Genomic DNA, 72089 nt, shown 5'->3' on the forward strand with positions numbered 1-72089 from the left:
GAAAATTTGTCAATTTTACCCACTTTTGAATTTTCCGTTTTCAATTGTACCCCAAAATTTTAATTTTTGTTAATTTTTTTACTTAAATGATGAAATCATTCAATTAATTAAGTCTAAACATGAAATAAAATTCTTTTTTATTCAAAAAAGTACAAATAAGTCCTTTATTTTTAAAAACTAACTAAAAACCATAATCAAATTAACACTAATTTAAATTCTTAATTAATTTAACTAAATTTAAATAAATTTTAAAAATATACAATCAATATATGCGAGACATGGAGAATGTTTTAAACAATTTCCAAACGCAAAAGACGTTAATTTAATTTTTCAGGGTACAATTGAAACACAAAAATGCAAAATAGGGTAAAATTGACAAATTTTCAACGTCAGGGTATGATTGAAAAGGGGCTAAAAGGTCGGGGTTTTTTAAGACATTAGGCCTTAGTTTAACTACATGTTATGTTGAATTTTCAAATTCTAAAAAATATTTTTTATTCTTGAATAAAATAATACTTTAAAACGTTTCCATGATGATGGTTGAAAAACATTATTAAATGAGAATATATTTTCTTCTACTGATTCCGTGCTTATATCCTTAAATTATTTTGATAAATATACGTTAATGGATCCAATAAAATTCTATTCAAAAGAATTTTCTCTAATTGCTAAATGTCTTGAATGACAATGATAGGTTCACTTTTGATATGCGATTGGATGAATTTTTTCTTTAAAATGTTAAATGCTTGTTTACGAGTATTTGTTTCGTGTTCACCATGCCAGTTTATATCGAGTTATATACCGGTTTTGAATGTAATGTATGTTTACTTTTATTTCTGCTCTTTTTTTATGCGATTGTTATTGTATGTATAATGTGATTTCTTCTACTTGAAATAAGCGTTAAATTGATAAAATTAATAAATCAAATACAAGAGTTAATTATGTCTATGAATTCGATTTTGCGGTCCAATGCAGTACATCATAAGCGAATGCGATGTGCAATTGGTAAAAAAGGTATTTCTAGTTTAGCTAGATGGTGACTTCACTTTCAAATTAAAGCCATAGAAATTGCCATAAGGCTGAGCGAACAGGGCCCCCAACGGGACCCTTGAACTTGCCTTCCGCTCACAACTTTCGTTAAGTGAGGGGTTTAAATGACCTATTTGGTTAAATGTTAGGACCATTTTTGTGCTGAAAAAAAGGGACGATGACAAAAGTACCTAAAATTTTAAAAATATTTACAATAGTACCTGTAAACTTTTTTTATTTACAAAAATACGACTGATTTAAAATCAATTACAAAAGTACCAAAAAATGAAAATTAATTACAAAAGTACGATTTGTATAATGTCGGTATACTTATGGTATAATTTTAGAATATTAAAACTATAAATCAGATAATTTAAAAATAATATTTGGTTTATTATTGATATAATTTCAGTATATTTTTGGTATATTGATTATAAATTTTTATATATATTTTCTAGTTGATAATATGTATATTTTTTTATATGTATTTTCCACTATAATTGGTAATGAACTAGAGAATTTATATATTATTGGTATAATTTTAGTATATTGTTAGGTTAATATTTAGTATGCGATGTGGTGTAATGTTGATGTAATAATAAAATTTCAGTATATTTTGATGTGTACACTCTTGGTATACTGTTGGTATAATTTTAGTATATTATTAATTTAATTTTTAGTATACGATTTGATGTAATTTTAGTAAATTTTTATTTAATATTAATAAAATCTCAATATGTATAATGTTGGTATAATTTTAGTATAATGTTGATATAATGTTAGTTTATTAGTATACTGACATTATATCCACAGTATATACCGTATATTTGATATGATTTTTTATTTTTTTATATTTTTATAAATAAAAAAAGTCAACATGTAGTTTTATAATTTTTTTTATTTTTTTTGGTAAATGGTGTAATTTCCTAAAAAAAAAAATTGTCTAAAATTGTCTTCTTAACATGAACATGTTTGAATAAAGAAGACAATAGTTGAGGTAGAGCAATAGATTTACAGAATTTGAAATTTTACAAAGTCTAAAAGCTGTGACTGTGAGTGAAGAATGTGAGAGAAACTAACCCTAAAATGTCACTGTTCATTATTTGAATTCCTGGTAAATCCAAATGATGAACAAGTGCGTCACTGGGAGGATGGATGGGCAAGACAATGGAAGTTTTTACAAGAAGAGACTAAGAGTTAAAGAAAGAAATTATGACGATGAACAGTCTCCAGTCAAGAATAAGCGTCCTAAGCCTGCCCCAAAACCCCAACCTAAACAGACTCTACATCACCAAAAAAATCATGCAACGGACGGTGTTAGAACAGCATTAGCTGATGGAAAGGCCGAAAAGAGCGCTGGTGGTGATGCAACTGAAGTTAAACCTAAGCGCAGTAGGGAGGTAATTTTGTTTCTCAACTGTTGTACATTGTTTTCATACTGTTGTCCCCTTTCAAACCTTTTGAGTTTGCAGTATACAGAAGAGATTTGCGTAATGTGTCATCAGTGCCAGAGGAATGATAAGGGTAGGGTTGTTCGTTGCCTTTGCTGCAAAATAAGGCGATACTGCATTCCGTGTTTGACTAACTGGTATCATTTTATGATTCTCTAAATTTAAAATTGCAATTCATGCTTTCCATCCCAATTATTGTTTTGTTGTTTTTCCAGGTATCCTAATATGACCGAGGAAGAAGCTGCCGCTGCTTGTCCAGTTTGTCGTGGAAATTGCAATTGTACAACTTGCTTGCGTGATACTCCAAAACATGTCAGTGCTTCCATCATTCACTAGTGTTCATGGGTGTTTATAGTATATGTGCTAGTAATCGTGAATTTAGCATGTGATTTCTTGTTTTCTCTGCTGTCTGCAGCTTCTATATGGTATGCGAGAGCTGAAAGTTGATAAAGATAAGGAACTAGTGTACTGTATGTATTTAGTCCAAACTCTTCTTCCCTTCCTGAGGAAGTTGGATGAAGAACAATTAATGGAGAAAGAGATTGAAGCTAGGGCAAAAGGTAATTAAGGAGATACCCCTTTATTTGTTTGTAAAACTTTTTAGATGTAAAATATTTGTCCACACTTCTTTCTTACAAAATCATTTATCTTCTTAGGATAGGAAAAAAATTGTATATATTTAGAAGTATGTTTTGATGTGGAGTTTTTTGGGATAAGCAAGTGGATGCTGTGTCCATGCATTCATGAAGGTTTTTTGGCATGTGTGTGAAATGTCGTTTTTTGCCTTTTTGTCAAAAGGCTTCATTTGTGTTTGTGCAGGTTTGTCACTTGCAGCTGTAGTGATACAAAATGCTGACTGTCCTAAGAATGAGTGCATCTACTGGTATGGTCTTTTGCCTGCCTTCATTAAGTGTCAGATTTCCTCTAGTTCTCCTGTAACTTTTGTGAGAAATGAGGTTAAATCATGTTTGGCATTGGGTCTCCCCTCTTTACACCCATCTACCACCCTATTTTTTTGCAGCGACAACTGCAGAACCTCTATCTTTGATTATCACAGAAGCTGTTCAAACTGCTTTTCTGATATCTGCCTTGTCTGTTGCCAAGAGATCCGTCTTGGACACCTGCAGAGGAGTGACAAGGAAGTGGTTATGGAGTTTATTGATAAAGGGTTTGAATATTTGCATGGCGAAAAGGGCAGATATAAGAGAACAACTAAATTAGAGTTTCAAAATGAATCTGAGAACCAGGGGTCAAATTCAGGATGGAAAGCAAACAAGGATGGAAGCATTGCATGCCGGTGTGGTATTGGCTATTTAGAACTGAAATGTTTGTTCTCAGGAAATTGGGTTTCAGAGTTATTAAAGAGAGCAGAAGATGTTAGTCATGCTCATGAACTTGACCTGGTTAAATTTCCATCAAAACAATGCGTGTGTTCTAATTCCCATGGAGATGTAGACATAGGGAATAGTCAATTGTTAAAAGCAGCATCTCGAGAGGAATCTGTTGACAATTTTCTGTACAATCCGAAGGCTATAAGTATTACAGAGGAGGATTTGAACCATTTCCAATACCACTGGATGAAAGCTGAGCCTGTGATTGTTAGCAATGTTCTCGAAACTGCAACCGGGTTGAGTTGGGAGCCAATGGTCATGCAGCGTGCCTTTCGCCAGATAATTAAAAAGAAACATGAGACTCTTTTGGACATGAAGGCTATTGAGTGCTTGGATTGGTGTGAGGTCAGTGTGACATGTTATCTGGTATACATTGATAAGTTTAATTGCTTAGCATAATGTCTCTATTTTTATTTATTCTTATTTTCTCATGTTCATAAAGTATACTGATGTACGGATTTTTTAGCTTAGACTAATTTGTTTTTATGGTTTGTTATGCAAATATGGAACTCTTATGTACATGTTAAAGCTTCACCATGTGTAATAATTTTGGTTAGTCTATGATGGAGTGTGTGCAAGTACTAGTCTGGAATACGTTGAATGATGAAAAGGCTGAACCGGAAGTATGTTAAGTTTTATATTATTATGGTAATTTCAGATTTCTGCAATTACAACATTGCAGCAGCAGAAATTCACTTATTTTATTTTTATTATTTTGAGTTTAAGAGTCCTTATTTAGTTTAGAAGTTCTAATTAGTAATGGTTTAATATTTCTTGTTAGAGATTTCAAATCCAATTAGTATATGGATTAGTTTTTGTCTTCAAATAGTTTGGTGATTATTATGTCTCAGCAATTGAATTTCATAATCAAACATTGTCGTTTCAGCAATCTTTTGCTCAAGAATTGTGTGACTCAATTCTCGAGGTGTGATTCCTAGACCTTCCAAGTGTGTCTCTTAGAAGTTTTCTTTATTTTCCTTTAATTTCTTATTTTTCCAGACCTAGATTTCCCTTATTTGATCTGGAATTCAGTCTCAAACCTCAAATTATTGAAGAATAACCTTACTTCAGCCTTGTAAAATCTGTCCTACACCAGTCTATCTTTACAATTATGTGCAATTGCAACTAGTCTATCTTTACAATTATGTGCAATTGCAACCAGTCTATCTTTACAATTATGTGCAATTGCAACCAGTCTATCTTTACAATTATGTGCAATTGGGTTCTAAATGGAACTAACTTAACCTATCCTTTTGATTGATTTTTAGCATTGGATTCCAATTGAAACTAACTTAGATAGGATTCTAATTACAATCCATCACTGTCTTTCTTTTTATTTGGTATCTTTTTAGTTGTGGATTTCTGTCGCAGGTTTAAGGACTTCCTTCATTGAGAGTTCTTGAATGCTTGTGATCTTCTATGGTGGAACTTGGAAGTCTTTCAACGTCATAGGTTGAAGCATGCGACTATAGGTGCTTTTAGTTAATTAATTTTGCCAAGTGCTAATTAAATGGTGGCATTCCTTTATGATCCTCATGAAATACACAAAGACCTTATGAAATGTTGATTTCAATAGACCTGCATCGCTATCTCTTTCTATTGAGCATTAAACTGTATCATCTTAATGATGGAACTATTTGTATCATATCATTCACATGCAAAAAATGTTTCTTTTGTTGGTTCAGTCATATAATCCACAGCTCTCTGGAAGTGGTTTATAGTGCATTAATACAGCTGAACCATGTTCGAAGAGATAAAAGAATGATGCGTAATGGAATTGAGAAAAAACAAATTGCTTGTGTCAGTAAGCACGCGTTGCTTGGTTAGTGATTACTGTTCTTTACTGGCTTGACCTATTAGCTTCTTATGCTAATGAAATTTGTTACTTTTTCGTACATCAGAAAAATAGATGCTTTATTTTGCTATATAACTCCCTAAACTCATCTTTAGAGGGCTATTGTACATGATACTTTTCTAGAGAAACTTGTATCATTATTTCTCTACATTAACTTGTATGTATATATGTCGAAATGCCAGTGGGAGGTACAATATATTTAGTGATATTAAATTCTTGGTAACATGCAGGTAGATATTAATGTTCACCGCTTCTTTGATGGATACTTGTCTAGCCGTTTTGACAAAGAGAACTGGCCACAATTACTGAAACTGAAAATCTTGCCTTCTACTAAGTTTGATGAACTTTTGCCCCGACATGATGCCGAATTTACTCATTGTTTGCCCTTTAAAGAGTATACACATCCTGGGAATGGACCTTTGAACCTTGCTGTCAGACTGCCCGAGGACTCTTTGAAGCCAGATATGGGGCCGAACACATATATTGCTTATGGATGGACTCAAGAACTTGGACGTGGAGATTCTGTGACCAAGCTTCACTGTGACATGTCGGATGTGGTGTGTTAGCTTTCCTTTTCTCTTCTATTATCTTTTCTTAGAAATTAGAATGGATTTAGAATATCCTGTTGGAAAATCTTGCTTTTGTGTTCCTGTTTAGTGTCTACTACTATAAGACAATGAATAAGATTAATTGAGCTAGATAGAGGAAGCTAATTTGGTCAGACTGGTTCTTAAACATGTAGCACAATCATTGGCAAAGATGGTCTGCAATCAGCATTTTTAACTAGTCAAATCATTTGTATACCTATTATTGCAATCCGTGAAAACATTTACAAGCATACGTTATGATAGGCGGGCTTTGAGAAATTTTTGTTATTCTAGCTTGTTTTAAAGATTAAATAAAACAATTAAATTTGAAGTGTCCATTATTTATTATCATATATCCACCCACGCCCAATTTTACCCAAAAATATTGAAAAAAGGAGATCTGAAGTTAATAGAAAGATGACGATGATGCGTAGTTGACGTTTAAATAGTGATTTATAAATTTTAACACATTGGGATTTAGAAATACGACGACGGTACTCTTTAGTTTTTAATTTAGGTTCAAGAAACTGTATACTCCTTAAATTCATTGTTTTTGCATTATTTTTATTGTACATTTAGATACATTGATATCTATTATATATTCTACAAACTTTATTGTCCGCCTTTCTTTTGGAAGGCGCGAGCCTTAGGCACAAGGATTCCTATACACATCGGTGCGCCTCTCGCTAACAACTATGGAAGGTCAACGCGTAATTTTGGTGTCCTAATTTGTTATGCTGATGATTGATTGTGTCATAAGAACAGCCTATTATTGTCAATTCTTCTATTTTCTCACATCAAGCTGTAACACTTGATTCTTCTTGATTGTCAACTTACCATCTCGGTTTTCCTTATGTCTATCTGCTATGCTTGATTTGGTATCAAATATCAATGTCTTTTTCTTAATGGACCAATGGCATGTTCCTGGTTAGTGTGATTATGTCTATCATTAGCGCTTAGCAGTTCCTGGTTATGATATGTTATGTTTATGGAATGCCTGCTGCATTCTTAATTTCTTTTGCCGTGTATATGTCAGGAACCATTCCTTTTGTTGTATTTGTTGCCCTAAAAGACTACACTGACCATTAGACACTTATATAGGTTTAGGTAGAAAGCATTATGATTATCTTTGAATAACTTTCTTGGCTCTGTAACTAGGTTATTGGCTTGACTGTGACCCTTTCGCTTTATTCAAAATAAAATTAAAGGAACAATCATAATCAAACTAGGACTATAAATTAGATGTGTAACTTAACCAATTCTTACTTTAGTGTTAAATAAAATTATCTTTTTTTTTTCATTACTATTACACTAATTTGCACAAACTAGAACTTGCAAACATTTTTGGTTCCAGTTGGGCTTGCTTGGTATTGTGCACTCGATATTAGTATTGTACTTCCTATATTGCATGTGTCTGGATAAAGCCTGGTCATATCAGAATGAGTTTGCAAATTGACGAATGATAAATTTGTTGGTTGGGGTTATTAGTCTCTGCCACCGAATAATAAAGAACTTCTGTTTCTAGGAACATAATAGAAACTTGCAAAAAAGAAAAAGTAGATATGAGTTTTTTTAAGTTTTATCTGAAAAAAATAGCAACATCAAACCAAGCTCTGATTTCTTATTTGTACTACGTAGGTAGCCCTTGCCACGGTTTGCAAACCAGCAGTTTTGGTTCGGTATTGCCGGTTTTCATATGTAGTTCTGTTCGGCCGGTTCAAAAAATAATATTTTATTTTTTAAATTAAATTTAAATGAAAAATTAAAGTTGTCTTTTTTAATTTTAATGTAAAGAAATAATGAAAAAGGTGATATTTGTAAAGCCGAAAAGTTTTAAAAAATCGACCAAAAAAACAAACTGACTGCTGGATTACCCAAATTGAACCGAAAGATCAAATTTTAAAACATCATTTTTATTAATATATATACATGAACCACCATTTCTGAACCTGTTCCAAAAATGTTAGAATCGGCCTGAAACTGGTTCCACCCCGGGTTTCGGTCTGATTCGAGCCGGTTCCGGGTTTGGCCCGTTCACCAGCCTGATTCTGGGCTCAAACCGGACCGTGGCCGGGTCTATGTATTATTAGCATGAAAGAGGTAAAATCTCTTTTAGACTGCAACACTTTATTCAATGTTTTCCCTTGCCTTGATAAAGGGTAATTTAACAGTAAACAAACTTTTTTATACGATTGTGAGCTTCTAGTAGCTGGCTCATTTGCACTTTAATTATTTATTGGTTAGAATCACATTGGAATTTGTAGTCATTTAACATCTGATTTATACATTACTTGGCTGTTTCAGGTAAATGTGCTAACACATACAGCTGAAATGACCCTTAGCCCTGAGAAACTATTTTATATAGAAAGACTTAGAAGAAAGCACAGAAAGCAAGACATTAGAGAACTTTATGCTAGCAATGAGTCTCCGGAGGAAGAAGCTGATGCTGAAGTGCAGAATGGTTGTGGTGGCACTTCAATTGACAAAGGGAGGCCTGATACAGAAGTGCAGAATGGTTGTGGTGGCACTTCAATTGACAAAGGGAGGCCTGATGCAGGAGGTGCTGTTTGGGATATCTTTCGGAGAGAAGATGTTCCTAAGTTGCAGGAATATCTTAACAAGCACTTCAAAGAGTTTAGGCACATTCACTGTTGCCCGTTGCAGAAGGTATGTATAAGCTGAAAAGACAATCAGGCTATGCATACATTTCTATACTGGAACTGTGTGTTTAGATCATTGTATGCATCTTAGAGTAGCAGTTCATATAATTTTGAATACTAGGTGTTAGATGACATAGTGCCCAAGCATAGTCTGCATATGTGCAGGCTTCAACTGTCAGTTGTGCTCCTTTTCTGAACTTGATTCCTCTCTGAAGGATAGCTTTCAAGTATTGAATCACTTTATACACAGCTTGTAGGTGAACATTCTTGGGATCATGTGTGAATTGATTTGTCACCATTGTTATCAAAATTGTACAATTTGCAATTTGAATCATACGATTCAATAAGATTCATTACCAAAAGGATTCATATCTTTGAAGGAATCGCAAACTAATCAGAATTGGTACTGAATTTAGGCCAAAAAATTGTTAGGAAACAAACTGATTCTTAGAAATCAGTCTTTGATTAAGTAATTTAGGAATTATTACAATTTGCCTAAATTTGAACAATATTTATCAATTAGTTATTTACTGCTATATATGTAAAATCTTCTAGAGAGTCGAGGAATCTGAGATTCTCTAACAAGCTCATATTTTTTCAGTGATGATTATTAGTTGATGTCTTTGTTTAATGTTGCTTTGAGTATTTTTACTCTTTTATTGTCCAAGAAACTTCACTGCAGCATCAACAGATTGCCCCAGTTCTCTAACACCATCACCAATTCCATTATGATAAATTCTGGTTGTGTCTGTCCCTAAAAAATGAGTTGTGGGCAGGACAGTTGTATTTAAAGATATTTTTGACGGTCTTGTATATGATTTTTCTCTTTAAAACTCGCCTGAGTCTTGCACCTGTGTTAAATAATGATCGAGTCATGTACATTTTTTTAAGGACAAGTGTAGCTATGACTTGAATGACACAAGGATTGGCTAGTTATTGATACTGACACTAAATCCATTACATGTTGAATTTTAATAGATGATGCCAATTAAGTTTATGTAGATGATATTTGCAAGTCTTGTTGTAACTATTGCCTTCTTGCCTTATTTTATCTGAATATCTGTTTCTTATCATGTAGGTTGTTCATGCTATTCATGATCAGACCATTTATTTGACTGTAGAGCATAAGAGGAAGCTGAAAGAGGAATATGGTTATCCATCTCATTTATCTCATCTCTTATTGTTAGATTCTTTTTTTCTTGGTTCTCTTGATGAGTTTCTATTGTGTGTACTTGATGCAGGTATTGAGCCATGGACATTTATCCAAAAATTTGGCGATGCAGTCTTTATTCCTGCAGGCTGTCCGCATCAAGTGAGAAACTTAAAGGTAAATTGTTTTTCATTTTGCAACTCTTTAATTTTAGAAAATGTGACAGATAGTAGAAAGATCAAATTTTAAAATTTGTTATCAGAGGAGCTTTAGTTCTTGCAGATTTCATGTTATGCTAATTGTTTATGAATGAAAGAGACATCTCTTTCCATGACTATGCCATTTAAAGTTCAATGTTTGATGAGTATGCTGCGTTGATTCATTTTATTCATGCAAAAAGGTATATATTGATGGTTAGCGTTCGGAATTGTTTGCAAATTTTGAATTATTCAAATAGGCTCTCAAATAATCATGTGAAATATGTCGTTTTCATGTTTAAGCCTAATTATAAACGTAAATAAATTTTTGCTGTGCATAGGCTTGCCCCAGCAGGACATTTTAATGATTAATGGTTATGTTGTCATAATTTTTTAGTCGTGTATGAAGGTAGCATTGAACTTTGTTTCACCAGAAAATGTTGGTGAATGCATCCGTTTGACAGAAGAATTCCGTTTACTGCCCCAAAATCACCCAGCCAAAGAGGACAAATTGAAGGTATAGCTGTTAGCGTGTCTCACAAATTATAGTACTTTTATTCAAGTATTATTACTTAGTTTCAACTTTCAACTTGAAGTTTTAAAATGGTGTAAATATGACGTGAAAAACAGTAGTGGCAGTAGGGTTAGTTACTTTAAATGTTTACAAATTTTCTATTTGCTGTTTATCTTTATCTTCTTCTTTTTTCATTCTGCAATTTGATTATTTCTTTATCTAGCTTCATATCAGAAATGTCCTTTTACTTCCATTAACTAGCTGGTACCTACAAAAATTTGCTTTGCTGTTTAATTTTGTTATAGGCTTGAATTCTGGATTACATGGCTAGGATTAAAGGATTTATGCTGGAGAAAATACGGGAATTGATTTGAGTTTCATGGACTTTGGTACCATTAGACAAGAATCATGAGGGTGCTGCCCAAAAAATTACCAAACTTGGAGAAATTCAAATTCACTACCTTTTGCTTTTTCTAAATAAGGCTTAATATATTCTAAGTTTCTTATTTAACATTAAACAAATATACGGAAAGCATTGGAATGTCTACTTTATATCATTTCTGGGAAAAATAATTTTTAGGTTCTATCTTTCTAGAAATGCCTTTTTGCTTTATTATCGAGCACTTATTTTATTTTTGTTTACTGAGTAATTATTGTATCTAGAATATTGGAAAATTGGAAATTGCAGTCTTCAGCTCTGAAAAGTTAAGCCAATAGCACCTTTAATTTAGAGGCTCGACTTTTTAGTTTTTAAAAAACCTAAAGCGGATCAAATGATGGATCTTTACACTTCTTTTTGAAAAAGAGGATGCATCATTTTCTTGCAAAAAGATTTAGAATGCCATTAGAAAGTAAATAAGAACTTGTAACTGAGAAACAGACTGTCTTTGCTGTCAAAAGTTCAAACCTGAGACCAAATTACCATAAAGTATAGCTTGTTTAGATTAATAACTTATTTCTATCGAGGCTATTCATTTAAATGTGCTGATTTCTGCATATTTACATTTATTCTACTTATAATTGAAGTATATCACAATATATGTTCAACTATTTAGTTTGGACCAAAAATTGAATTCTCCTTTTTCTCTTGCCATCCAGCTTTTACCCAACACCATATCTCGAAGTTCAAAAAAAAAAAAAATATCATGCAGGATCATATCATAACTTTTTCCTTTTCTGTTCATTGTCTTTCTTAGAAAAATTTATTATACATTGCATTATGCTCATCAAAATATTGCTCGTTTTGAGCACGTGTTAAGCTGTTCTATGGTTCTTGAAACAGGTTAAGGAAATGTTTCTTCATGCTTTGAAATGGGCCCTTGATATCTTGGAGGGTATCGATGAGTGAGTTTTTAATGATACAAGCTGATTTATGAATTAGTTTCTCTTCCTTGTGCGTGCATTGGCTATTTCATCCTTAATTTTTGTTATCTTTCCTCGTAAACCATCACCTATTAAATTTGCTGAAGGATTCATGCTGATTCTGTCAGTTTCGGATGATAGAGCTCTTTATTTGCGATTGCTTATTTTTATTTGTTGATAAGGTATGGTGCATAATAATCGGATTCGGAATGGATTCACCACACCTTAGATAATAATGTCCGAGACCACTTTGCTAGAATAATGCGTTTATTTGTGGGTGTTCCTGTTATGGACCTTTTCATATTTCCCTGAATATAAAAATCTTTCACTAGGCGCTCTTTCCTTCTCCATTGCAAGTTTGATGCCCGAGGGGTGAACCATAAGGAAGATTGAGTCTTTGAGTTCCTCAGATAGTTTATCCATATTTGATGATGAGATGCACATACCTAGGTGGACGCTTCTTTTTAGCCATTATTCTGCATTCTCTTCTCATTAAGAGGAAACAACTGTGTTTTCACTACCTCTAAAGTCCTGTTTATCCGGGGTGCTCTGATATTTTCGACACACACTACTTGTCATAATTTTATAGTGGAGGCATACATGCCTTTTTAATGGAATAGGCAATTGGATTAGAGGTTTCTCTCATTCACCTTTATATAAACTTCTATTCTGCTGTCGAGATTTGGAATAGAGCTTCGGTTGATTTTTTTTTTTTATGGAAACACTCTCTTGTTTCTGCTATATATTTGACATTCCTCCTCTTTCCTCACATTTTGCAATATGGTGGAGCCTCAGGTTTTCAAGTTACGAAGCGGCACCTTCAGGTAAATTTCTTTCTTTATTTGACTCGTATATTACATTTGTCAGTTTCCACTTGATGCCTAACTTCTTTCATTTATTTCAGCCACTCGTCATCATAAGAAATTCGAAGGTCGAAGGAAAGTACAAAGGCAAGAATGCACAAAATTTGGAAGATTTCAAGGAATCTCAAAATTAAGAGACACCTCACACAATCCAGTTGAGGTAGATAATGATGTCTCGCAATCAAGCAAAAAGATTTCCATGGAAGCTTCAATTGAGGAGGAAGGAGCTGAATTGACCGGTATCCTATATTTCCAATCATGGTTATTACTTCTTCAACGAACTAATTTGTCAATATGACTAGAATCCTTTCATTTTCAGCAGGTGAATCTGTAAAAGGAGAAAGTTCTAGCAGACAAGGTTACATTTTAAACTTTTACTCTTCTGATAATGAGATTTGGAGCAAAGCTAAGCCCCCGAATTCCTTTTAAGATAAAGAAAACGACACAGAGAAAGATATAATCTCACATCCCGCTGGTTCATCCTCTTCAGACAATTCCGCTGAGGTAGATAATGATGTCTCAGAATTAAGCAAAGAGATATCCAAGGAAGCTTCAATAAAGGAGGAAGGAACTGAATTAACAGGTATCTATTTTCCAATCATGAGTTTTTTAACGAACTAATAATTTGTCAACATGACTGAAATCTTTTCATTTTCAGCGGGTGATTCTGGAAAAAAAGAAAGTTTTAGCAGCCCAGGTTACATTTTACACTTTTACTCTTCTGATAATAAGATTTCGAGCAAAGCTAAGCCCCCGGATTCCCTTGCAGATAAAGAAAACGACGCAGTGAAAGATATATTCTCACGTCCCACGGCTTCATTTCATTCAGACTACGAGTCTGCTTCTCGAGATACATCTGCTGTTGGTACCTTATTATCATCCAGTGAGCTCGTTGATGAGGTATGTACCACAACCTTTATTTTTTATTTAAAAGAAAAATTATGCATGTTGTGTTTGAACTTTTATGAAAATGCTATTTTTAGTGTCTAAATATTTATTTATCTTAAATCAATATTTTAACTTTTTAAAAGTGTATCAAATGAGCTCTTTTTGATATTTTTCTATCACCGGAATACTGTCAAGGCAAAAAAATTAATTTAAACTCGGCTTATATTGTTTGCCATTTTAATTCTGCATATGTAATTGTATCATTAGAACAATAGTGACAAAAAAAACGGTTAAATTCAATTGTTTGATATATCTTTAAAAAGTTAATATAGTAATTTAAAATAAACAAATTCGGACACTGAAATAGTAGATTTAAAAATGCTCAGACACCGTTGATTCAATTTTCCTAATTTAAAATGCCTCATTTAAGCTTTGGTAACGTTTTTACTTGTCATTTTGTAGGATCCCATTTTGCAAATTAACAAGCTTTCCGCCATTGTGGAGGAGGATCAACAACTTCATGACTTCAGTTTTATGGATGACATTATTGTTCCTAAAGATAGTGCATCTTATATTTCTCATCTCGTTGAGATTGAAGGAGCGACTCTTGTGATCAAACAGATTCTTAGTCTTGACATTTCACAGATTACAGATTCTCAGAGAGTTTTATTCCTTTCAGCTCTGAAATTTTTTCAGAATGTGAAGGGTTCTGCCATCAGTCCTGATATTGAGAATCAAGCAGGCAGCATATTGATATCTTGGAAATCCCATGAGGAATCAGAATCAAGCAGCATCCGAGAATTGGAGGCTCTCAGGGTGGGAAGCAAAACATACAAGGCTCTAGGGAAAAAGAAAGAGGAAATGGCCGATAAAATTCGAGCTATCAATATAGAGGGCCAGAGACTTGAGGGAGAAATCAAGAAAATGGAGGATATGATACAGGAACTGAGATCTCAGCAGGTTAAACTGGTTGAGGAGTGCAAACCTTTGAGTGAGCATTATCAGGAATTGATGATCAAGTTTAAGCCTCTTCATAGTGCATTTGAGGCCAAGAAAAAGGAGATGGTTTCATGGGTGGAAGTTTGTACCGAAGCTTGTGAAGGCAAAAATGCTTGTAGGATGCAGTGGGATACACTCAAGCAGCTACTCCTGGATTCGCTTCTTCCGTCTCTCTGACATGCTTTTGTTTTGTTTTATGTACCCTACTGATTTTACCTTTGGTTTAGATGACTAGTAAAAAAGGCGGACTAAGACAATGTTTGGTACATAGAATGAAATGCACATGAGCTTTTGTTTGATTTATCTACCTTACTATTTTACTTTTGGTTTAGATGACTAGTAAAAGAAGCGGATTAATGCAATATTTGGTTCGTGGAAGGAAATATACATAGAATGGAATAGTTATTTTTAAAGAATGGAATGAGCTACTCTTTAATATTTATTCCATATGTATTTCATAAATCAAAGCTTAAAAGTTGTTGACGCCTTTTGACTTTTATTTGAAGATTATCTGTTATAGTGTCACAGGACTAGGTGGGTATCAGAAAGGGAGTAATTTTATACCCAATATATAAATATGATTTCGATTTACAATTTTCTCTTTTTGGTTCTGTTTTCTTTCTTTACATTCAGGAATGCCTATGAAAGCACAAAAAAGATCTCAATTGTGGAATGTCAGATGGTATTTGTTAATTTAAAATGAATATTATCTTAAGGCATTCTAGCTTCTATTTGCCTTATCTAATTGACATTTTCTGTAATTCTTTCCATTTTGTTTGGCATACGCTTGCGCAATCCGGCCGATTCAACTGAAACATAATTATTATCACGACCCGATTTCTTCCTAAACCAAGTCACGACCAGCGCTAGGAATTGGAATAGTTGTTTTGAAACCTTTATCAAGCTCAGAACCTCTAAAAGTTTTTGGGCTTTTTATATGTTTTACGGAATTTTTTAGCCCAATAACTTTTATACGGGCCAAAAATTTTCTTTACTTTTCATACAGCCTTTTATAACTTTCTTGACCTAAATTTTTAAATTCTTCTCTTTTTTACGAACTTCTTTCTTAGGTCTCTGATATTGGCGATTTCTTTTTCGTTTTTCTCTGAAAGTAGCGGTTTCTTTTCTTCTTCTCCTCACGATTTCTTCTTGTGATAGTCGTCGCCTTTCATCAAGTCTCAGTGCCGCTCCACTGCGCTTTCGTTGTGCCGCCGCCGTTCTCTTATTTTTGTATTTTCTTTTTCAGATCTGAATCGGAGTTTATTATCGGAAGGAAGAATAGATATCAGAAGTTTTTAACGATTTTAAAAAGTTTTTTAAAGGCATATGATCAGATTTTGAGACAAAAAGATTCACCATTCTTCTTCTTCTTCTTTCTCATTTTCAGATCTAAAAATTGTTGTATTAACTGTTTTTAAGTCACAATAATTTTTTACCATTAAACATGTTTCAAGATTATCTTTAAGGAATGTAATACTAATTTTCATGTACATAAAATAATAAATTATAAAATGAAAATATGTCATTTCTGCAGTTTTACTATGTTTGGTTATATTTCTGCGTTTTTTTTAATTCTGCAGCACGATTTGTTGATGATGGTAGATTGATAAAATTATTGTAATGTTTCAGTGTTGTTGATTTTATGTTAATTTTATGTTGATAATCAGTTGATATTTATTAATTTTAACATTGACAAATAAGATAATAATATCCGTGAAATAAACTAAAAAAATAAAAATTTAACTGAGATTAGATAATGATATGTTGGCATTGGAAAAGAAGACAAATACAAATATTGAATTATTGTAATGTTACAATGTTGAAATTGTGTTGATTTTCGGTTAATATTTTGTTGATTTTAACATTGGTGAAAAAGACAATAATAATATTGAATTATCATAATGTTACAATGTTGATCTTGTGTTGATATTGTGTTGATGTTATGTTGATATCAACATATGTAATAAACTAACTGATTTAAATTTTTCAATTTTTTTATACTAATTTTTATTTTTTCAACACTTTTTCAATTTAATTTCAATTTTTTTATTTTATTTTCACATATAATGTGTTCTTTTTCGTTAATGATAAAATAAACTAAATATCAACATAATATTAACGCAATATCAACATAAAATTAACATTGTAACACTATAATAATTTAACATCATTATTTTCTTTTTCACCAATGCTAAAATCAACAAAATATAAACAGAATATTAACACAATGTCAACACTATATTATTACAATAATTCAACTTCATTATTTGTCTTCTTCCATGATGCTATCATATCATTATCTAGTCTCAATTTAATTTAATTTAAGTTTTTAGTTTATTTCACAGATAATATTATTTTATTTGCCAATGTTAAAATAAAAAAAAAACAGTCGATATCAATATAATATCAACATAAAGTCAACATAAAATCAACAACACTGTGATATTACAATAATTCAACAATCAATCATCATCAACAAATCATTCTGCGGAATTAAAAAACGCAGAAATACAAAACAAATGCAGAAATAACAGAATTTTATTCCATAAAATCACAAAATTATTCTACATAACATGAAATGAGTATTAGATTCTCTAAAGATACTCTTTTATACATGTTTAATGGTGAAAAAACAGTAAAAAAATTTCAAATTACAGATCTGAAAATGAAAAAAAAGAACAAAAAAATTCAGATATGAAATCAAAACGATAAAATAAAAATGACGGCGAGACGAAGACGGAACGACGGAGGTGGAACGACGGAGTTGAAACGACGGAGGTGGAACAATGAAAGAGAAATGATGGAAATGGAACGGCGGAGACGGATTGGTGCGAAGAACAAAAGGTGAGTTGAGAGAGAGAAAGGAGAGAGAAATTTGAGGAGAGAGAAAATTATTTGGTTTATGAGGTTTGACTTGGAGTAGTATATATATTTGTTCCGTATAAAAGTAATAATCTTCAGCGTGGATGGTAGTTTTCATATTGAAAACTCTTACCCGTATAAAAGTAATATTTTTATAAATATTAGATGTTTATGTAAAAAGCCCAAAGTTTTTTCGCAAATATATTACTGGATCATTACTGTTCGTACGATCCGTTTTCAGAAAATACTGTTAAAACCTTTCTCGTTTAACGCAAACACGTTTTTAAAAGGTCTAATATCTTAAAAATACCCCGACCTTTCACCCCCTTTTCAATCCTATCCTGACGTTGCAAATCAGGCAATTTTACCCTATTTTGCATTTTTTTCATTTCAATTGTACCCCGAAGCATAAAATTGAATTTTCTTTATTTGACAAAAGTTTAAAAAAAATTCTCTAAATTGACCCTTTTTGCATTAGATTAACTTTTTATATTAAATTGATCATTTTTAAAGATTTTTTTTGAACTTTTATTAAATAAAAAAAAGACTATTTTATGCTTTATGGTACAATTGAAATGCAAATTAGGGTAAAATTGACAAATTTTTAACGTCAGGGTAGGATTGAAAAGGGGACCAAAGGTCGGATTTTTTAACGCATTAAACCTTTTTAAAATATACATACGCATTAAACCTTTTTAAAATATACATATAAGTGAAATACGTTTTTAAAAATACTGGTTAAATAACTCTGTTATCTCAACCCTCGCTTCCTTTTGAAAACCTGGCGTGGTAACTCTGGTAACCAGGGATTTATTTCACTTGCCTTAACACATAGGCCGACCTGTTTCAAACCACACGCCACCTTTATGATATAGAATATGTGTAATAAAATAATACAAACACCTTGGAATTTCAAAACGGTGGTATTAAACATACGAAAATATATACAGCGGGCCGATTATATATAGCCGACGTATATAAAACATATTGTTTTTGCAATACCAAAAACATGAGGCCGACTCCTACGTAGAGAATCGGTAACTATACACACGATGGCAACTAATGTAGCCACCAAAATGATATGCACACACGCACTAGATCCTATCATGCACAAAGGAACAGTGACACGACTGCTGGCATATCAAACATGAACTATTCCAGCAGTCTAAGAGTACAAGTCTATATATACAACATAAAAAAAAAAAAGCTTCCCTAGAGCAAGAGTGTTGAAGCTCGACTAACCTCCAAAGCTAATCACCTGAAAATGAAAAACAACAACGAAATCAGAAATATAATTATTTTTGAGTGAGTAAACATGTTTAAAGTTAAATACCAAAATCGCATATATATAAATTATTTATATATAAAAATATTACCAATTTGTCGATCTATATGAAACCCTAGTCCACAATTGTCCTAATAGACAAACTTAATCATGAACCTTAAAGACTACATAATAAAGACCGTGAACTGAATCACTACCGTCCAATTTTTGTTTTCTTGGTACGTGGACCGTAATCATGAAATTGTCATCACAATTTTACCCGCGACCGTGACTGCATTACTGCCATCTTATAATTTACCCGTTAAGTTAGGGCATCCACATTCCCAATGACTTAATAACAACCATCATACCTCTATACCACGACATAAGTAATTTTTTATATTAGTGCAACGCAGCCCTATTGCTGCCCAATAGGTAGCTCGGTTGAATGGATCTCTCTTGGCTAAGTTTCATACTACTGCGATTTATGGATTTAAAACAGTTGAATATTGATATTTTAAAGTAAACATGTAAACTCACGATACTGCTATGTCTCCTACTTAGTCATGTCGTATGTGTGACAAATTCCATAAAGTCCTGGTCTGACTGCTTGACAGCTGGTTGGATCAAACACTCAAAACACACAGGATAAAACATTAATACAAGTTTCTTGTATAAGACAAGCATACAATCGTATAGACATATAACACTTATGATCTCGTTTTTTTTAATTATATGAACCATTCTCACTTCGAGAAAGCTTTCAGACTTCCCTTTAGAAATCTTTTTTAGGTATTACAATACTTAAATAAAATCATTTAATAGTATAGACTTGATTGTCAAAACAATTCACAGTCGTATACTAATCATTTAGCAAAACTGATTGCTAAATCTTTTAAACTGTTTAAGCGTCGACTTTAACTCGTTTAAACGTCGACTTTAACCCGTTTAATGTCTGTTTAAAACGTTTGGTTTTACTTTTAAAACCTCTTTTTAAAATACCTAACATTAGGTTTAAAAACATTCATTTAAAACGTTTTAGGTTCGACCGGAAAACATCTCGAGTTACTAGGCGAAAACCCCTCAGAAGTCGCCCCTGGAAGTCCCCTGCCAAAGCCCGAAAGTCCTAATAAAACGTCCCTCGAAAGCCCCCCGTCTTGGCTGTTGTGCGGTCGCACAGTTGCAGTTGTGCGGTCGCACAATGAGCTGTGCTTTCGCACAAACTCGTAGATCGATCTCGTCCCTCTGACGATGGATCAAGGCATTCCCTTGCAGGAGCTACCAAAAATAAAACAAGAACAGAATTACAACCCAATAAGTAAAACAAGATAACAAGAGAGGACATGGGATTCAAACCTGTAAAAGAGAGGAGTCGATCTTATCACACAATTCTCCATCCGGAAAGCCTTTCCACACCTCCATATCCCGAGGAAATTGAACAAACTGAGAAAACAAGGATGAGACATCAGAGGAGGTCACAGTCAGATTATCCACATTCTGCTCCAACCACTCCCTAGGATTAGGACAAGCGTCTAGGTTTCTTTTTAGGCGTTTAGCAAAACCTTGCCTTGTTTTGTCACGGATGTCACGACTTTTCTTCCGGGTCGAAGCAGTTGGAACACCCTCTGAGGACTTCTCCAACTTCACTACAGGTTTTGGAGGAAGAGAAGACGACGCAGGGAAGGTTCCAGTGATCACGGGAGCATCCTCATCAAAAGACAGTTTCAAGGAGTCGAGGTAATTATCACCCATATATGCATTCAAAGAATATGTACACAAAAATATAATAAAGAGAGGGAAGAGAGGCATACACCAAACACAAAAACAATAATAATATGAAGGCATACCCTGAGAAGTGGTCAAGTCTACAAAAGATGAAGTAGGAGAATTAGGATATGACTGAGATAGAGTACCCTCACTCTCGGGAGGACCCTCAGTCACAGCACGAAGGGGCAGCTCTCGGTTAGGGATACGCCCGAAGGAGATATTTATCTACTAGATCACAACAATCATACATACAACTCTTAACGTCGTCAACAAGAGAGTCTACAATTTCCAAATCAATAGCACAGAGGGGTGAGAAAACTAATGGAACGGCATCATCAACCCACTTAGAGGGGAAATCCAAAAAGGCATCCTTATGACTAACAATGAAAAAAGATCGCTGCCAACGCTTGGTGATCTTAGGAAGCCACTCCACCACTCTCTTACCCCTATGCGCAGTCAAACGAATGAAGAACTCATTATTCCTACGAGACACAAAGAACAATTCACTAAGAAGACCTAGGGAAGGAACTAAGCTCCTATCGCGAGACAACTCTATGAAACAACAAAGAATGCGAATAGCATTCAGATGGATCTGAACCAGAGGGACTTGATACTCCTGAACAAATTCTTTGATTAATGGATCTAGAGGAAAGCGCAAACCACAATGGAATTGTTCCTTATACACAATAATTTTCCCATCACCAACGGGAGTATTTGCAACGACACGAGAACCACACACAGCAAGAGAGTATATCATACTCTTCACGAAATTCAGTCAGAGCATCTCTATCAACATTAGAAATAAAGGAATTCAAAGAATTTCAATAACCTATTGTCATACCAGACGATGGGAGAGAAACAGAAGACCTAGTTCGAGGCATAGTGACTACTAAATTACAATCAAAACGGAGAAGAAGAATTTACCTGGAAAAGAGGAAGAGAAAACACCCAGAAGCAACAAAAGAAGCAAGGTGATTCGAGAGCAGAAAGAAGAAAAAAATGCGATCAGTTAATTTTGGATAAAGAAAAGAGAAGAAATGGAGAGAATGAGCATTTAAAGAAAAGTAAGAAGAGACCGCTTAGCGGTTACCAGCAGGTAGGGTGTGCAAAAACCGAACCGCACCGAAAACTGAATCGAAAATCGAACCAAAAATGCCGGTTTGGTTTTAAAATTTTGATTTTTTATATATGTCAGTTCGGTTCGGTTTTAAATTTGAAAAAACCGAAGAACCAAAAAAACCGAAAAATATAAATTAATTTTTTTTAAAAATACTATTATTTTTAAACAAATAATAATATTTTACTTTATATTTAATTACTAAAATGTATGAAACATTACAATATGACTTCAATTTGATTTTTAAATGTAGTATTTTTAATTTTTTATTTAATTTTAATTTTTTTAAGAAAATATTAATTTTCTATTTTGATAAAACCGAAAAACCGAACTGAATTAAACCAAATTTTTCCTCAAATTTTGGTTCGGTTTTTAACATCTTAAATAACCGATCAGTTTTGATAATTTCACTTCCGAACCGCACCGTAATACCGAATGCACACCTCTACCAACAGGAAACGTGGCAACGAACGAGAGTCTAGGAAAATTCAAAAAACTGATTTTGAAATTCAAAAGGAAACAAATGAAAAGGCAAAAGAAGACGCACAAGGAAGAGAATCAGAAGAGCCCGACCCAGAATTAGAGTCAAAGAGGCTCATCCAATGAGCAAACAGATCCACATGGCCGACCTTGGAAGAGATGAGGCCCTGGGCGATTTTTCTATGTTTCTTATAAAAATTATCACTTTTATCGAACTGTTTATACAAATGTATTCGTTTTTTTTCTCTCAAAAATGCGCTCTCTTTTCATTTTTTTCATGTACGCTTTTGTTAGATTATTAATACATTTTTAGATCGTTTGTGCATTTTTTCACATTTTTTTAAAAATGTTTTTTGCAAAAACAAATATATTAAGTAAAATATATTTTTGTCAAAAATTAAAAATAATATTTTTTATTAATTTTTTTTAAGAAAACCATATCCGATGTAATTTATTTTTTTTATTAAATAGATTCTCGAGCTCTAAGAGATTTAAAATATGTAATTATTTACTATTTTTGATGATATTCCTTATTATTAAGGACTCTAATTAATTTTTGAAATAGAAATTGAACAAAGGATCACTTTACCCCCTGAACTTGGCACAAAGTATCAAAAACGTCCAAATTAGCAAAATGGGATCACTTTTACCCTAAACTTGTCAAATTTAGTAAAAAAAAAACCCTCCCCACTCTCACCCTAGAGAGTGTACCTCACTCTTGAAAAAAGTTTAAAATAGTCCTAATTTTTTTTAAACATTTTAAATTAATACCTAATAATTTAAAAAAAAATAACAATTTAATCCTCCAACTTTTAATATATACCAAATTAATCCCTAAAATTTATATTTTTTAATAAAAAAAATTAAAAAAATTTACAAATTAAATCAGACCCATGGGTCAAAAAAATTGACCCATGGGTCTTGAAGAACAGACTCAGGTCTGTTCTTAAGAGAATAGACCGGCGGGTCTGTTCTCTCAAGAACAGACCTCGCCGGTCCGTTCTTCTTGAGAGAATAGACCGGCGAGGTCTGTTCTCTCAAACGGACTTCCGGCGAGGAGGAAGTCCTCCTCGCTAGAAAGTAAAAAAAAATAAATTTTTTTGGATAAAAGTTCAAAAAGGCCCCTAGTATTAGAGTTTAATTGTTATTAATTAGTGTTTGAGTGTGATTAATTAGAGTAAATTAGGTTTAATTAGAAACCCACTCTCCAATTAAGTGCCACGTCAGCATAAGGGGTGTTTTTGTACCGGTTTTAACAAGTTCAGGGTAAAAGTGATTCGGTTTTCTCAATTTGGACGTTTTTGATACTTTGTGCCAAGATGAGGGGGTAAAGTGATCCTTTGTTCAATAGAAATTAGAGGCCTCATATAAATATGGACCCTTTTAGTTTTTTTTTTTATATTTTTTTATAAAATTTAATAATTTTTAAATAAATGTTTACAATTTTTAATATAATATCTATTTTTAATGAACCCCATAAAAATATGGAGGCCCTTTAGAATTTGTGGCGCTAGGCAATAGGCCTTGGCCTATGCCTAAGGCCGGGCATGAATATTCCACACTAAGTCCAGAACAAAATTACAAGAATAAGCATAAAATACCAGTGTTTTAAAAACCGAACCGGTGGCCGAACCGATGAGGCTATCAGTTTTTGGTTCAACTGGTTTAACCGGTTCAATACCGGTTCAACTGGTTTAACCGGTTCAATGACCGGTTCAACCGGTTTAATAAATTTAAGAAAATTGAAAAAATTCTGTTTGGCCGGTTTTTTACCGGTCCAATCCGGTTCAACACCCGGTTTTTTACCGATTCATGCCGGTCCAATTCGGTTCAACCCTGTCCAATCTGGTCCAACTAAAAGATTCAATTTTTTGCTTTTTCAGATCGGTTCGCGGTTCAACTGGTCCGACCGGCCGGTCCGGTCCGTTTTTTAAAACACCGATAAATACTTAAAGACATAATTCTGAGGGAGGGATTAATGATGAATATGGAACTATAACGACACACAAGACCCTCAACAAGGACAATGGTCACAATCTCAGAGATAAGTCCCAGTAAGTCCCTAATCCGGTACATAGCTAAAACCGTATTAAATCCGATAAGACCAAAGAGCGCCGTAATCCCATGAAATCAAGGATATATAGAGGTGAGTCTTAACAATATCTAAATAAAGAAATAGCTAGAAGAACAATCATACCACAACATAAAGACTAAAAGATATATATATATACAGAAGACCTAAGTCGGGTAAGATTTCATATTCATTTTTTATCATTCTCATTGAGACTCCACCAAAAACTGACTTAGGCATTGGAGGGTGTTCGAGCCAAACACCGGCTCAAATCCTTCTAACTTGTTAATCTTGACAGGTGGAAGCTCAGTGACACGATCATCGAAACCATCAGTGGTGGTGGTGTAAAAGAAAAACCGATGAAATTATCGGTTTAAAATTTAGATTAAGTGTTTAATAAATTTAGATTAATTAGGGTTAAATAATTAATTAGATTATGTTAATTAGAGTAAATTATTTAAAATTTAGAATCTCACTCTCCAATAAGATGCCACGTCAGCAAAGAGGTTTTTTTACCCAGTTTGGACAAGTTCATGATATTTTTGATTCTGTTTTGAGTTTTGGACGTTTTTGATATTTTGTGCCAAGATGAGGGAGTGAAGTGATCTTTTGTTCATTTTTATAAAAAACCCCATAAAATTGTCGTATTAATATTAAGGCAACAACTATAAAAAAAACCCTACAAGTTTATTCAAAAGTACAAGACAGCCCCTTAACTTTGTTTTTGGCTCAAAACAACCCTCCTTGTTTCAAAATCGAACAAATAAACCCTCATAGTTCTAAAGTCGAACAAAAAAACCCCTCCGTCCATAACTTTGACTAACAGAGGTTAAATGGGTGACGTGGCTCTAGAAAAAAAATTCAAAAACACCCTTAATTTTTAAAATACTTACCAAATTCATATTTCAAACTTTTTGTACCATTTATCCCCCAAAAAAGTTCAAAAATACTCTTATTTTTTAATATATTTACCAATTTTATAATCATAATTTTTTTATTAATTCACCCAGTTCTTCCTAATTAGTCTATTTTTTTTAAATCAATTTAAAATTATACCACTGTAACCCGACATTTCTGAAACAAATGGCCGTCGGTCGAATATGTTCACTAAAAACGTTTCTTATTTATTTTTAACGAATACTATTTTTTTAATTTATTTTAATCGAAGACAATACCACCAATCTATTGCCGAAAAAAACTATCTAAAAATTAAGTAAAAATTTAAAGGCTTAATTGCTTAAAAACCACTTACCTTAAACTTTTTTTTCGTTTATACCCTGACCTAAGAAAAAAATTCATTTATACCCTGACGTATGTATTTATGTTTCACTTCTACCCCGAGGCACTAAATTAACCTCTTTTCATTAAGAAAAAAGTTTAAAATAGTTCTTCATTTTTAACCTAATCTAATTAGAGATTAATTAAAAATGAATTTTTCTCTAAATGAAGGACTATTTTAAACTTTTTTTTAGATGAAAATAGATTAATTTAGTGCCTCGGGGTAGAGATGAAACATAAACGCATACGTCAGGGTATAAATGAACTTTTTCCTAGGTCAGGGTATAAACGAAAAAAAAGTTCAAGGTGAGTGGTTTTTAAGTAATTAAGCCAAATTTAAATAATTTAATCTTTTTGCCTGATTCCGGAGACACACTGGTGGATTTGCTCATCTGGGTTCATCCTCTTGAGGATGAACCCTGACTTTTCATCCTCAAAAGGATGAACGATTCCGGTCATCCTTTTGAGGATAAACAACGTTGTTCATCCTCTTGAGGATGAGCAGATCTGTAACAGGTTGGTGATTTTTCAAACGAAATAGTCGGTGTCCGGAGTATTGCGGTGGCCGGAATTTGAGGCGGCAGCGGTAAAAATATGAGGGAGAAGGTGATTAGGGTTAATTTTTTTATTAGATTAACTAGGAAGAAGAGGGTGAACTAATAAAAAAAGATTATAATTATAAAACTGGTAAATGTTTTAAAAATCAAGAGTATTTTGGATCTTTTTTTGAGGGAGAAATGATACAAAAAGTTTGAAATATGAATTTGGTAAGTATTTTAAAAATTAAGGGTGTTTTTGAACTTTTTTTCTAGTGCCACGTCACCCGTTTAACGTCTGTTAGTCAAAAGTTATGGACGAAGGGGTTTTTTGTTCGAAAAATAAACTTAAAGGTCCGTCTTATGCTCAAAAAACGTTTAGAGGCTGTCTTGTGCTTTAGGATAATCTTAGGGGTTTTTTTGTACCTTTTGCCTAACATTAACATGTCTGAAGAAACAAGACAGTAGCTGTCTAGCTGAGGTACACAGAATCCAAAGTTTAGCAAAATCTAAAATTGTGAGTGAAGAATGTGATAGAAACTAGCCCTAAAGAGTCGTCGTCGTTGTTATTTGAATTTTTGGTAAATCCAAATAATGAACAAGAAGAGTCTAAGAACGTATGAAAGAAAGCGGTATTCTCAGAAGAGTAACCAGGTTGATGAAGAAGAAGAGTATCATAAGCTTTCTAAAAAGCTCAGACCTAAAGTAACGAAGGTGTATGATTATTATAGTGACCAGGATGGCGAGGAAGACTATCCAGCCAAGAAGAAGCTCAAACTCAAGGCAACGGATGGTGTGAAAACAGGGTTAGTTACTGGAATTGGAAATCTTCATGAAGTTAGTCTGCCAAAACAACATGTTCTTGAGGAAAACAGTGCTGCTGCTGCTAATAACCTCTCTCACAACGATGCAACTCAAGTTAAACCTAAGCGCAATAGGGAGGTAATTTTGTTTCTTAACTCTTGTTGTACATTGTTTTCATATGGCTGCCCGCTTTCTAAACTTTTGAATTTGCAGTACACAGAAAAGGTGTGCTTAATGTGCCATCAGTGCCACAGGAATGATAAGGGCAGGGTTGTTCGTTGCCAAATTTGCAAGACCAAGCGATACTGCATTCCGTGCTTGACTAACTGGTATTACTTATCATACCTTTTTACTATTTAATATAAATTGCAATTGAAATAGGTTTAACATGCAATTAGCTCTAACTTGTCTCATAACATATTTCATTGGTTGAGGTACCTTTGGTTTACTTGATTTTAATGATACTTTTACATAACCTTTTCAACATTTTTTGGTCAATACTTGATTCCCCATTCGTGCTAATAAAGTTACTTTGTTGTTTTTCTAGGTATCCTAAGATGACCGAGGAAGAAGCTGCCGCTGCTTGTCCAGTTTGTCGTAAACTTTGCAATTGTAAACCTTGCTTGCGTGATCTTCCAAAAGACGTTGAGTGTTCATCCGTGTTTATGTTATATGTGCTAGTAATCATGAAATTAGCATGTCATTTCTTGTTTTCTCTGCTGGTTACTGTATGCAGCTTCTGAATCGTCTGCGAGAGCTGAAAGTTGATAAAGATATGAAACTAGAGCACTGTAAACATATAGTCCACGCTCTTCTTCCCTTCCTGAGGCAGTTAGATAAAGAGCAATTAATAGAGAAAGATATTGAAGCTAGGGCGAAAGGTAGTTTGGCTTGCATCAATTATTTTTTCATCTTAGCACCTCTATCATTTTTTTCCATCTTTTTAGGTGTAAAAGCTTTCTCCACACTTGTTTCTTCCAAAATTAATTCTCATTAGAAAAGTTGTATATAACTACAAGTTTGTTATCGTTTGAAGCTTTTTTTTGGATAAGCAGGGGGATGCCTGTTCATTTGAGGTTTCTCTGTGCATGTGTTCTTGAAGATTTTTGGCTCGTGTCTGATATGTTGCTTTTGACATTTGTTAAAAGACTTAGTTCGGGCTTGTGCAGGTTTGTCCCCTGCACATATGGAGATTCAAAATGCTAATTGTCCTAGGAATGAGCGCATCACCTGGTAAGGTCTTGTGCTTTCCATTGGTGTCAGATTCCATCTTGTTTTCCTGTAACTTATGTGTGGAATGAAGTTAAATCATGTTTCACATCCTGTCTCCCCTCCTTACACCCATCTTGCACCCATTTGTTTTGCAGCGACAATTGCAGGACCTCTATCTTTGACTATCACAGAAGTTGTTCAAACTGCTTCTCTAATATCTGCCTTCTTTGTTGCCGAGAAATCTGTCATGGACACCTACAGAGAAGTGACCAGGAAGTGGTTATGGAGTATATTGATAGAGGGTTTGAATATTTGCATGGTAAAAAGGGGATGTATACGAAAACAGATAAATTACTGTCCAAAAATGAATCTAAGATCCAGGGGTCAAATTCAGGATGGAAAGCTAACGAGGATGGAAGCATTGCTTGTCGTTGTGGTATTGGAAATTTGGAACTGAAATGTTTGTTCTCAGGAAATTGGGTTTCAGAGTTATTAAAGAGAGCGGAAGATGCTAGACATGCTTATGAACTTGATCAGGTTAAAATTCCATCAAAGCAATGCATGTGTTTTAATTCCCATGGAGATGTTGACATAGGAAATAGTCAATTGTTAAAAGCAGCATCTCGAGAGGACTCTGATGGAAATTTTCTGTACAATCCGAGGGCCAAAAGCATCAAAGAGGAGGATTTGAACCATTTCCAATACCATTGGATGAGAGCTGAGCCTGTGATCGTTAGCAATGTTCTCGAAACTGCAACTGGCTTGAGTTGGGAGCCAATGGTCATGTGGCGTGCCTTCCGCCAGATAAGTAATGAATGTCATGAAAAACTTTTGGATATGAAGGCCATTGACTGCTTGGATTGGTCTGAGGTCAGTATGGCCTGTTATCTGGTATACTTTGACCAGTTTAATTACTTGTCATAATTTTTGTATTAATATTTATTCTTATTTTCTCATGTTCACCAAGTAATACCGATGCACATTTTTTAATTCTTTTTATCCCATGTTCACCAAGTAATACCGATGTACAGTTTTTAATTCTTATTATCCCATGTTCACCAAGTAATACCGATGTACAGTTTTTAATTATTATTATCCCATGTTCACCAAGTAATACCGATGTACAGTTTTTAATTCTTATTATCCCATGTTCACCTAGTAATACCGATGTACAGTGTTTAATTTTTATTATCTCATGTTCACCTAGTAATACCGATGTACAGTTTTTAATTTTTATTATCTCATGTTCACCAAGTATACTGGTGTACAGTTTTTTAGCTAAGACTAAATTATTCTTATGGTTTATTATGGTAACATGGAACTCTTATTTGCATGCTAGGGCTTCAGTCTGAGAGACAGTTATGTCTGGTCTACCTTTACAAAGATATGCAATTAAATTCTAAATGGAACTAGCTTAATTTGTTCTTTTGTTTGTTTTTCAGCATTGGATTGTAATGGGAACTAGCTTAACTAGAACTAGCTTAGACAGGATTCTAACTGCAATCCATCCTTGCCTTCCATTTAATATATTTTGTTTGGTGTTATTTTAGTTATGGATTGCTATAGCAGGTTTAAGGGCTTCCTTTATTGGGAGTTCCTAAATGCACGTGATCTTCTAATGCTGAAAGTATTTGAACATCATAGGTTGAAGTATGCAATAAAAGGATTCAATGCTGGTATCTCACAAATTTTGCCGACTGCTGCTTAAAAGGCGGCAGTCCTTTGGGAGCCTAGTGAAATGCACAAAAACCCAATGAAATGTTGGTTTCAATAAGCCTGTTAGTTTTGTTCTTGATTTGATGCTCGCATCCAAGCCACTTTTATTGAACATCAAATTGTGTCGTCATAACAATGGAACTATTTATATCATATCATTCACATGCAAGAATTTTTTTCTTTTGTTGGTCCATTAGAATCCATAGCTCTCTGTGGGTATAGTGCACTGATACAGTTGTACCATGTCCAAGGGGATAAAGAATGATGCGTAAGGAATTGAGAAAAAACAAAATGTTTGTGTCAGTAAGCCGATGTGTTGCTTGGTATACGATTATTGTTCTTCATTAGCTTGACTTATTACATTCTTATACTAATAAGAATTGTTACTTTTTCATATAAATCAGAAAAATAGGTGCTTTAGTTTGCAATATAACTCCCCAAACTCATCTTTAGAGAGTTTCGGTACTGTACATAATTATTTTCTAGAGAAACCTGTACTGTTTTTTCTCAACATTAACTTGTATGTGTTCTATGTCACTGGGAGGTACAATGTATTTAGTCAATTTTAAATTCTTGGTAACATGCAGGTACGTATTAATGTTCGCAAATTCTTTGATGGATACTTGACCGGCCGATCTGACCTAGTTAACTGGCCTCAGTTACTTAAATTGGAAATCTGGCCTCCTATTAAGTTTGATGAACTTTCACCCCGGCATGGTGCTGAATTTACTCTTTGTTTGCCTTTTAAAGAGTACACACATCCTGAGAATGGACCTCTGAACCTTGCTGCCAGATTGCCTAAGGACTCTTTGAAGCCAGATATGGGACCAAAGACATTTATTGCTTATGGATGGACTCAAGAACTTGGACGTGGAGATTCTGTGACCAAGCTTCACTATAACATGTCGGATGCGGTGTGTTAAACTTTTCTTTTCTTTTCTATAGTTATTTCTTGAAAATTAGGATGGAATTAGAATAACCTGTTCGGAATTCCTGCTTTTTGTATTCATATTTAATGTTTGTCACTACAAGACTATGAATGAGATAACTGAGCCTGATAGAGACAGCTAGTTTGGTCAGGAAGGTTCTTAATTATGTAGCACTGTCATTTGGCAAAGATGGTTGGCAATCAGCAATTTCATTAGTCAAATCATCTGTACACCTATTATTGAAATTTGGGGAGACATTTAAAAGCATAAGTTATAATAGGTGGGCTATTTTTATTTACTGAGTTTCTATATTGAAGGAAAGCAGATAATTTCTGTTTCTTGATTTGGTATGTTCGGATGATTGATTGTTGGCATAAGAAAAAACTGTGCAATTCTTAACTTGTTAATGTAATTTTTATTTTTGTTACTGTTGTAATTTTCCACTTGATATTATTATCATCAATTTATATGCTGGCAAGTTCTATGATTTCTATTTCCTCACATCGAGTAATAACACTTGAGTCGTCTTGAATGTCAAAATACTGTCTCTGTTTTCCATGTCTATCTGCTATGCTTGATTTGGTATCAACGTCATTTCCTTAATGGGCCAATGGCATGATCCTGGCTAGTGTGATTGTATCTATCATTAGCATTTAGTAGTGCCTGGTTTCGATATGTAATGTTTATGGAATGTCTGCTGTAGTGTATTCTTAATTTCTTTTGTCGTGTATATTTTAGGAAGCATTCCTTTGTATTTGTTGCCCTAAAAGGCTATACTGACCATAAGAAACTGATATAGGTTTAGGTAGAAGCATTAGGATTAATTTTGAATAACTTTGTTGGCTCTGTAACTAGGTTATTTGCTTGACTGCGGCCTTTTCAATTTATTGAAAATAATATTAAAGGACACGATTATGATCAAACAAGGACTATAATCAGATGTTGTGATGTAACATAATCTTATGTTTAGCTGACTTAATAAACAAATTTGCACACTTTTTCGGTTAGAATCACATTGGGTTCTTTATTCATTAACCATCTGATTTATGCTAAAATTGACTGTTTCAGGTAAATGTGTTGACACATACAGCTGAAGTGACCCTTGAACCTGATAAACTTACTGCTATAGAAAGACTTAAAAGAGCGCACAGGAAGCAAGACCTTAGAGAACTTTATAGTATCAATCAGGTTCTGGAGGAAGATGCTGATGCTGAAATGCAGATTGGTTGTGTTGGCGCTTCATTCGACAAAGGGGGGGCAGATGAGGGAGGTGCTGTTTGGGATATCTTTCGGAGAGAAGATGTTCCTAAGTTGCAGGAATATCTTAACAAGCACTTCAAAGAGTTTAGGCACATTCACTGCTGCCCGTTGCAGAAGGTAAGCATGAGCGAAGGCACAATCTGGCTATGCATACTTTTTTTCACTGGAACTATGTGTTTAGATCATTGTATGCTTCTCGGAGCAAGAGTTTGTATAATTTTTGATTAGCAGGTGTTAGGTAACTAGAGGCTGATTTATGTACATGGCATTTGGCCCTCAAATTTGTTACTTCCGTTTCTGATTCACAATGAACTACTTCGAAATTGCTAAAACAGTTGCTACAACTCATTAGTCACAGTGCAACAGCTGTGCAAATAAGTGGGATATGGGCATATTTGGGCATTAGATGAAGATGCGACTCTAGAGTGCTGGACATAGAGAAAATGGCTATTCTATTCTTCTTTTCCAAAAGACAATTTCTAAAAGGGGTTTTGTGTTTGGTGAATCTCTAGCGAATAATGGACATAATAAAGGAGTAAGGGACATTGACATAATAAAGGATTAAGCAACATTCTTTAGGTTTAATTGATCTCTTAATATTATTTTGAAATTTACCCTATGATTTTTTAGTTTGGAGCATCAACTATTATATTATGTCACTACTATATTTGTTTAATAAAGTATGTTAATTCAGCATTATGCAATTGTAATATGCTGTTGTTTAGCTCGTATATTCTCAGTAATATACAGTTGCTTTCATTAGTGTTGTTTTGAGTATTTTTACCCTTTTCCCCCAAGAAGCTTAACTGTAGCATCAGCAGATTCCTTAGTTCTAAAAAAAATATAACACCATCACCAATTTCATTATTTTAAAATTATGCCGTCCATCCCTAAAAAAGAGTTGTGGCCAGGAGAGGTATATTTGAAAATAAATATGAGGGTCCGAGTCTTGCACCTGAGTTAAATAATGAATCGAGTCATCATGTACATCTATTTAAGTACAAGTGTAAGTGATGACTTGAATGCCAAATGGATGTGTTAGCTATTGATACTATTAGTAAATCTGTGACTTGTTAAATTTCAATAGATAATGTCAATCAAGTTTATATTAATGATTATCTGCACGTCTTGTGGTAGCCACTAGCTATTGCCTTGTTTCCTAATTTTTTCTGAATATCTGTATCTTGTCATGTAGATTATTCATCCTATTCATGATCAGACTATGTATATGACTCTAGAGCATAAGAGGAAGCTGAAAGAAGAATATGGTTATCTATCTCATTTGTCTCATCTCTTATTGTTAAAGTTCTCTTTTTTTTTTCTTGGCTCTCTGGATGAGGTTTTAGAGTGTACATTTACACATTGATGCAGGCATTGAGCCATGGACATTTATCCAGAAACTTGGTGATGCAGTCTTTATTCCTGCAGGCTGTCCACATCAAGTGAGAAACTTGAAGGTAAATTGTTTTTCATCTGGCAACTTCTCAAGCTTAAGAAAATGTGACGGAAGTGCAATAAGATCAATTTGTAAAATTCTGTTATAAAAGGACTCTTATTTTCTGCAGATTTTTTCCTTCTCATGTGCCAGTTGCTTATGAATCAAAGGCACATCTGTTCTTAAGACTATGCAATTTAAAGTTCAATACTTGATGAGTATGATGTGTTGTCGATTCATTTTATTCATGTAGAAAAGCACTTATTGGTGGTGGTTGTTTGGAAGTGTTTGGAAATTTTGAAGTATACAAGTAGGCTCTCAAATTAACATGTGAAGCGTGCCTTTGATGTTTAAGCTTAATTAACATCATAAATTAATTTCTGTTGTCCATAGGATTGCACAAACAGAACTTATCCCTATGCATCTTTGAATGACAAATGATCATGTTTTCATAATTTTGCAGTCGTGTATTAAGGTAGCATTGGACTTTGTTTCACCAGAAAATGTTGGTGAGTGCATCCGATTGACAGAGGAACTCCGTTCACTGCCCCAAAACCACCCAGCCAAAGAGGACAAGCTGGAGGTATAGCTTATCTCACGAATTACAGTACTTTTCTATATCACATTTATTTTAGTCTTATTACATATTTTTGACTTGAGGTTTTGAAATGGTGTAAGCAAAAACAGTAGTAGCTCTGGGGTAAGTTAATTTAAATGTTTATGAATTTCCTTTTTGCAGTATATCTTTATTTTTTTTCATTTTTTTATGCAATTTGATTGTTTCTTTATTGAGTTTCATAGAAATGTTATTTTTACTTCCATTATCTAGCTGATATCTTTTAAAATTTGCTTTGTTGCTTAATTTTGCTCTAAGGCTTGAATTCTGGATTATATGGCTAGGATTATGGACTTATGTTGGTGTAAATAACGGAGTTGATTTGAATTTCATGGACTTCTTCGGTATCATTTAGACGAGAATCTTGAGGGCACTGCCAAAAATCTTCCAAACTGAAGAAATTAAATTCACTGTCTTTTACTTTTTCTAAATAAGTCTTCACATATTTTATTTTTCTTATAGAACATTAGACATATATACGCTAAATATTTGAATGTTTATTTCAAATCATTTGACTGAGAAAATTAATTTTTATTTTCTAGCTTTCTATAAAGGCCCTTTTGCTGTATTATTGAGCACTTATTTTATTATTGTTTACTTATTAGTTACTGCATCTAGGAAAACCAGAAATTGCAGCCTGCAGCTCTGAAAAGATAATCCAATAGCATCTTTAATTTAGATGTCTTTACTTTTTGGTTATTAAAAGGCCAAACTGAATCAAGTGATGAATCTTCACACTTCCTTTTGGAAAAGAGGATGTTTCCTTTTCTTGCAAAAAAGATTAGATTGCCATTAGGAACTAAATAAGAGCTTTCAAACTCAGAAGCAGACCGAGTTTGCTGTCAAAACTTGAGACCCAATTACCAAAAAGCATAACATGTTTTGATAAATAACTTATTTCCTACCAAGGTTATTCATTTAAATGTGCTGATTTCTACATATTTACATTTCTACTGATAAGCTCAACTATTCAGGTTGGACCAACCTTTGATTTCTCCTTTTGTTTCTTGCCATCCAGCTCTACCCAACATATCTGAAAGTTCAAAAAAAATTAAAAGTTAAAAATTTAAATTATGCAGAATCATATTACCATGACTTTTTTCCTGTGTTCATTGTCATTCTTAGAAATATTGGTTATACATTGCATCGAACCCATCAAAATGTTGCTTGTTTTGAGCACATGTTAACTTTTTCTATGGTTCTTGAAACAGGTTAAGAAAATGTATCTTCATGCATTGAAATGGGCCATGGATGTTTTGGAGGGTACTGAAGAGTGAGTATATAATGATACATGCCGACTTATGAATTAATTTTTCTCCCGTGTGCTTTTTTTTTCATGAAACCATAGATATTAAATTTTCTAAAGAAAACTCATGCTGATTTTGTCAGTTTCGGATGGTAGAGCTTTTCATTTGAGATGTCTTATTTTTCTTTGTTGATAAGGTATGATGCATAATAATTGAAAACGAATTCAGAGCCTGCAGTAAAGTTTTATTATTGGGACTAGGGGGGTGTGGTACTTTATGTCAATGAGTACAAACTATTGATATTTAAAGTTGTAGAACTCTACCAACAAGCTATAGCTCAAATGGTATAAGTGCTGACCCGCATTCTGCTAGGGTCGTGGGCTCAATTCCTCCCACAAGCGCCCCCTTCCTCAATTATCAAAGAAAAAAAGCTGTACAACTCTTAAACTAGAATTGAGCTTGCACATAGTGTATTTATCTGTTTGTCTTCCCTCTTTTTGTTTTATCTTGTGTTGTTGGCTCCTTGCTCATAAGGCCTTTCTGATATGTTGATTCTTTAATCGCACGAGGATAGGATCTCTTTTCTGCTTTTGTGTGCTTGCACTTGCTGATTTCTTTTCCCAAAACTTCATGATTCAGTCTTAATTTTCTCATGCTATGTTTCAGAAAAGATTGCTGAAATTCTTATTCAGATCAAGGATAATTGTGGATAAGAAAAATAATTAAATATAAACTAAATATAATTGGATTATGTTAGGATGTTCTTTTCTCTTTATGATATTTTTGTTTGGGGTGTTTACAAGCATAAGATTGTCTTTATCAATAACAAGCAATATCGTAGTGGACACTAAATTTTGCTTCTTACATGTGGGAAGCATCAGATATATCTGTTTGGAGGATCAGAATAGCAGTCTTCATTCGATGAATATATCTTTATTTTGGACGTATTTCTAGGTGAACCTCTTAGGATTATTAACAAACTTAGAGAGGGTTAATCTGTCCTACTAACATGTTTTATTGGTGCAAATTTGCTCAAAAATAGGCTTTCCAACAAGCAAGTATACTTTCTAGTTTCTTCTGTCTCAATTAAAATTGGATTGTCTGAAAATAACAGAGCATTTCCTTTAACTAATTAAGAGTCTGTTTTGTATCTTCTAGGCAATTTAGTTTTAAGAAAAATATCTTGAAAGCTTCATTTTTTTTTTTTTTACCTAATATCACCTCTTAAACTTAAAACCTTGAGACCCTTTTTTGACCACCACCATTACATCCTCTATAATTGTTTCCATTTGCTACCCTACTATAAAGATTTATCATGTCCTTCTAGCAAATCTTTCAATGTATATTTGGAATTGGCTAGTTTTCTTTCTTAAGAAAAATTTGTTATACTGGCCTGTTTTCTTGGCGGTTTATTTACCACACCTTAAGTAATATTGTCCGAGACTAGCCATTTGCTTGAATATGCGGTTATTTGTGGTTGTTACAGTTAGGGACCTTTGCATATTTTCCTGAATATAGAAATCTTTCTCTAGGCGCTCTTTCTTTCTCCGTTGCGAGTTTGATGCCTGAGGGGTGAACCATGGATGAAGATTGAGTACTTGAGTTCCTCAGATAGTTAGTCCATATTAGATGATGAGATGCACATACCTTGGTGGACAACTCTTTTTAGCCATGATTCTGAATTTTCTCCTCATTTAGAGGAAATAACTGTGTTTTCACTACCTCTAAAGTCCTGTTTGTCTGGGGCGCTCTAATATTTTCGACACACCCTACTTGTCAGAATTTTGTAGTGGAGAAACTGGAGGCATACATGCCTTTTTTCTTTTGGAATAGGCATGTGGATTAGAGGTTTCTCTCATTCACCTTTATTTAGATTTGTATTCTGCTGTTGAGATTTGGAATAGAGCTTTGGTTTAAATTCTTGTAAACACTCTCTTCTTTCTGCCATATATCGGATATTCCACCTCAATCCTCACATTTTTGCAATATGGTGGAGTTTTAGGTATACAAGCTGGGAAGGGGCATTTGAAGGTACATTTCTTTCTTTATTCGACTCGTATATTACATTTGTCAGTTTTCACTTGATGTCCAACTTCTTTCATTTATTTCAGCCACTCGTCATCTAAGGAAATTCAAAAGTGGAAGGAAACTCAAAAGAAAAGCATGCAGACATTTTGGAAGCTTTCAAGGATTCTCAAAGTTTAGAAACACCTCAGACAATCCTGTTGAGGTAGGTAATGATGTCTCGGAATCAAGCAAAGAGATTTCCATGGAAGATCCAATAGAAGAAGGAGCTGAATTGACGGGTATCCTATATTTCCAATCATGGTTATTACTATTTCAACGTACTAATTTGTCAATATGACTAGAGTCCTTTCATTTTCAGCAGGTGAATCTGGAAAAGATGAAAGTTCTAGCTGCCAAGGTTACATTTTACACTTTTACTCTTCTGATAATGAGTTTTGGAGCAAAGCTAATCCCTCAAATTCCTTTTCAGATAAAGAAAAGGACACAGAGAAAGATATACTCTCACATCCCGCTAATTCATCCTCTTCAGACAATTCCGTTGAGGTAGACAATGATGTCTCAGAATCAAGCAAAGAGATCTCTAATGAAGCTTCAACAAATGAGGAAGGAACTGAATTGACACGTATCTATGTTTCCAATCATGGGTATTTCTTTAACGAACTAATAATTTGTCAACATGACTGAAATCTTTTCATTTTCAGCAGGTGATTCTGGAGAAGAAGAAAGTTCTAGCAGCCAAGGTTACATTTTACACTTTTACTCTTCTGATAATGAGATTTGGAGCAAAGCTAAGCCCCCGAATTCCTTTTCAGATAAAGAAAAGGACACAGAGAAAAATATACTCTCAGATCCCGCTGGTTCATCCTCTTCAGACAGTTCCGTTGAGGTAGATAATGATGTCTCAGAATCAAGCAAAGAGATCTCTAATGAAGCTTCAACAAATGAGGAAGGAACTGAATTGACAGGTATCTATGTTTCCAATCATTGGTATTTCTTTTAACGAACTAATAATTTTTCAACATGACTGAAATCGTTTCATTTTCAGCAGGTGATTCTGGAAAAGAAGAAAGTTTTAACAGCCAAGGTTATATTTACACTTTTACTCTTCTGAACATGACATTTGTAGCAAAGCTGAGCCCTCAAATTCATTTTCTGATAAAGAAAAGGACACAGAGAAAGATATACTCTCACATCCCGCTTGTTCATCCTCTTCAGCCAATTCTGTTGAGGTAGATAATGACGTCTCAGAATCAAGCAAAGAGATTTCCAATGAAGCTTCAACAAAGGAGGAAGGAGCAGAATTGACAGGTATCTATTTTTCCAATCATTGGTATTCTTTTTAACTCCTAATTTGTCAACAAAATTGAATTTTTTTCATTGTCAGCAGGTGATTCTGGAAAAGAAGAAAGTTCTAGCAGCCAAGGTTACATTTTAGACTTTTACGCTTCTGATAATGACATTTGTAGTAAAGCTAAGCCCCCGAATTCCTTTTCTGATAAAGAAAAGAACACAGATAAAGATTTACTCTGATATCCCGCTTGTTCATCCTCTTCAGCCAATTCTGTTGAGGTAGATAATGATGTCTCAGAATCAAGCAAAGAGATTTCCAATGAAGCTTCAACAAAGGAGGAAGGAACTGAATTTACAGGTTTCTATGTTTCCAATCATCGGTATTTTTTTAAACAAACTAATAATTTGTCGACATAACTGAAAAATTTTCATTTTCAGCAGGTGATTCTGGAAAAGAAAGTTCGAGCAGCCAAGGTTACATTTTACACTTTTACTCTTCTGATAATGACATTTGTAGCAAAGCTAAGCCCCCAAATTCCTTTTCTGATGAAGAAAAGAACGCAGAGAAAGATATACTCTCACATCCCGCTTGTTCATCCTCTTCAGACAATTCCGTTGAGGTAGATAATGATGTCTCAGAATCAAGCAAAGAGATCTCCAATGAAGTTTCAACAAATGAGGAAGGAACTGAATTGACAGGTATCTATATTTCCAATCATCCGTATTTTTTTTAACGAACTAATAATTTGTCAACATTGCTGAAATCTTTTCATTTTTAACAGGTGATTCTGGAAAAGAAGAAAGTTCTAGCAGCCAAGGTTACATTTTACACTCACTCTTCTAATAATGAGATTTGGAGCAAAGCTAAGCCCCCAAATTCCTTTTCAGATAAAGATAAGGACACAGAGAAAGATATACTCTCAGATCCCACTGGTTCATCTCCTTTAGACAATTCCGTTGAGGTAGATAATGATGTCTCAGAATCAACCAAAGAGATTTTTAATGAAGCTTCAACAAAGGAGGAAGGAACTGAATTGACAGGTATCTATTTTTCCAATCATGGGTACTTTTTTTAGCGAACTAATAATTTGTTAACATGACTGGAATCTTTACACTTTTACTCTTCTGATGATGATATTTGGAGCAAAGCTAAGTCCCCAAATTTCCTTGCAGATAAAGAAAAGGGGACAGAACAAGATACACTCTCATATCCCGCAGCTTCCCCTCCTTCAGACTACGAGTCTGCTTCTCGAGATACATCCGCTGTTTGTACCTTTGTATCATCCGATGAGCCTGTTGATGAGGTATGTATAGCAACATTTATTTTTAATTTAAAAAGACAAATTATACATGTTGTGTTTTGAACTTCTATGAACATGCTATTTTTAGTGTCTAAATATTTAGTTATTTTAAATCAGTATTTTACCTTTTTAAAAGTGTGTCAAATGAGTTTTTTTTTTAATATTTTTCTATCACCTGAATACTATCAAGGCAAAAAATAAATTTTAATTCTACTTATATTATTTGCCTGTTTAATTCCGCATATGTAATTGTGTCATTTGCTGACACAGCCTATCATTTTTTGCCAATATGACGATGAGTTATGGTGTGTTGTGTTTTTAGCACAACAGTGGCAAACAAAACTGTTAAAAGCAATTGTTTGATATATCTTTAATAGTTAAAATGGTAATTTAAAATAAATAAATTCGAACACTGAAATAGTGGATTAAAAAAATGTTCAGACACTGCTGTTATAATTTTTCTAATTTAAAATACCTCATTTAAGCTTTGGTGATGTTTTTACTTCTCATTTTGTAGGATCCCATTACACAAATTAACAAGCTTTCCGCCATTGTAGAGGAGGATCAAGAACTACATGATTTTAGCTTTATGGATGACATTATTGTTCCTAAAGCTAGTGCATCTTACATTTCTAATCTCGATGAGATTAAAGGAGCGACTCTTGTGATTAGACAAATTCTAACCCTCGACATTTCACAGATTACAGATTCTCAGAGAGTTCTATTCCTTTCAGCTCTGAAATTTTTTCAAAATGTGAAGGGTTCTGCCATCACTCCTGATATTGAGAATCAAGCGGGCAGCATATTGATTTCTTGGAAATCCCATGAAGAATCAGAATCAAGCAGCATCCGAGAATTGGAGGCTCTCAAGGTGGGAAGCAAAACGTACAAGGCTCTAGGGAAAAAGAAACAGGAAATGGCTGACAGAATTCGAACTATCAATACAGAGGGTCAGAGACTTGAGGCGGAAATAAAGAAAATGCAGGATATGATTCAGGAATTGAGGTCTCAGCAGGTTAAACTGGTAGAGGAGTGCAAATCGTTGAGTGAGCATTATCAGGAATTGACGATTAAGTTTAAGCCTCTTCATAGTGCATTTGAAGCCAAGAAAAAAGAGATGGTTTCATGGGTGGAAGTTTGTACCAAAGCTTGTGAAGGCAAAAATGCTTGTAGGATGCAGTGGGATACACTCAATCAATTACTCCTGGATTCACTTCACTTATGAAATTATTATTTGGGAAGTAGTAATTAACTTTGCATGATTTGTTTATTTACTTCTCAAAAATTAAATTTTTCTTTTTAAAGTATAGTATATTATTAAATAATCAAAGTAATTAAGTTTAAAAATATTGGTCTTTAACTAAATTTTTTGTACCTCTTTGGTTGGGGTAAGTTTACTATGGAATTTTTTTGGAAAATAATTGCCTGATTCATACTTTTCATTCTATTTTTTTTAGAAAATTGAGGGTATGATTTTTTTTTAATTAGAGAAATAATTTTCCTAGCAAAATTTATATAAATGTTATTTTCTAGTTAAATTCATATAAATAAAATTATATTTCTAAATTTAATTAGATGAGTTATTAAATTTATTTTTTGTAGGCAGAAGCTTGACCGGCCTTGAACCGGTCTGATATCGGGGGTCGGTCAGGCACCGGTTGAGTTTATGGTTTGATTGGTTTTTGACCGGTTTGACTCGTATTTTGGTTGACTGTCTTATTTTTGACCCAAATTATGACTTGATTATTTCCCAATTAAGCTCTGTTTTATTCAAAAAAAAATACTCTACAAATGTTAATTATTTACATTTCATACTAAAAAAAACTACAAAAGGAGTACAAGTACGTAAAAACGCCTCTATTTCCCGTAAAAGGATTAAAATACGAAATAAAAGTAATATAAAAATTACGTAAAATAGAGTCTTATCAATAGTATAGAATCTTTTTCGAATCATTCGGAGTAATGAATCCTCTCTTTATAGAGCAATTATCTCCATATAAATCTAACTAGACCCAACATATCTCGCGATCCTACCTTATGAAAGATATAGGAATAATGAGTATCAAACTATAGTCACTTATATAATAGATAACTGTCTCACCCCATGTCTAAGGACTTAATTATATGTACAATCATAAATTAGATTACATTAGATTGACTTATATGAAATACCATATATAAGTCATCTAGCGTCATTTGTTCGACATACTCAACCTTTTAGTATCCAGATGTTTATTTCGATCTTCCATTGAGTATTATGAGATTCATTAACTCCGCTCATTAGAAACTCTTCACTACTAGAGAAAACAAACAGAGGTGGCAATCTGGGATAATGTGATGCCCTTATTCATACGACGCAGTCGATATCGTACAACCATTTATATCAATTGTATAAAAGAATTTGCTACTCATATTCTTAACACTTAAAAATAGATTTTTTCACAACGTGATTTAGGATAATGCGTCATAAATGAACAGTTAGGTCAAATAAGCCATATATATCTTTGTCGTTGGAATTAGTTCTATAAATATGCATGATCAAATAACTCTATGACAGATACTACTGACAGTTGAGCTATATATATAGTATAGAAATATAACATTGCTTAGGAGTAGAGAGGTAAGGACTTCCTTAACCTATAAAAAGGAGCTTCTTCTACCAATTGAATCTCTTCCCGCAATAAGTCTTATAAACTTATAAGGCTTAGTTTATTCTCTTTTTTTAGTTTGTATTCTTTTATAAATATCAGTGGAGTATTTTGATAGTATCCGATGATGTAAGCTGTTTTTGGTCAAACCTTGCTAAAGTTTTGGTGTTCTATATATTTAATAGATGACCTTCATGCTAAATGGAGTGATATATTATGGAGTAATTACATTATATCTAGATAAATTCTTTTTAAGAGGCTTATATTTTAAGTGGTCCGCTTGTAATCTTATAATATTTTTTAAAACTTTTTAGGATGTAATTATTTGGCACAATACTAGACTCATTGGTATAATAATTTAAATTTCGCATCACATTACCCTCAAACACCAATCCATTCTCAGTAATTTGTCGCAAAGCAATATACAAAACATATTAAATGATTTTCTTTTGTTACACATTAATTTGAAAGGATAATTAAAAGTAAAAGTCCATTATAAGCAAGAAGTGGGTGAGGAGTATAGAATGGTATTGGCATTTGAGATGGCTGCAATGGCCATGTGAATGAGTGTGAAATGTGAAGCTCAAATGCAGTGAATAGGACGTAAAACAACTTCTTCGACAGTTTCCATTTGTGGAAGGTGCCCATGTTCTTTTTATTCTACTTATTTTTCTTTTGAGACTCCCGCAAGTAGTTTAATTATTACGGGTCAAAACAATCAAGTAGCAAAGTTCAGTGGTGAAGCCAAGTAGGATATCATATCATATCATGTCATGATGCCAACAAATAAATGCAAGACAAGCCCTACGGGGACCAACTTAACCCTAGCTTTTCTATATATATACATTGGTTAACTGTATTATCTGACTAGGGTTTTCTATATATATTTGTTTTGCTGATGCAAAAAGAAGAATCTCTTGGCTTTAGAAATAGCAAAATATTTCTTTGAAAATTTTAGCTAGCACTTGTGCTAACGAGTGAATGTATGTAAATGAGATCAAAAGATCACTACTTGATGAACTTTGGAGCACTTTTGAAGGGTTTTACATAGTAATGTTTTGGAGACTATTTGCATACTATTAGCCGTATCTTTTTTTTTTTTTTGATACAAGAAAAGAGGCAAAAGCCTAAGCACAATCAAGCAATAATACTTCTACTATAAGCAACTCCATGGAGATCATGCTCAATCCAAGGCAGAAGACTTCTCGGAATGGAGTCATGATAAGAAATACCCGCCAAAACACCATTATCCATCGAGGCCAAATGGTCCGCCGCATTGTTAGCTTCTCTATAAACATGAACAACTTTAACTTCCCAATCTCTATCGATTAACGCCCGAATAGCAAATAAGAGATTCGAATACTGAGCCGCAATCTCCAAACTATTAATTTTATCAACAACCATCTTGTTGTCAATCTCAAGAATAACTTTCCGGACCCCTAAATTCCATCCCATAAGCAACCCTTGATAAGCACCTTTGAACTCAGCACCCAAAACCGAGTCTTTCCCTATAGACATAGCGAAGCTTCCTATCCACTGACCCAAATCATTTCTTGCGATTCCACCTGCTCTTGCAATTCCAGTAATTGGATCAAAAGAACCATCTGTATTAATCTTTGTCCATAAAGGAGGGGGACTAACCCACCTTATCATTTTCTCCACCCTATTTAACTTATCTTTACTGTCAAAAATCTTACACTCTTGCGCTAGAGTAATATACTCCATCTTTGTATTAATTTCTGTCCACACTTGAGTAACATGAACATTCTTATCTCCTAACACCACTGCATTCCTCCAGGACCAGATCTTCCAAATGATAATACCAAACAGACGACTCCAATTCGCATGATAATTCAAGCAAGAATTTCCCGCCAAATTAGAGAGCAACCAATCTGAAAATGAACCGCTGAAGAAATCCCTCCTTTCACCTGGCTTTACATATCTAAACCATAATTGTCTAGAAATCCAACAATCTCTTAAAACATGACAACAATCCTCATCCGCTTCCCCACACCGATTGCACGAAGAGTCGTCTGTTAAATGACGTCTTTTACGTTCTAAATTAGTGAGCAACTTACCATGCATAGCCAACCAGATAAATTGCTTAACCCTTTCAGGACCGTTCCAGCTCCACACTAATTTCCGTATCTTTACTATATATACAAAACTATAGATAGAGGGTTAATATACACACATTAATTTATTTAGTTTACATATTTGAAAATTGCAATTACTTAATAAATTAAGATCTTATAACTATTTATTAATTTAAAATTTAAAATGGAAGAACAAGGCTAAAAATAAAAAAAATCAAATTATTCAGAAAACGCACATATTTTGGAGTTTTTGTATTTTTTGATGAGGTGTCACTGGACACCTGCAATGGGCTGACATGGGGGTCAGAATTTGTTGGGTCTGACATTTGAAAATCGCTGCCACGTCACCTTTTTTTTTTTATAAAAATCGCCGATTTTTGGTCTCAGGGGGTTTTGTGAGCGCCGCCACAAAGATCAGGGGGTTTAGCGCTCGTTTTTAGACATCAGGGGGTTTAGCGCCCGTACCTTTTAAAGTCAGAGGCCATGGGTGATTATTAGCCAATTCTGCATATGATAACTTAAGATAAAATTCAAAAAATGGCAAGAAAAGGTTCTCAATATCCTAAAATGGGCTAATCGTGAGAATTTTGAAAGATTTGACTATAACTGACAAAACACGCAAAAATTTGGTATTAAAATAAGATTAGCCCTTTTTTTAATTTTGTCAAAATTGGAGGCACTGCTATTTGGGCAATTTTTTGGCTCAACTTTGTCGTTTTTAGGCCGAATTCTATAGTTTGGGCATTTAAAATGACGATTTTAGATTATGACAAATTTTTAGCTTTTTCGTATTTTTTTTCTTTTATGTCCGGATAAGTTTTTTTTTTTTTAAGTATTTAAACATCATTATCAAACGTTGTATGGTAGCTTCGATGGTTTTGAGACATTTTTTTTTGTGTTTTCTAAATATTGGTATTCAATTAAATCAACGACGTTTAATGCCTATTAGTATTCAATTTTTAATCATGTTAATTGGCAATCAATAGCTTTTAATTTTTTTTTCCGTATCTTCTGCTATATCAAGAACCTGCCCCATCAAGGAGTACAAACATATGCATTTACTTAACTATTACTTTTAATTTACAACTTCGAATCAACATTTTAAGGTCACTTATTTACTAATAACAAATTAAACAATTTCTTATACATAATTTGTAGTTACATATTTTGATTAGAAGATTACCTTTAAATTCTTCGACTGTCACCAGAGACGAAGCCAGGATTTATTTTTAGAGGAGTAATAAAAGAAAAAATTAGATAGTTGGAGGAGCATAAACGTTTAAAGAAAAACTTAAAGGGTCAAAAAAGTTAAAAAAACAAAAAAGTGTAAGGATAAAAAAGTAGAAATTAAAAATTTGGGGGGCTAATGCCACTACTAACCCCCCTGCCTCCGTACATGACTGTCACAATTTTAAAGAGTTTTAGTACTTGTACTAAGGTTTTTTTTTTCAAAAATATCTCATTTTTTGAAATTTTATAACAATAAATTTTTTTAATAGTTTATTAGTAGACTATTGGTAATTTATTGATAGATTAAAGGTGAAAGAGACATTTTTATAATTTTTTTAAAAAATAGGTAGGGAAAAAGGTCATTTACGCCTCTAAGGTTTATCTACAGGATCAAGTAAACTCCTAACGTCCGGAAAGGTTCAAATACGCCCCTAACTTTTAAAAAAATGAACAACCAGACTCTGATTTTGACTTATAAGTGAGACGTTGGAGGCATGGTTTTCAAAATCGGGGGGGGGGGGGGGGGGGGTCTGGTTGTTCAATTTTTAAGACGTTAGGGCTACATTTAAACCTTTCAAAACGTTGAGGGCTTACTTGATCTTCGAGTCAAACATTAGGGGCATAGGGGCATAATGACCCTTTTCCCAAATAGGTATAAAGAATAATTTTTCTTGAATATTAATGGTTCGAAAGAATAAACTCAACTAAGTTAAATAGCTGCAGACATATTATTGGTACCGACAGCAACTAACAAAATCTCTTCTTGTCAGTAACAATTCAGTGAAAGAAGTTGATACTGAAGTGACTGATCCAAAAAAAAAAAAATCCAGCTGTCAAAGATGCCAAGTCATTGATCCAAGTGAACAATCCAGCTATCCAAGTGAACAATCCAGCTGTAATTTGCCAAGTCATCAAGCATGCTCTTGTGGGTGTGTTTGTTGTATCTGCTGAGCTGGATAGTTAGTTACCAGAGCAATTATTTTTTCAGCATTGTATAAATACTGAGCGAAGAGCTCACTTTGTTTTTAGTGAAAATATATGATCTTTCTCTTTTGCTAAATGCTGCTCAGATTCTTTTAGCTATTGCCTCTGGCATGCTTCTGTTATTGATTTTGAGAGTCTCATTGTTGGTAAATGATCATTAATTTCCCGATCTAACTAATAATATCATCTTTATGTAAAATAATTATATTTTATAACTTTTATTACATTATATAACTTTAATTTTATAAAAAAAGGCAAAATAAACATAAATGAAAAGAATGTAAAAAAGATTAAGTCAAAATGTTATAGAAATAAAAATTGTCAATTATAATGACAGATTCAACAGTTTTTACTACTAATCAAGTTGAGACATATTTTTTTATTAATTAGATTGACTATAAGAAACAGATGAGATGTTAATTTTTGACAGTTTTACAATCTTCATACTAAATCAGTGTGGTGCTACGATACCCCCATCAAATTTGGCATGGTGCCAGAACCAATGCATGATTGGGTTGAATCAAAATTGACCGATTATCATATCCAATTAGCATTTTAGAATAGAAAATTCGATATCGCACTTCACTGTGGTATACGACACTCTATATGTGATTTTTTTCTAAAAAAATTGCATGTTTAAAGCTCGAGTTAATTCTCATATCAACATATGATTGAATATGTATTTTAGTGTCGCTCCGTATGTACTATTCGAGATTAGAAGTAGTTGCAATTGTGTATCAGTATAGACAATTCGAGAACGGAATCGAAAAGGTCAACTATTTATAATCTTACATGCATAAAGTTATGTGATGGCTGTGTTATTACTTTTTAGATGCTTTGAATGTATGAGAATGAATGTCGGATCTAGATTAACAATGATTGGAATTCACAAGTTACATTGTCAACTAATTAAATGCTAATAATTACCTTATTAAATTTCAGACTAATCAATGATTTAAAAATATTACGATTACTATTAAAAAACAAATAGATGTGTATTAATCATTCAATTGTGATTATTAAAATCAATCTCACTAATACATTCAAATTAGACTTGATGCATGTAAAAATAATTCGGATTATTTGAAGATATTTTAGTAAATTAACAAACTTAATAATGATATATCTATATAAGTTGATCTACATCCGGGATCGATAATACCATATTGTAAAATTATTAAAAAAAAAAAGATTTTGGTCAAGTTCTCTCTAAGGGTTTCATCCCTTCTCCCTCCCGTCAAGGGTTCCGGCTACAGTAATCGGAGTCTTTTCTAGAGCTTCAGGTGGTAGATCCCGTTGTTTGGATAACCTTTTGGTCCACCTCTTGTTCCCCACCTTTCCCATCTGTTACATTCCAGTCTCTTCACCACTACTCCCCTTCTTCTTACTTTTACCTTAAAGTACCTTTGGTTGTTGCAGTGCGTCCCATCCCTACCTGGTTTTTATACCCAAACACTCTTCTTCTGTTATCCCTGATCTTCAGGTGGTCACATCGGAACCCTTATCTTGCTAGCCATGCGGAGTTGGCTTCTTTGATTACCCGATGGATCTCTGTACTTTTGATATCCTTGCAGTTTTCCAAGTGTATCACTTACCCTTACAACCCCCTTATTTATTGCTTCATCATTACATTATGATTCGGCACATTCAATTCACAGAGTTGCATTTCTTCCTTGTCCATCTTTTCTTTATTCAATTCTCCTCCTCTTCTTCTCTCCTCAGTTATTTCCTTTCTGACTCCCAACAACCTTCAATCATTAGTTACCATGCTATCCATTACTGATCTCACTATAAAAGCAGCTAACCTCAATATGACCGAACCTACTCTTCAACTGATAGTAGAAGAACCACGAGACCGTTTTGTTATGGTAGGGAAATTTATGGGATCGAAAGGTTTTAACCCCTCGGTCCTCCAAGGAATCCTGATCTCAGCTTGGCGTATACGTTTTGGGCTTAGAGTTATCTGAGGTCGTGAAAAGGTTTATGTCTTTACCTTTGATCAGGAAGCTGAATTATTACGTGTTTGGAATGGAAGACCTTGGTGTGTTAGCAATAATCTTCTGGTCTTACAACTTTGGACCCAGAATTTATCCTTGGAGGAGATTGACTTCTCTACATCTCCTTTTTGGATCCACGCTCTGGGTCTCCCGGCTAATCAAATGAGTATCCATAATGCCAAACTCATTGGCGGGCTTTTTGAAATGCTCCTTGCTATCCCTCAAAGTTTTGAACTGAACCAAGGCGGAGGTGGTTCTTTGAGGCTGAAGGTGTTACTTAGGGTGGATAAACTTATCGTGAAGGGTTTCTTCACAACCTTACCAAATGGTGATTCAAAATGGATAGGGATTCAATATGAACGGTTACCGGATATTTGTTTCAAATGCGGTGTGATTGGGCACTTTATCTATGCATGTAAGTCGACTGGTGCGACCCAGATTCAGAGCGATGAAATGGAGTACGGTCATTGGATGCGGTATGGATCTAATCAGAAGCCACCAACCAAGGTGGTGGGGAAAGTCCCTTTGTCCTTCGCCGCTATCACAGCACCTCTGGGAATGACGGCTGGGCAGGAGGTGAACCAAAAGGTGGTCAACCAATGGGTTGACAACAACCCTGAGAGGCCAACAGGAAGGCTAGACAAGGGAAAGGAAAAAGTGCAATACGAGGATGACAGGGATAAGCTTCTGAAAATTCGGCTGCTACAAGACAAGATGAGAGGAGAGAGAATCAGGTCAAACATGGGTATTTGCATTTCAGAACCAGCTGCGTCTGACCATGTCCCCTCCAGACCTACTTTTACTGTCCCTATGGATAAGGAACCTATTGAACCTGCTATTGGAGTGAAGACTCATCCTAATTTACAGAGGGCGGCTGAGATGCCAAAAGCTAGTGACACATATGTGCCCAAGATTGTTAACCCTTCGACGTACAGGAAGCTGAAGCTGGATCCATTTGTCTACCCCACAAGCCCACGGTTCAATTTCAACTCAGGCCCAGCAAAGGAAGCAATTCATTGTAGCACTAAAGTTCTGGAAGAATTGGGCCTACTTCACTTTTTTATACCTGAACATATCCCTTCTTCTCCCAAGGCCTCTTTTGAACCACTTCTACCCATTCCACCTTCCCTACCCTTGGCTGACATTCCAAACGTTGCTGCAATCAACTCCTTCAATCCTTTTGCCAACTTTCATAGTCACTATACCAGTCAACCCCAACTACCACCGCCGTTCCAATTTGGAACCGTCGGCTGATTACTCCACCGCAAGATCTTGTGGTCGGAGAAAGAGACAACCCATTCCTCTCCCATAAGACACCACTTGCTTCTCCCATATCTTTGAGGAACTCTCCCCTCTTGTCCGTCTCTCTCCTACTTCCAAGACTGGGAATGTAGCACCTGATAAACACATTTCTTCTTTTGGTCCATCCATCACTGCCGTGCCTCCCATCCTCCTTACATCTACCTACAACTCAACTCCCTCCTTTGCTCTAGTGATTGATGAAGCTACTCCAGTCACCACAAAAACCGCCCAAGATGTTACCCTTGCTATTTCATCTGAAAGAGTACAACCTGCGACACTCCCCATTCGACACAGGATGAACGTTCTAGCCAGGCTTAGGGCACAAAATGGGAACCAACTACAGTCTAACCCTTCTGGTCAAGTCCCTGACCTCAATACTACTGATGAAGAAAACCAGGGCAGCACCATGGCTGCTAAGAGAACCAGAGAAGAAAGCAATGACAGGCCAACAAAAAAGAAGCGTTATGTTCCTAAATCCAAAATGGTGGAGGGTGCCAGCCTTATTGGACCCCGAGGTGATATATGAAGATGATTGTTTGGAATTGTCAGGGTGTGGGGAACCCCCTGACAAGTCATCATCTTAAAGGGATTTGTAAGTCCCATTCTCCAGAGGTTATCTTTTTGTCCGAAACCAAGAATAATGCAGGTAGGGTGCAAAACTTCCTTAGGAAGTGTGGTTTTAGGGACTTTTTTATTGTTGATTCTGTAGGAAGTTCAGGTGGTTTGGCCTTAGCATGGCAATCTAATTATGTGGTTAATGTTGTATCGCATCAAAATTTCTTCTGTCATTGTACTTTGGTTAACTGTGAAGATAATGAGAGATGGCATTTTGTTGGTGTGTACTTTGCTGCTTGTTATTCCATTCGTGCAAATCAATTTCATTTTATGATTGATTATATTAATAGTCTCTCAGGCCCAGTAGTGGTAGGAGGAGACTTCAATAGCATCAACTCTCTAAGGGAAAAACAGGGTGGTAATGCTTACAGTATTAGAAGGATGGGAGAACTTAATCACTTCCTCTCTGAGTCTAACTTGGTTGATCTAGGCTTTACAGGACCCCGTTTTACTTGGAACAATAGGCGAGATAATGGAGATAATATTAAAATGAGGCTTGATAGGGTGGTAGTGTCGATGGATTGGATTAGGCTTTATCCGGCAGGTACTGTCCGTCATCTTGATGAATTGGGCTCGGATCATAGGCCATTGCTTCTAGTCTCTGCTCCAAAATATCGAGGTAAAAGGGGAAACTTCTCTTATGATCAAAGATGGATTGGAAACCCGGAAGCAGCAGATATTGTGGTGCATAAATGGTCAGAATCTTCAGCAGGGAGATCTTCTAAACTACTAGGGGTTTTTAATAAGATTAAGGCATGTCGTCTTGGTCTATCAGATTGGGCAAGATCTAAGAAGCTTAACGCAAACAGAAATATCAAGGGGCTCAACTCTAAAATAGCTACGCTTCAAAGACAGGGCTTTGATTTGAATGCAACTAGAATTAGAGAGCTGGAGCAGAATCTAGCTGTAGAGGTGATTCGCGAAGAACAATACTGGCATCAAAAGGCGAAAGTCAATTGGCTTAGATGGGGCGACAAAAACACAGCCTTCTTCCATTCTAAGGTGGTTCAAAGGCGACGGAGAAACCAGATATCGCAATTACGCAATAATGATGGGGTTTTGTGCAAAACCCAAAACCAAATCGTTAATATTGCTACTCAGTACTTTGAAGGAATATACACATCGGTCAACCCCACAAGAATCAATGAGGCAACTGCAGGTATAAGGAATCGAGTCACTAGCAACATGAACAGGAGTCTAATCCGAAATGTAACTGAAGCAGAATTAAAGAAGGCGGTGTTTAATATTCACCCGAATAAGGCTCCTGGGAAGGACGGTATGACGAGTCTGTTTTATCAAGCCAATTGGGAGACGGTGAAAGAGGATGTTTGTTTGGCTGTTAAAGAATTCTTTGATGGTAATCGACTACCTACGGGGCTGAACCATACTACAATCACTTTGATTCCCAAGATTAGTACTCCCCAATCCATGGGCGATTTACAGCCAATTAGCTTGTGCCCGGTCTTTTATAAGATCGTTTCGAGTATTCTTACTAACCGACTTCAATCTTTTATGCCAAGCTTAATAGGTGAAAATCAGAGTGCGTTTGTCAAAGGAAGGAATATTTCTGATAATATTTTACTCGCTCACGAGGTGACGCATCATCTGAAGACCAGGAAAGGAACTTCGAAATTCGAATTAGCTCTTAAGCTAGACATGAGTAAAGCGTATGAAAGGATCGAATGGGTCTTCGTCAAACGGGTCATGCGGAAAATGGGATTTCATCACAAGTGGATAAAATGGATCATGAACTGTATTACTTCTGTTACTTATTCCCTCAAGATTAATGGTACAGGCTATGGTTTCATTAAACCGTCGAGAGGATTACGGCAAGGAGATCCCCTATCCCCTTTTCTTTTTCTTTTATGTTCAGAAAGCTTTTCTTCCCTTTTGCAGCTAGCTGAGAATCAAAATCAGATTAATGGAGTTCAAATAGCTCGCCGAAGCCCAAGTATATCTCACTTATTGTTCGCGGATGATTCGCTTCTTTTCTTTCAAGCTAACCAGTGTCAAGCGACCGCTGTGAGAAATATCCTTCAGTTGTACTGTACTGCATCAGGTCAGGAAATTAACTTAGCCAAATCAACGATTCTGTTCAGTCGTAATTGCCCTATTGAAGTCCGCCAATTGCTTATGACAACGCTCAACGTGCGTAATTCTGGTGGTCAAGACAAATACTTGGGTCTGCCCTCTCTTGTTAGTAAATCCAAAACAGCGACCTTTCAGGAAATTGTTCACAAAGTCCGACAGAAAGTGGCGGGGTGGAAGGGTTGTTTGCTATCCTACGGAGGTCGGGAAGTTCTTATTAAAAGTGTTGCCACAGCCGTTCCGGTTTTTTCGATGTCTTGTTTTCTACTTCCTAAAAGTCTTCACAAGGAAATCAACAAGGTAATCTCGAACTTTTGGTGGGGGCAAAAATCAACAGAGAGAAAGCTACATTGGGTTTCTTGGAAAAGATTATGTCAGTCTAAAGAGGTTGGAGGGATGGGTTTTCGGGACCTTGAACATTTTAATATGGCGCTTCTTGCTAAACAAGGCCGGAGATTCTTGACTCAGCCGGAGTCGCTTATATCGAAAGTTATGAAAGGGAAATACTTCCCTCATGAAAATTTTTTGCAGGCAAAAATGCATTCTAATGCGTCTTGGGCTTGGCGGAGTATTTTGAAGAGTCGTGAACTTCTTTCAAGCGGGATCAGATGGCAAGTGCGCTCAGGGAGGAATATTTGTTTAAGGACGGACCCGTGGCTTCCTGTTATTCAAGAACAGTCCGCTTCGCGACCAATTTTAATTCCAGCAAACATTGATAAAGTTTCAGACCTGATGGTGGTTAATGAATGCAGGTGGAATTCTGTTCTAGTGAAATCTATCTACTCCGAAGCAGAGGCGGCTCAGATTCTTAAAATGCCAATTAGTATCACAGGTCAAGATGACAAACTGATCTGGTGTCATTCCAGAACAGGAGACTTTAGTGCAAAATCGGCATATCACTCGGCGGCAACTAGTTGTTTCAGAACTCAAAATCCAGATTATGCAACGTTTGCAGGGCAGGATATCAATTGGAATGGTTTATGGAAGTTACACCTCCCTCCAAATGTTAGAACCTTCATTTGGAAATCGTTGAATAACGGTCTCCCGTCCAATGACAATCTTCATAGGCGAATTGCGTCATGTCAACAACTGTGCCCGAGATGTACTGCAGCAGAATCAACTGTGCACCTGTTCTTTCATTGTCCCTACGCTGAAATGGTCTGGTTGGGATCTCGGTTAGTGAATTTGGATATTTTTGAAGGGATTCACTCAGTTCAGCAGTTCTGGAAACAGATAGAAAAGATTGGCTCTTCAAAGAAAGAAATTAGTGCAAATCTCTCGGCGGTGGCTTGGTTGATGTGGTCCTTATGGTTGGCTCGAAATGCAATTATCTTTCGTGAAGATGTTCTGAACCCGTTGGAGGTGGTAGCCAAGGCAAAAGCTCTTCAAGAAGAGTTCAATAACCATGTTGTTGCGGTTGGGCAACCTGTGTTGATTGGAAGAAATGGAAATACAGGTGTAGAATCAGCTAGATGGTCTCCTCCCCCTAACAATGTGTTCAAAATTAATTTTGATGGAGCTTATCACGCCTCTAGTGCTACGGGGGTGGGCGCATGTGTAGTCAGGAACCATTTGGGGCATATCATCACCACTCTTGCCAAGCATTATGACAGTGTCTCCTCTCCTTCTTTGATAGAGGCTTCAGCCTTGAGAGATGCAGTCCGGTTAGCTATCAACCTCTGTTTATCAGAGGTAATTTTTGAGGGTGACGCAAAGTGCATTATTGATGCTTTGGTGACGGGCTCCCGAGTTGACTTTGATTGTGATATTATAGTTCAGGATTGTAAGATTCTTATTGCCAATCATAGGTCCTTCTCTTTTCGTTTTGTGAGACGGAATTGTAATTGGGTGGCCCATTTGTTGGCCAAGAAAGCCCTTAGAGATGTTAGTTTTCGATGTAATCCTCTAGTCCACGTTTTGTGGCTAGAAACGAGACTCTAGTAGTCGTATTCTCATATTCAATGAAGCTATTCATTCCGACAAAAAAAAACATCCGGGATCGATCTAGAATTTTTTGGCCGTCTTATGCATCTATAAGTGATAAAGACACTCTAGATTTGTATTATAGGTAGTACTAGCATGATTCGGTGATGACTCCTATCTACTCCAAATCATCAGGTTGCCATTAGTTTTAATTGGATAATTTAGTATTAAAAGTATTTTTTAAAACAGTGAAACAAAATAATATTGTTATGATCAGTGCTTTAAAAAGAAGGACTGAGATTCCCTCAAGTTCATTTTGAACTTGACGAGGTCATGTTCACGATCTACACCGTTCATTACAAAATGAACGGTGTAGATCAAAAAAGCACAATTTTAATCAAATTAATCCACACCGTTAATTTATAATAAACGTTGTAGATCGTGAACATGACCCTTTCAAGTTCAAATGAACTTGAGAGAATTCCAATCCTAAAAAAAAATTAACTGTGGCTGAACCGATGGCCAGCGCTTTCCAATTCAATTAGCTTAACTTCTGGTTGAATAGGTTAAGTAAATTATAAAAGAAATTGGACCTAATTCATATAGTTTAACCAATTCAATCATTAATGCAATCCTCAATTCAATCGAAAGGTGAATTGAATTTAATTTTGCCAGTTTAATTCGGTCCAATCGAATTACAGCCCTAAGCGTAAGGTGGCTCACGCCACTGGTCACTGTTGTTTTGTGTAAATATGTTTGGATAAAAATTCAAAGAGGTCATAATAAAAGTCTCAAAATTTTGATTAATTAATTGGAGTGCCTTAGAAATTCATTGGCCAATTTATAAGCATCTCAAAAAACTCCAAGCCTTAACACAAGCAACATCATTAAAAGAAGACCCACCTATTACGTAAAGCTCCTCCCATGAAAGACGAAGTCAAACAGATCCATTTTGATAATGATAATTTCCAGAGAAAGTCGTCTTAAAAGCCTAGTTTGATACTTTTAGGCATCAATTAAGCCTTTTAACCATCTTTATCATTTTATTCTTTAATTAATATCTGAGTTTTATATTGTATTTATCTCAATTAACAAACCTAAGGCCTCGCTTGGTTGGGGGTAAATAGATTAGGGAAGTTGTACTTCCCGGGAAGTAGCAAATATTTTTTACTTGGTTCAATTTATACATTCTACTTCCCGGGAAGTTGGATGTTTGACTTCCCTTTGACTAGGGAAGTAACTTCCCTAACAAAATCCAAGGAAGTAGAACTTCCCTAGCACTTTTGTTGTATTTTTCTAATTTAACATTAACTTTTTTTTTCCTTTTTAAATTTATATAAAAATTATCATAGAACATTTTTGTCTTTTAATTAAAAATTAGTTTTGTACTTCCCGGGATGTAAAAATCAAAACAAGCAATATTTATCAACTTGCTGAGAAGTTAACTTTCCAGGAACTATACTTCCCGGGAAGTTAACTTTTCGGGAATTGCTATAAAACGAACCAAGCGAGGCTTATCCTTTCACTCACTTACACACTCCTAATCTAACTTAAACTCTAGACACCTTTATGCTAACCCTACTTCTGTAAATTCAGCCTTAGAAATCATGGCCAAGGGTGGCACATAATCATATAAAGGAAATAATAAGAACTCTAAATTTCTAGACCATAGCGAAACCATATATTGCACCCATAAACACCATTTGAAAAACACAAGCTTCTACGTTCAAATTGGGTTCCTCTATCGTGCCCTTGACCTAACACAACAGTAGTACCAATATTAAACATTGAGAAAGTTAGTAATCTCGTGATCAACTTTCTTTTGATTAAAATATAAAATTTTAATTGTGAATTAGAAAAAAAAAAAGACAAAAGGCGTTCTATGAAAAGGTTCGGTGGGAGATAAGATCATGAAATTGAAATTAAGAAATCATTTAATTTATAGAGCTATCTTGCGATCTTATTGTTTAATTATACGAGATAATTAAAAGTGAAGATTCAAAATTATGAATGTATGTCCATATCCATTTTAACTGGTTTAGTCAGATAATCACGCTAAATTAGCTTTAAAACAATCAAATCACATAAAAAATTTGTGATTGCTATGAAAATGTAATTAATAGTTGTATAGGCTTTCAAGATGACAAAATTAAAATCGAACTCAGTTGTTACATGATTTAGGTTTTGTGCATGCAAACTGAATTAAATCCGCTTCTGTCTGTTATATGTCAAAAACTCCGAAATTAGATGCTTGTTTAGGAGTACTTGCTATTTGTCTAAATGTCAGTCCATATCGAGTTATATGCGCCTCCTGTATGCTTTTTCCAGCCTTTATATTTTTCAGATTGTTAACTTTCCAGTACTATATCATTTGCTTGTTAAGATGAGATATTCTGGACATGTCTTTTAAATCGATTTAATCAATGAAACACAAGTCAAAAGTAAAGGGGTGTTCAAGAACTCGATCTTTTAATCCGATGCATGATTCATTATTCATAGGCGTGTGAGGTAAATCTGGTCGGTTTAAAAAAATATTTCCTAACTGAGATAGATGGCGACTACATTTATTTTAAGACTAACCGGATTCGAGATCAGCCATAAGTCTGACCGTCTGGGCGAGTGTCCTGGAAACCTGCCCCGCTAACAGAGAGCATACTAAATCAATTAAAATTTAAGATTATCATTTCTCTCCGATCTCAGAATTTTCAATAAAAAATAATCAACCTATTAAGCTAATCAAGTAACAGTTGAATCGCTAAAGATCATCAAAACACAAGATTCTTCGACTATTTGAAGCTTGATTTGATCTCTGATTTATGTATATGTTTTTATGCTAGGATTCTTATATTATAGGGGTTTTAAGACACATCATAAGTGTTTATGATTTTCTGTAATAAGCTATACGCAAGAATTAAAATTATGGTCAATCAGTTTAAAAGTATTTCTAACATGTAGAAATTGTTGTAATTAGAATACTGATATTTTTTAATTGCTTTGAATGCATCGAATGTCAAAAGAGTACCATTATTTGAATCCACACATTTTCACATCACATAAATTAAGAGGCTAATTCACAAACTAATTAATTGAAGACTAATAATGACACATAAAATCATATGATTTCCATTAAAATTTAAGTAGATGTATATTTAAAGATTAAAGATTGTAATGTTTAAAATCACTATTATTTATACATTCAATTTTGACTTTGTTTATGTATTTTTAAATAAAAACACGATTGTTTGACTATATGTTATAAATTCAGAGTTATATGTTTGTTTAGGACTCTGTTCTTTACTTGTTAAATTAGTCCAATATTGAGTCATATGTCAATTTTATCTCAATCTATGCATTTTTTATTATTTTTCAGTCTTTATTCCAACATTTGTTTGTTTTCAATTGTCCACTTTGACTTATATCTATTGTGATTATATGGCATCACATGTTGATATTCCAGTAAATTAATAAACTTAACATGATAAATTTCTGTGAATTGAACCAAATTGCAGATATAGATTTTTTGATTACATGCAAGTTAATAAAGAGTGAAATATGTCGGTCGGTATAAATGGCAGTTTTAGTATAGCTATATTGCGACTCTCATATCCTAGAACCGGTCATTAGATTGCTATAAACTTAAGTTAATTAACTAGCAGATTCGGATTGCAAGCCGGATTCAGCTTTCTAAACCCAATTATCGGCATAACAAGGTCTAAGATTAGTGCATATGAAAATGCATGTTATATAAATTAATGAGTGGTAACATAAAGTATGTTGAAATACTTATAGTTAAATTTGAAAGATTAGGTTACCCATAACAAAAAAAATAAAAATAAAAGAGAAGAATTTGGTGAAGAGTAGTAATATAAGATGATAATTGTAAACAACAAAATTTCTATAAAAAGAGGGTATACTGCATAATGAGCAAGCCATGATTAAACCATGCATATACAAAAGTGTCATGGGATTGTTACACTTTGTCGTTTCCTATTAGGGTTTGTTTTGAGTTTCTTTTTTTGTTCTAACCCTAGTTCTCTAACCATTGTTAAAACTTTCCAAACTTGGCAAATTTGAGGTAACTTGGCAGCTGATCTGCTCAGAGAGTGGTTAAAACTCGCAGTAACCTTTTGTCTATCCTTCCCATTAGAGGACAACATCTCTTGCAGGGAATTTACATAATATGCCACTACTATTACTTTTCTACTGTGCATTTCAAATGCAGTACATGGAATTTACTATCTTAGGGGTGTATTTTAGTATTTTTCTCCAAGTAGTAGTAGTAGAGGGGCATGCATGTAAAAAGTTCATAATATGAATAAAAGGCTCTTAATGCAGACTCTCTAATTCTACAAGCAACTGATTAGAGATTTTATAATATAGGTAAGGAAAACTCTCTCTCCCTCTCTTAATATTCTCTCCTTGTTTATGAATTTCACAATTTAACCTATAGTTTCCATTTGTCATTTCTTTAGTGTCCTGTAGTTCCTGATTTGAACCTCATCTTTATGTATAAATACATATATATATATATATATAAGAATCTGGCTATATTTCTACTTTCCATTACTTGTAATATATAATCTGTTTGCCTTTTTTGTGGATTTGGGAATTAATCACTGGAGTTTATATATTATATTATATTATATTATACTAATTGTTTCATTTTTTGTTGAAAACCAGGAATTGGGTGTGAAAAAGTATATAGAAATTGCCCTAAAAGTGGAAAAAGAATTATGGGTCGTGGAAAGATACCAATTAGGAGGATTGAGAACCAGACAACAAGGCAAGTGACCTTCTCCAAACGTAGAGCTGGACTTTTAAAGAAGACTCATGAACTTTCTGTTCTTTGTGATGCTCAAATTGGCCTCATCATCTTCTCCAGTACAGGCAAGATGTGCCAGTACTGCTCTGACCCATTAAGGTCCATTCTATTTAGTTTCTGCTTCTTGTTTTAGTTCATCATCATATCAAATGCATGTGGTTTCTGATTTTCTTTTCTGGGCTTTCTTTTGATTCACAGATTCAATTCAACCAACTTGTTATCTGCATGTTTCTGACAATCTTCCTAGGGTTTTCTGTACCGGTCAAAGTCTAGACCATGACCTTTTTCTATGGCAGATTTGCTGTTTTTTTCATCTTATAACATATTTAAGTTTTTTTATTTGCTAGGTTTAGATCAAAAACTCTGCTTTCCAACGTTTTTTGGTTATTCATTTTGACTGGTGAACTTGTTTTCTTAGGCTTTTCTCTCCATAATATTTTTTCTTGAGATGTTAATTAAAATAATTTGTGAAAACGAGGACTTGGTTGAATAATTAATTTTCATAATTTATTGCGTATTTTTTAGCTAAACTGGATTCATATATCTTTGTGAGTTTGCACTGTTTTAAAATGATGAAGAGAAATTATTGAATTTCCTAAGAGCTTCATAATTTCTAGCTACCTCAAAGATATATACATAAAATAGTTTGTTTATTTCTTGAGAATTTGTACCACAGTTTGCAGAAATAATCTATGTGTTTTGATACGAAATGTGGTGCAGGATGGAGCAAATCATTGATAGGTACCAGAAAAATACAGGGACCTGTATTCCTGAGCATGATAGCAGGGTAAAAGATTCTTGAATTATTAGTCTTGAATTATTATTTATTAGAGTAGTCTAGTTAATTTTAATCATTATTTTGTTTGGTTAATATAGGAACAGCTATTCGGTGAGTTGGCGATGCTGCGAAAAGAAACTCGGCGTCTTCAGCTGAACATGAGGCGGTACACTGGTGAAGACATGAGCTCTATTCCGTTTGAGGAGTTGGGTGAGCTCGAACAAGAACTCGAACGCTCCGTTGCCAAGATCCGCGACCGCAAGGTAATTCATGAATTTATGTTCGACATGCAACTATTTAATGGTAAATCATTTATGTTGACTCAACAAAAATGAACAAATTATGCAGAATGAGTTGTTGCAGCAGCAGCTGGATAATCTGCGTAGGAAGGTGAAAATTGTTTTGTTTCTTTTACATCTCAATTTGTTTAATGCACTGCCTCACTGCGTTTTTCTTTAAATTTCAGGAGCGAATGCTGGAGGAGGAAAATAGCAATATGTTCCGTTGGGTAAGGATCTTAATTATTCACAATTTCATTCAAATATTGATGGATTACAGCCCTAAGTCGTGTTGTAATTTTATCCTATATATTAATTTGGTATCAAAACTTTAAATTGCATCGAAGTGGTACTAAAAGTTAAATTTTTAATCTAAGGCAAAGTAGAACTTCAACTTATTCTGATAAAAAAATGTGGTGATGAACTCACACTTTTAAATTATTTTCTGGGGTTATTATGTTTGGGAGTTACCTACCATGAAAATTATTTCATTTGTGTCATGGAATTTTGATTTGTTTTATTTTATTTTAACGGGAAGTTTATTTTGTATTACAAGTCAAATTATACGTATATGGCAATCAATGTTTTATCATTTTTATGCCATATATACGTGTATAGTCACGAAAGATCATTCCCGTTGAACTAAAATTGAAATTTATTCACTAATATAAAATAAATCAAAATTACATAGACTAATATGAAAAAATTAGAAAGTTGACAGACTCCCAAAAACAATTTCCCAAGATATTGCTAGAACCTGATCAAACGAGTGGCAATATTAGTACATATTTTTATTGTTCGGGTTGATCAGATTCAGGAGCATCGAGCAGCGCTGGAGTACGAGCAGGCGAGCATGGAAGCAAAGGCGGTGGAGCATGAGCAAGTTATGGAGCAGTTCCCATTCTGTGGAGAACCGAACAGTGTGCTTCAGCTCGCAACCATTCCCTCTCAAATGCATCCTTATCATCTCCAGCTAGCTCAGCCCACTCTTCAAGGCTCTACTCTTTAGCACTTCAGGTATGTATATAACTTACTAATTTTACTCTGCTCCTGTAATCTCACGTAGCCATGCAGTTAATGAATGGTTTTGGTTTTGCAGAGTTGAGACAAGGGTTGCTCAAAACAAAGTATCAATGGGTTATATATACTGCAATATACAGCTTCGGATTGCTTTTTAAAAGACATATTCATATATGGTTTCTTACGTATTGCACTTTGGAATTTATATTATCTTCTTCAAACTTATGCTTTTATCAACTTTTTAGTTTGGTGTGTTCGCTACATTTTGTTGTTGCTTAGACTATATATTGTGTTACGGATCTAAGTTTGACACACTTCTTTTTATGGTTCACTCGGTAATTTAAACGTTGAGGAAGCTGCGTTTCCCCGTTTACGGAACTCTCACAAAATTCTAAGATACATTTTTGGATTGTTTTTCTAAATATAAAAATGGCTTTTTTTTTATAAATAACCAAGATTGTACCTTCATTTACAAAAATATGTATCCAGCTTTCAATTTTCTAAACTACTATGCGCGAAGTAGAATTTTATATTTACACGACTAGTATAATTACCCATAATATTAACCAAATTTTCAAAATTTCTTTGATTTTTCCCCTCTTTGTCATAACTTCCTCTCCTCTCTCAACTCTCGTTTGTTTCTCTCTCGTATAAGCTCTTGTTTCTCTCTTCTCCCGCAACTCGCGTTTCTCTCTCTAATTTCAGCTTACACGTGTGATTGTTGTTTCCTCTCCATTATTAGCTCTGTTCATTTTCAATTTAGTAGATTGATATCTTCATCCTCAAATTAGAAACTCGAAGCATCAAGATGAACATCTAAATCATAACAGTTAAGTTTATTCCAATTTAGATTTGATTTTTTTTTAGATATATTTGTTCAAATTTGAATAAAATATGTTTGTAATTCTAGTTAAATTAAGAAACGGGAAGCAAACTTTGCTGCGGATCACTTAGTTTTGATCGGAGATGAGTTCAGAGTGGGTTTAGTCAGTCATGATGCTCCGCCTTACAGCCTTTTATCGTGGCTTCAGCATGATACTTGTGGAATTTCTTATAGTAGAAAGATTGTGTTGAGCTAGTTTCAGGCTTTTGCCTCTTCTGTTATACCAAAACAAAATTAAGAAAAAAATGTAATCAATAAATTAAGTAAACAGTTTAAAAAATTAGGTTGAGAGTATAAAATGCATTGATATTTAATTATAAAACAATAAATTAATTACAACTTTTAAATCTAATTAATATGATATTATAATTAAAGATAGAGAAAGTTTATTTTTAATTTAAATTTTGATTTTCAATCAGGAATTACAGCTTTTATCAATATATATATATAATGGCTATTGGAATGTTAAGTTCCAATATACATATTTTATTGATAAATGACTTCTTATTCCAAAATATTGTAGTATGAATAATTTTGAAAAACTATTGAAAAAATAGCTATAAATAAAATTAGAAAAAACAAGTCTCCAGATAAAGTATCAGGTATTATCATGTTGATATGTGGTTGATATAAGATTGATTATGTTGATATGTAGTCGATATTGGATTTTGCTTGCTAAGTTGATAGTACTATACTGATATATAGTTAATAGAATCATGTTGACATGCTATTTATATATTGTTTATATTATATTACATATTTATTTTCTTAAAAACAATTTATTTTAATGTAGATATGTCGTTGATATAAGGTTAACATTATTAGATTAGATTGATATCTATATTTGATATCTTGTATATTTTAACCTTATCCAGATTAAAACAAAGTATCCATCGAAAATAATACAAAATAATAATATTTTGACCTTTTACTTCATGATCAACCCAGTAAACATCAACAGAATTGAAGAAGTTTGCGACGAGTAAGTATACTCAACAAATGTTAATAATTCTAATTCAATTTCAAACATGTTTCAGTATATAACAGATATGAAAAATATTAGATGATGATCAGGAAGTCCCGACTCAGTCCATAAAAGGTATGATCATTGATGAAATTAAAGAAACATAAATAGAAGAAGATCAAAAATATAAAGACAAACGCACATATAGAATATATTAAACATTTATGCAATTAGCAAGCATTTTCAGTTTAGAGCTTACAAGTCGTGCAAAATCGAATATATAGTAATGTGCAATGAGCCTGATTGCGAATGGAGGCTAAGAGCATCCCGAATTAAAAAAATCAAATGTATTCATTGTCCAAAAATTCAACAACAAACAGAATTGTAAAGTGGGGAAAGAATGGCTGATAAATTAAAGGCAAGGCACATCACATTTAATTGAAAATTTTATAAAACATAAGTATGTAAATTTCAAAGATGTTTATACGTCGGCCGATATTAATAGAGACATGAAGAAAAAGTATGGAGTCGAACTAATCTACCAAAAAGCATGGAGATCAAAAGAAAAGGGATTGGAGTTTACGTGAGGTAATCCAGGTGATTGATACTAATTATTGCCTTCTTATCTACATGCATTGAAAATAACAAATCTCGGAACTGCAGCTGAACTGGAAAGAAGATAAAATAGATTTATATATGTTTTTATATTATTAAATGCTTCAATTAAAGGTTGGAAATTTTACAAGCCAATAATTATAGTGGATGTTCCCAAAAACAACATATGGAGGAATTCTTTTGATGGCAGCAACTCAAGATGCATCAAATAAAATTTTTTCTCTTGCATTATGTGTAGTAAATTCTGAAAATGATGCTTAATGGAAGTGGTTTTTTTTTAACAAAGTTAGAGAAACATTGTGCGTGAGAGAGAGAATGTGAATTATCTCTAATCGACATGAAAGTATTGAGAAAGCAATTAAAAAGTTTTAGCCGGAAACACATGGGGTGTGTACCTACCATCTGTTTAACAATGTCAAAGAAAGATATAGAAGAGCGAAAGGTTAAATCAGAGAATATTTTTTTTGGGGCAGCAAAAGCCTACACACTTGAACAATTTGAAAAACACATGAAAGAATTTGACAATTTTGACCCAAAGATAAGGATATATCTAATGGAAGTCGGCTTGGAAAAATGGACAACAATCCATTCCACGAGCAATATGTATTCAACAATGATTTTCAACATTGTTGAGTCCTTGAATACAACAAACATGCGTGAAAAAGAACTATCCATAACAACAACGCTAGAGGTTCTCTTATGCAAAACTGGACTCATCCAAATAGAATTTGTATGCAATGTCAACAAAGACAGATAAATTTAGGATAGCTGAAAAAATATAGAATAAAAACTACATTCTCTCTTTAGATCTAACGGTAAAACTACTCTTCAAATTTCTATGTTGTTGATATGTGGTTGATTTATTGTTGATATCATATTGATCTTGAATGTGCAAACAATGATTTCCTGACAAATGACAATATATATTATAAATGTATTGTTGATATCAAGTCAGTCCTATATATATATAGCGCTGACTGCAATTTGGAGAAAGAAACATGCTACTGTAATATATTCAATAAGTAAAGAACAACAAATTAAAGATAAATAAGGTAACAACAACAAAAGTTATTGTAATTAATTGTTATTATATTGCAGTCATCTTACTAATTTCAAAAATCTTTTAACTTACCTAAAATCATCACTATAAATACCCATATATTTTACCTTTCAATACCAAACACTACATAAAAATCTACTAATTTTTCGGGTAAGTTTTCTATTCTTTCCTTCTTCATCACAAAAAAAGTTCTTATATTTATTTTATTTTATGTATTTTTCTATTTTAGAATTGTGATGGATTTAAGGGTAAAAAGGTATAGCTTATTCTTTATTTCAGTGAATCTCTACGAATTATCATTAGTAAGTTTCTTCAAGTATTCTAATAGTGATTTTTCTTCTTAATGGCTATCATTTTTATTTCAGTAAATCTCTACAGATCTATATAATTTTGAGTATTATTAATATATATTGTGTTTGATTGTAGGTGATGACAAATGAAATTGCACTCGACAATATGACATAGATAAATAAATATTATTGTTTCTAATAATCATAAAAAAGGGTAGGGTAAAATTATGTCTGCAAAAAAATAATTAATAAAATTGTGTTTTAAAAAGAAAAAGTAATATTAATAAGAATAATCTAATGGAATATTGTCACTTAATCTTTCAATTTTAGCTTCAAATATGCACTTAAATATTAATATGCTTCCTTATTTAAGCTATGAGTATGAGAAGAAGTATTTTGTGTAAAACATTGATAAGAATTTTTTTTCTGTAAAATCATTATTTGATAATGAATTGACATATTTTCATAAAATCATATTTTTTATAATTTTTTTATATGTAATTATTTTTCTTTCTGTTCTATTAATTATATAATATTATTTATAAATTTACAATCTCTAATTATTAGTTGCCTCCTCCTATCATCAAAATTAAGAATTATATTCTTGATATATTTTTTTTCTATATATTTATATTATTAAATTAATATTATTTGTAGTTGGTTTTCTTAACATGATTTCATTATATTAATAAAGTGATAAAATTGAATAATAAGATTGAAAATAAAATTTGGTAAGAGATAATAATAAAAATTTGGTAAAAGATAATAAAATTAGTAATATGATTTTATTTGGTTTCCTAACATGCTTACATTATATTAATCTTTTTTCTAATTTATATTATGAGTTTTTTTTACAAATACCGGAAAAAATGAAAATATTTACAAATATACAACATGTATTTTTTTTAACAGAAATATAAAAAATTACAGCAATACAAATTTTTTAAAAATATTTGCAGAAATACAACTTTTTTGTATACACATATAATTTGTATATTATCTATATATAATCCGTATATAATACAAATTATATACGAATTATATACATTTTTTTAAAAGAAAATTCAGATCTATCATATCTGAAAATTCAATCTGTATATTATTTATATATTATCTGTATATAATCCGTATATAATACGAATTATATACGTTTTCTTTTAAATCAGATCTAAAAATAAAAATTCCAGGTCTGAAAAACGAAGGAGACGAGGATGAAGACGAACTGAAAATTCACATCACGAATCATATACAATAAATCCTAAATCTATACATACAAAAACACAAAAAATTATAGATCTAGACATATAAAACATAGATCTACACATACAAATCATAGATCTACACGTGAGGGAGGACGGCGGCTTAGCGAGGAAGCGAGGGAGGGCGGCGCGCCGGTGATTGCGAGCAGTGAGAGAGGGCGGCGGCGATTGTTAGCAGTGAGAGAGGGCGGCGGCGGCGGCGGCGGCGAGTGTGTGCAGCGAGGGAGGGCGGCGTGCGTGAGGGAGGGTGGCGGCGTGAGGGTAAGCGGCGGTCGGAAGAAGAATGGTGGTGGTGTGTCTTGAAGATGAATTTTTGTTATGATGTTAATGGAAAAAGAGAGAAAATAAAATTAGGGTTAGATGGAGAAGATGAAGAAAAAGAGGGAAAACGCATTTTTATTAATAAAAAGATAAAGATGGCATATTTGAAAATATAAAAACACTTTTGTAAAGAAAAAATATAAGTTAACATGTTTGTAAATATTTTACTTTATTATGGTTGAGAGTGTAAATATTCCTTATATTAACTCTTTTAGCTACAAGATAACATATAAGCACACCTCATTCTTTTTTATTTGTATTAGATAAAAGAAGAGGTCATTAAAATTTAAAAATAAGAAAAACAAAAGGCAATTTCCATGAGATGATATAAAAGACAATTACGGTCATTAATTTTATAATTATAGATCCCAATTATTCTTATTTTTTAAAAAATTTATAACGTTTTTTTCTTATATGCTAAAACAATTACTACACTTTTCATTAAAAAAAATTAATTTGTCATTAACTTTAATGAGAATTATGTTTATAAAATATAACAATAAAAAAGGAGGCTAAAACTTTGATTACACTTTCCATTTATGTGTATACATGTCTCTTAATTTATAATAGAAAAAATTATTTATAAATATACATACAATTAATAATAGAAATATTTACACTTCATACCATAATAAGGTAAAATATTTACAAACATATTATCTTATACTTTCTCTTTACAAAAGTGTTTTTCATATTTATAAATATACCACCTTATCTTTTTTATTAACAAAAATATCATTTCTCCCTTTTTCTTTATCTTCTCCATCTAAACCCTAATTTTATTTTCTCTCTTTCTCCATTAACATCCACCACCACTAACATCAATCTCTATCCATCTTTTATTGCCATCGCCGCTTTCCTCTACGCCGCCGCTCTCCTCTCCGCTGCCGCCACTCTCCTCTCGCGCTGTCGCTCTCCCCTCACATCACCGCTGCTTTTCCTCACTTTGCTGTCACTGTTACCGCTGCCGCTGCTCATTCCCTCGCGCTTCCATTCAAATTTATTTCTTAAATTCAAATTTTAAATGTTATAAAATCATATTTGTATGTTTAGATTTAGGATTTGTATGTATAGATCTAGAATTTTGTTCTTGTTGTATGTATAGATCTAAGATTTATTGTACATGATTCGTGATTTGAATTTTCAGTTCGTCTAAAATCCTCATCTCCTTCGTTTTTCAGATCTGGAAATTTTATTTTTAGATCTGATTTAAAAAAACGTATATAATTCGTATTATATACGGATTATATACAGATGGAATTTTCAGATCTGATAGATCTGAATTTTTTTTTAAAAAAGACGTATATATATACGAATTATATATAGATAATATACCGATTATATGTCTATACAAAAAAGTTGTATTTTTGTAAATATTTTTTAAAAGTTTATATTTTTGTAATTATTTTTTATATTTCTGTTAAAAAAAATACATGTTGTAGTTTTGTAAATATTTTCATTTTTTTCGGTATTTGTAAAAGAATCTCTTAAAAATAAGTAAAATTAAAGAAGCATATTTTAATTATTTCATTTCACTTTTAAAAGTTATGGTTTTAAAATGAGTGAATATATAAAAGCAAATAACAAATCCCTTTCACTAAAACATCATTGACTAAAAAATCAAATTTAAAATAGTCATAATAGTTTTAGGTTAAAATATAATCCCACTTAATTTTTTTAATCCCACTTCTTTAATTAAAATAATCTTAAGAAATATCTTTTTTCAAAATGCTACATGATTACTTAATACAATTAAAAGAGTATAGAGACCTATTAATTCATAAATAAGAAATTATCTAAATAAAAAATACAAAGTTTTACTAAATAAATCTTCTAATAGTTAATACAAAAATAGAAAAAATAAAAAAATATTGTGCAACGCACGGGTTAAAGCTAGTAAATTAATAAATCATGACTATTTTTTTAGATAAATGGTAGGTGTATTAGCACATCCACAAAATAAATCATGACTATTTTTTTCATCAAGAATTCTAAACTAATACGTAATATTTTAATAAAATGTGTTCTAAGTTAATCATAAACCTCGCCAATTTGCATAAATAAATTCCTGGTATAATAAAATAACCAAATTATAATATGTAAAAAAATATTATTTATATTCAATGTTGTAAAAATAATTTATTATTATAAAAACTTTTAATTAATTTTCTTTTATTACTTTTACAGATAATGATATTTTTTAGTTTTTCTTACGTTGTTTGTATTTGATGGACATCAGTTTTTATCTTAATTATAATGGAACCGAATGGCATAAAATATACCCTCTAGGTAATATTAACATCAGTGCCCGAATCTTTGAGATTCGCCGAGTCTGAAGATCAAAAGAAGAATATTCAGCCGAGTCCTCAGAAGAACCGATATTTCCAAAGGACCCGAAGAAAGCGCATCACCTAAGGGATTCGCCGAAAGCCCAAATTCCTTTCCTATTCAAACAATCCTTACTAAATAGGAATTACTTTCCTATTGGAAATCTATTAGGTATTCTCTCAACTATTATATAAAGAGATTGAAATATGTCTAAAAACACAATTAAATTCATATATTGAGACGCTGCTGAAAGCTAAACTGACTTTAACATCAGAGAATTAATCAGACAACTATCATCCAATTAGCTTTACTGTGATATATTATTCTGGTGGTATTAGGATCTCTACTTATAATAAAATGATGAGAAATTTTATAAAAGTGAAAAGAGTATGAAAGACATTGGATGATTGTCAATAGTGAAGAGTCAGATATGTTTCATTATTACCACTTTTTTCCCTCCTCTCCTCCATTCTTTTTCACTTTAATCAATTTTCAAGAACATTCCTTTGATCAGTGATTAAGAAAAAAATACAAAAAACTTTAATCATAGTATTACACATGTCATCATCTCACACGCTCTTAAAACCTCAACTCTCGCACTCTATTCCTTCCCTTGCCAAACCTATTTTAGTCATTTCATCTATAAAGTGAATATCAAGCAAAAAAAAAAGCGAATGTGAAATGCGGATAAAGCCACTTATCTGACGTCAGCACGACAGCAACCTGCTGCACTTAGACCAGAAAAACACTTGCACTTCCAGTGGTAGTTTGGTAATTTTACAAAACTCGAGAGCTATTTCCATACTTACCCTCACTGTTGTTGTTTTCGATAGCAGCACACTAGGGAAGAGTGGAGTATAAACGAACCAAACTTTAAAACCAAATCGAACTAAATCAAAACAAAAGTGAATTGGTTGAGGTATTGTTTATAGTCCCTTCGTCCCATTTTATTTGTCCACTTTCTAGTTTCATACATATTAAGAAAACTTTAATTACTAACAATTTTTCCTTTTGTACCCTTTTTGATTCTTGAGTTAATTTAAAATTACTATATTAGAAAAGAAGAATAGTCAATATACAATAATAGTAATAACATTAAATGTCAATATTCTATAAATCATATCCATTTATATTAAGGGTAAAAGAGGAAAATATGTGTATATAATGCAAATGTGACAATCATTTTGGGACATCTAAATATAGAATAGTGGACAAATAAAATGGGACGGAGGGAGTAGTTTTTAACGAAATTGTGGGTTTCGGTTCTGGTTTAATGTTGAAATAGTTCGGTTTCAGTTTGTTCAGAATCTTTAAAAATCGTGATTTTTAATTTTATTTTAATTTAAAGTCTCGGTGAATTGAATCAAACCAACCCAAAAAACCCACCGTTTTTTATTCTTTTACACTTCAATTATAAAAATTAAAATATTAAATTTATTATTCGTTAGCGATTTTATTAAAAATTAATATTAAATTATCATTAGTAATCATTATATTTTAATAAAAATATTAATTATATAAATAATTTTCATAATAGTAAACTAAAAGTTTGCGTTTTTAGTTTATATTGAACAAAATCAGGAATCAAAATTTCGGTTCACAAACCAAATTAACCATCAACCGAACTAATGAAGTTTGGTTTTAAATTTTATAAGAATAATTTAATTTAGTTATGAAAATTTATACACCAAATAAAACGGAATCGAACCAAACCAAGTTCACCCAGCAGCCCTTTGTAATGAAGTGAACCCACAAAACATAGACTTACCCACACACACCAGTTACCCATAACAAAACACAAAAGAGAATATTTTGGAAGAGAGAGCAAGCAAGAGAAAGCCAACACTGCTGCTGCTCAATTTCTTCTGTCTTCACTCTGTAAAATGAAGGCCATTTTTAAGCTGGAAGCTTAGTACAAGTCCTTTTTTTGGTGTGTGTTTTTAGTTTGTGAAAATGGACTGCCGAAGAATGATAACAACAGGTAACTTAGATCCGGAGAGGAAGATGAGCGGAGGACTCAGAACCAAACAGGCAGGGCGAGGATCGTGCAGAGGAAGTTAGTTAGCCAAAATTAAACACAGTAATAGCTAGCTTACCAATGGGTCTTTTCTTAAAACAAGTTTTGAAAACTCTTTGCGCTCTTCATCACTGGTCTTATGCTGTTTTTTGGAAGATCGGCTGCCATAATCCTAAGTAAGTTTCTTTCTGTTTGTTTCTCGGGAAAATAACAGCACCATTTTATGTATTATAGATATTTACTATTTTCTCGCTCACCAAACACACAGGATCTATAAGGATATTCACATTTTTTTTGGGTATGAAAAACGTTAGGCTTATCGCGATTCATTAATTTTATTTGTCGTTTAATGGAGGATTCGTAATCTAATATAGTGTTTTTTTTTCTTTATTTATATTGAATTTATTAATTT

General features: G+C 33.5%; 3 protein-coding genes across 14 annotated transcripts in view; all 3 read left to right on the forward strand.

The window, feature by feature from the left end:
• The first annotated feature begins 2005 nt into the window (after positions 1-2005).
• On the forward strand, positions 2006-41524 carry LOC126683126 (lysine-specific demethylase JMJ26-like). 12 transcript variants are annotated; one of them, XM_056105722.1, is made up of 28 exons: positions 2006-2429; positions 2502-2617; positions 2696-2792; positions 2896-3040; positions 3279-3363; positions 3502-4216; positions 5957-6283; positions 8618-8980; positions 10052-10124; positions 10215-10300; positions 10718-10837; positions 12117-12178; positions 12986-13020; positions 13101-13298; positions 13379-13417; positions 13550-13642; positions 38270-38308; positions 38381-38533; positions 38614-38652; positions 38730-38876; positions 38953-38991; positions 39124-39216; positions 39297-39332; positions 39411-39557; positions 39641-39676; positions 39747-39899; positions 40032-40162; positions 40677-41524. In XM_056105722.1, exons 1-28 carry the CDS (start codon positions 2154-2156, stop codon positions 41382-41384), a joined length of 4551 nt encoding a protein of 1516 aa, XP_055961697.1. In that variant the 5' UTR covers positions 2006-2153; the 3' UTR covers positions 41385-41524. The 12 variants fall into 12 exon arrangements, with proteins under 12 accessions (XP_055961697.1, XP_055961698.1, XP_050234916.1 ...); XM_056105723.1 differs by having other exon boundaries at positions 2007-2429; positions 3300-3363; XM_050378959.2 differs by lacking the exons at positions 2006-2429; positions 2502-2617; positions 2696-2792; ... (11 more) ...; positions 13379-13417; positions 13550-13642 and adding exons at positions 26780-27263; positions 27339-27454; positions 27673-27769; ... (11 more) ...; positions 37927-37965; positions 38038-38190.
• A 17817-nt stretch (positions 41525-59341) lies between these two features.
• On the forward strand, positions 59342-62173 carry LOC126682591 (protein TRANSPARENT TESTA 16). The gene is made up of 8 exons (XM_050378316.1): positions 59342-59422; positions 59723-59963; positions 60585-60651; positions 60741-60905; positions 60991-61032; positions 61109-61150; positions 61732-61937; positions 62020-62173. The coding sequence occupies exons 2-7, from the start codon at positions 59776-59778 to the stop codon at positions 61927-61929; spliced, it is 702 nt and encodes a 233-aa protein (XP_050234273.1). The 5' UTR covers positions 59342-59422; positions 59723-59775; the 3' UTR covers positions 61930-61937; positions 62020-62173.
• Positions 62174-71422: 9249 nt separating this feature from the next.
• LOC126680915 (transcription factor LHW) overlaps positions 71423-72089 on the forward strand; it is a 7719-nt gene continuing 7052 nt past the window's right edge. Inside the window, exon 1 of the mRNA XM_050376208.2 lies at positions 71423-71853. Within this exon, the coding sequence (XP_050232165.1) occupies positions 71759-71853 (95 nt within the window). The 5' untranslated portion in view covers positions 71423-71758. The remainder of the gene's footprint in view (positions 71854-72089) is intronic.

This window comes from Mercurialis annua, linkage group LG5 (assembly GCF_937616625.2).
Source record: "Mercurialis annua linkage group LG5, ddMerAnnu1.2, whole genome shotgun sequence".
NCBI classification, from domain to species: Eukaryota; Viridiplantae; Streptophyta; class Magnoliopsida; order Malpighiales; family Euphorbiaceae; genus Mercurialis; species Mercurialis annua.

Excerpts from the sequence above, each read along its gene's own strand:
- LOC126682591 (XM_050378316.1), top strand. The coding sequence starts at position 59,776 with ATGGGTCGTGGAAAGATACCAATTAGGAGGATTGAGAACCAGACAACA. Across the intron at positions 59,964-60,584 it reads TACTGCTCTGACCCATTAAG|GATGGAGCAAATCATTGATA; the intron begins GTCCATTCTATT and ends AATGTGGTGCAG. Across the intron at positions 60,906-60,990 it reads CCAAGATCCGCGACCGCAAG|AATGAGTTGTTGCAGCAGCA; the intron begins GTAATTCATGAA and ends CAAATTATGCAG.
- LOC126683126 (XM_050378959.2), top strand. The coding sequence starts at position 26,916 with ATGAACAAGAAGAGTCTAAGAACGTATGAAAGAAAGCGGTATTCTCAG. Across the intron at positions 34,261-35,504 it reads CCAAAGAGGACAAGCTGGAG|GTTAAGAAAATGTATCTTCA; the intron begins GTATAGCTTATC and ends TTCTTGAAACAG. Across the intron at positions 38,877-38,952 it reads GGAAGGAGCAGAATTGACAG|CAGGTGATTCTGGAAAAGAA; the intron begins GTATCTATTTTT and ends TTTCATTGTCAG.